Below are 72,089 nucleotides of genomic sequence, written 5' to 3'. Positions count from 1 at the left end.
GCTGGCTTCTCATTGTACAAACGTGCCGTTGGGTGGTTGCGCTCATAGGGCCCCTCCTGCCTAAACATGCCTGTAAGAGTAGCTTGGATTTTTTTTAAATGTGTCTCTTAATTTATTTATTGAGTTTAGAAACAAGATAACATTACAATTCAGTTACTTGCCCCGTACCCCCTACCTCCTAAACATGGAGAGAGATTTGAATCACGCCATACATAAATAAAGTCCATAGATTACATTTGGATTATTTAGGCAACACAATTAGTATTACCACCTCATATTACAACAAATCAGCTTCACAGACCCATCTAGAGAACATTAATCATCAGTTCTTTATACATTTTGTCTCAGTTCAGGGCTTCCCCATTCCTGTTGTAACCAGACTTCTACTAAGTCCCATTTCACCATTCCTCCCTGTTCCATTCCATTGTAAACCAACCTATGACATATCCCACATTCAGCCCGTACCCACTTTGCAAATTTCCATGACCATTGCTTTTGTGTAGGCAGGCGTTTGGGCATCCATCTTAAGGCTACACATTTCTTTGCCACCTTAAGGCCTAATTCCACTACCTTCTCTATATATTTAGTGTGTTTATTGTAGGTGATTAGTCCCATCATATACATTTGTATCATTGGTTGCAGTTGTAGGTCGGTTAGTATTCCTAGGGTCTGAATATCCTCAGCCCAAAAGGCACTTGCACCCTGGCATGTCCACCACATGTGAATATAAGTTACCTCTGGTATTCTGCATTTGGGGCCATTCTCCGATTAAAGGGATCTAGTCTGTGCAGCCACTGTGGTGTGATATAATCTCTATGTACGCATTTATAGTGTATGAGTTTCAAGCGTGCATTGCATGTAACTCTCCTGCAATTACCCAATATAGATATCCTGTCCCCTTCCTTTAACTCCATGCCAATATCACCTTCCCATTGTGTCATTAGTGTAATTATATGAGCAGCTGTGCTTGGAATCAGCAGAGAGTAAATTTGAGTAATGAGCTTGCCCTCTCCTCACATTCCTCAAAGGGTCTGGCTTAATACATGCGTTTCTGGTTCTCGTGAAAACCCTACCAAGCCTTTGAAAACAGCTGTCACCAAACCAGCATATGCCGGAAAGCATACATTAGCTATCCCTCATTTATCACAAAAAGCTGCATTGCCCACCATTCGGTCATCTTCAAACAAGCATCCCATATTCTGTGGGATACCTTTCTCACTTTTATATCTTAAAAAGAATGGCATTGATGGGCTAATCCAAGCGTGCCAGGGAATCAGCTGCTTCATATAAATATACTCACACCTACTCTTTTAGTTGCCTTTTCCCATATATCTAACCGGGTCTTAACCTGTAGCGGTAAAGCTGTCCGCTTCTTAAGAGGAACTAGGTGTAATGCCAGTAGTGCATTATTTTTCTTTTGTGGTGCCACTGACAAAGGCGACTTACGGGGAGAACCAGTGGGTGGTGGACTCAATGTGCATCTGGGGGGAATCACTGTATGCAGTGGTGTCTGCATCTCAGTCTTGTGCCATTTGGAAGTTGCTGATGCGAATGATGTTGACACACTGCAGGGGACAGAGCTGCTTTGTGTAAAGCTGTCATCCTCTTCTTCCTCATCACCTCCTTCTATCACCATGATCAGAGCTGCTCTCCCTCTCTCATCACCACCACTACCAACAGTTACCTGGGTGCTCCTCACACCGGATTGCATGATGTTTTTTCATATGGGGCGTTTGGCATCCAGTACCATAGTGTGAACCTGGCTTGCCGTGATGAACACCTGTGTGGCAAATGGAGCATATTGCAATGTTATCCTCCTGGATGCATATTGTAAAGCAGTCCTAAACTGGGAGGAGACATTTTTTTGTGTCCCACTGTCAATGTCTGAAGAACTGAAGATAGGAAGGTGTGTCTTTTGCCCCTCTACAGGCAGTACTTCAACTGAGATAGTGGTGGATGCAGGTCTCTGGGGGGTCTTACAAATATGGAAGTTGGAGGTGGTGGTGAAACCAGTGCCACTTCCCCCTGAGCTGGTTGAATAGGAGGGGTCATCTTGGTGTTCTCCAAGCCGCCCTCCATACTGAGAAACACTGGTTCATCCTCATCATTGTCAATTTCCATAATTTAAAGGCTTTCAGGGACTTTCCTTTTCCCTTATCTCTCATGGCGGGTCTCGGCAAGGCTCCAATCAATGTCCAGATCATCTGAAGGGGGGCTTGGAAAAGGCGGCATAACCTTTCTTTTTTTGATGGAGATCGTGAAGTCAATAGTTCATGAGTTACATCTTGCCCAGCAGGATGCTCGACCTCCTGTTCTCCTACTACTTCAGGAAGAACTGTTGCTGGCTGCAGCTTCTGTTGTCCGTTTTACTCGGTCTTCTGTGATTATTGGGTACTTACCGGCTAGGACAATTCAATTCAGACTGACTGCTCATTGCCATCACTCCAGTGGCAGCCTCGTTGAGAGACATGAACTTGGGCTTAGGTTGGGGAGGTACCGTTGTTGATGCAGTAGTGCTACCCCCAGCTTGCTGCCTGGAGGACGGTGCAGCAGGCACAATACATTTCCTGAAAAGGTAGAGGATGGCACACCAGTGATGGCTATCTGCATCTTTTCCTCACTAGCCACTGTCTTGGTAGGAAACCCTTTTTTTGGGCCCATCGTCAAGCTCTGTCAGTTGGTACTGAGTTGTACAAAATGAAGCAGAGGGGTGCTGTGGTGTGGTGTCACTTTGTGCTTGCCTTCTGTTAGGCAGTACTGTGGACAATGTTTTTTGTACACCTAAAAGCAAACAAATAAAAAAAAACAAGTGAAGCATGCCATTTTTGCAGTTTGAATTATTCATACTGTCAATATAATTTAGTGAAGTTATCCCAAATAATTAACAATACTGTATTCATTCCAAAACAAGCCATAACATAATATATTTTAATAATAACATACAGATTTGAAGGCTTTCTTTATATGCCAGTAATGCCTATGAGACACCTGTGGCAGGCAGAGGGTGCAGGTGAAAAGGGTACATTCATTAAAAAAATGAATTCTGGTGTGAGCCCATTGCCTAAGAGACCTATGGCAGGCTGGAAGCTCAGGGAAAATTGAATAATCAATAAAACGAATGCTGGTGTGAGCCTATAGCAGGCAGTGGGTATAGGGGAAAATTGAATATCCTCAAAAAATCAATGCTGGTGTGCGTCTATGGCCTAATAGACCTATGTCAGGCAGTAATGCAGGGAAAAATGAAATAATCCTTAAAACGAATCCTGGTGTGTGCCACAGGTACAGGATAAAATTGAATAATCGCAAAAAAAATGAATACTAATCTGCACCTATGGCCTAAGAGACCATGACAGGCAGGGGGTGCAGGCAAAATGGAATAATCGTTAAAATAAATGTTGTTGTGCACCTATGGCAGGCAGAGGGTGCAGGGGAAAATGTAAAAACCCTTCAAATGTATGATTATGCTGGTACATGCCTAAAGCCTAAGAGAGCTGTGGCAGCAGACGTTGCAAGGAAAAATGAAATAATCCCTAAAATGAATGCTGATGTGCACCTATAGCATGCAGGGGGTGCAGGGGAAAATGTATTATTTCCTAAAATAATTAATGTGCCATGTGCCTATTGCTTAAGAGATCTATGGAAGGCAGGTGGTGCAGGAAAAAAAGGAATAATCTTTAAAGAATTAATGCTGGTGTGCAACAATAGCCTAAAACAGTGTTTCCCAAACATTGGTCCAGGGACCCCTGTGGGTCTGCAAAGCCTCCTCAGGGGTTTTGCGAATACTTAGAGTATTAAATATTATTATCAGATTCATAAAGGTTTATAAATAAAGAAGCGAAATGTACAGTTGAACATTTTTAAACGTACTCTAAATGTGAAGGAATTTGAATGTGTAGGCTAAAAATTAAATTAGTATCCTCAGATTGATTCGTGGGAGCAGTGCAGATGCATCAAACGGAATATAGTATGGATGTATGTTTGGCCTCAATTGAATTTAGAAAAGCTCCAACCCTTCCATTAAACTTAAATGTAGATTTTGTTCTATATATTTGTTTGCAAATTGAATTAAATGTGTCATCCTTTGTATATTTGTTTGATGAATGCTTTTCTGTACTTTTTGTGTATTGTTTTGAGGTTCAAATTATCAACAATGCATAGGCCAGGTTCCCAGGCTTCCAGTAATGACTAGTGGGGTCCCCAGATCCCAATAATGATCAAGTGGGGGTCCCTGGGTTCCAGTAATGATTAAGTGATGGTCTGCAGAAGTCAAAGGTTTGGGAACCACTGGCCTAAGAGATCTATGGCAGGCACGGGATGCACTGAAAATAAAATAATATTAAAAAAGTAATTGCCGGTGTCTCACTGGGGACTATGATAATTCCTTCGGGAGGCAAGGAGGTAAAGTGGGCACTAGAAAACATACATATGGTATTATATAAACAGTATACACACATACTACAATCATTCCAAGCACATTAAACTGATATCAGGGAAACAAAAGTAAACAAATTAATAAAAAAGAAAAAGGCATATCCCTATTTTGTCAACTTCCCTAGAAAAGGGCTTTGAAAACCAGGGGCGGTGGGTGACATTTGAAAGTGGTGGGGCGCAAAGTGATTTGCATACAGCACCCTAGCGAGCGAGCGCAGCGAGCGAGCCCGAACCCCAAAAGGGGGGTTTGGGGGGATAATTTTGAAAAAGAAGAAGAAAAATCGTGCATTTTCAAGCAAATTTGAGAAAGCAGGAAGGTTAATAAAGCAATTGTGAAAGTGCAGTTATTACATTAATAGATGGCATAACATAGGTAGCTGCTTATTCAGTATAACCATAGAGCTTCATACATTCCGCCCTATTACGCTCAGGTGCTGAATTCAGATTATAAGACTTTCATGAAAATCTCAGCTCTAAGAGTAGAAGAAGTTGCACAGCAGTTGGGATCTCTGTGACAAAAGCAGTGACTCACTGACCTATTTACATCATATGCATTTTGTGATCTGCATCAGGTACATGTTTTTTGCAGCAGGCACATTAACCTTCTGGGCTGCCGCCTGCTGCTATTTCACTACTGGGACCACAAACATAGGCTAGCTCTGCCGGACTATTCTTCAGATTCCACTACTATTCTGTTTATGCAGAGTCTAAGTACAGGCTGCAGAGCTGTCCCTCAGATTACAAACATTTTACAGACTATAGAGCAATTTTAAATGGCTTACTCCTGGATGAGCTGAATGTGAGAGGGGTCTCTGTCAATCAATCAATCAATCAAAGACATTTATAGAGCGCACTACATACCCGTAGGGTCTCAAGGCGCTGGGGGTGGGTGCCGCTACCGCTCGAACAGCCAGGTCTTCAGCTTCTTCCTGAAGGAGAGGTGGTCTTGGGTCAGGCGCAGGTCGGTCGGGAGGGAGTTCCAGGTCTTGGCGGCCAGGTAGGAGAAGGACCTTCCTCCTGTAGTCGGTCTTCGGATGCGGGGGACCGCGGCGAGGGCGTGGTTGGCTGATCGGAGGTGGCGTTTGGGAGCGTAGAAGTTGATTCGGCTGTTGAGGTAGCTCGGGCCTTGGTCGTGTAGGGGTTTGTGTGCGTGGGTGAGGAGGCGGAAGGTGATTCTTTTGTTGACGGGGAGCCAGTGTAGGTCTCTCAGATGTCCGGAGATGTGGCTGGTTCGTGGGATGTCGAGGATGAGTCTGGCTGAGGCGTTCTGGATCCGCTGGAGTCTCTTCTGGAGCTTGGCGGTGGTACCGGCGTAGAGGGCGTTGCCGTAGTCCAGTCGACTGGTGACGAGGGCCTGGGTGACGGTCTTCCTGGTCTCGGTGGGGATCCACCAGAAGATCTTCCGTAGCATGCGTAGGATGTTGAAGCACGCCGAGGAGACGTTGTTGACTTGCCTGGTCATGGAGAGGGAGGAGTCCAGGATGAAGCCCAGGTTGCGTGCATGGTCTGTCGGTTTGGGTGCGGTGCCCAGGGCGGGAGGCCACCAGGAGTCGTCCCAGGCGGAGGGTGAAGAGCCCAGGATGAGGACCTCCGTCTTGTCTGAGTTCAGTTTCAGGCGGCTGGTCGTCATCCACTCGGCTACCTCTTTCATCCCTTCGTGCAGGTTGGCTCTGGCGGCGGCGGGGTCGTTGGTCAGGGAGAGGATCAGCTGGGTGTCGTCGGCGTAGGAGATTATGCTGAGGTTGTGTTGGCGTGCGATGGCCGCGAGGGGGCTCATGTAGACGTTGAAGAGAGTAGGGCTCAGCGAGGATCCTTGAGGGACGCCGCAGATGACTTCGGTGGCCTTTGACTTGTACGGTGGTAGGCGGACTCTCTGTGTTCTTCCGTCGAGGAAGGAGATGATCCATTCCAGCGCCTTGTCCTGGATTCCGATGCTGCTGAGGCGCTGTACTAGGGTGCGGTGGCAGACAGTGTCGAATGCCGCGGAGAGGTCTAGGAGGATGAGGGCCGCTGTTTCTCCGTTGTCCATCAGGGCTCGGGTGTCATCGGTGGCGGCGATGAGGGCGGTCTCGGTGCTGTGGTTGGCTCGGAAGCCAGACTGTGAGGGGTCGAGGGATCCATTCGTCTCGAGGAAGGCGGCCATCTGCTTGTTGACGGTCTTTTCGATGACTTTGGCTGGAAACGGGAGGAGCGAGATGGGGCGGTAATTCTTGAGTTCGGTGGGGTCCGCTGTGGGTTTCTTGAGTAGAGCGCTGAGTTCGGCGTGCTTCCAGCTCTCAGGGAAGGTGGCGGTGTCGAAGGATGTGTTGATGATGTCTCGTAGGTGGGGTGCGATGACAGCGTCGGCCTTGTTGAAGACGTGGTGAGGGCAGGGGTCGGTCGGCGATCCGGAGTGGATGGAGTTCATCGTGCGGATGGTGTCTTCGGTGCTGATCGGGGTCCAGGCGTGGAGGGTGGTGGTGGGGGGTGGTTGTTCGGTCGTGGTGTGCGTTGGTTGGTTGTTGAAGCTGTTGTGTATATCCGCGATCTTGTTGTGGAAGTATGAGGCGAGGGAGTTGCAGAGGTCTTGCGATGGGGTGATGTCGTTGTTTCCTGCGCTGGGGTTGGATAGCTCTTTCACGATGTTGAAGAGTTCCTTGCAGTTGTGTGCGTTGTTGTCCAGCCGGTCCTTGAATGCAGTTTTCTTGGCGGCGCGGATCAGCTGGTGGTGCTTCCGGGTGGCCAGCTTGAAGGTGGTCCTGTTGTCCGGTGTAGGTTCCCTTCTCCAGACTTTCTCGAGGGCTCGGCAGTTCTTCTTGGAGCTCTTGAGTTCGTCGGTGAACCATGGGGCTTTCTTGCTGCCGGGTCTGCTGGGCGGGGTCCTCAGCGGGGCGAGCTCGTCCGCGCAGTTGCTGATCCACTTCGTGAGGTTGTCGGCGGCCTGGTTGGGGTTCGCTGAGCTGGCAGGAGGGTGCTGGCTCAAGGAGGTGGCGAGCTGGTCTGCTGTGATCTTGTTCCAGCTTCTGCGGGCAGCCTGTTGTTGGTGGTGGTGGGTCGTCGTTCTTTTGAAGGTGAAGTGGACGCAGCTGTGGTCCGTCCATTGAAGCTCTGTGGCGTGGCTGAAGTCGATGTCTGTGCTGGATGAGAAGACTGCGTCGAGTGTGTGTCCGGCGAGGTGGGTGGGGGTGGACACCAGCTGCTTGAGTCCAAGATTGGCGAGGTTGTCGAGCAGGGTGCTGGTGTTGCGGTCGTTGTTGTTCTCCAGGTGGAAGTTGAGGTCCCCCAAGAGGATGTAGTCAGCGGAGGGGAGGGCATGAGGGCTGACGAAGTCGGCGATGTCCTCGCTGAATTGTGTGCGTGGTCCCGGGGGTCGGTAGATCAGGGTGCCTCTGAGGGTGGTGTTCGGGTCGGTGTGGATCTGGAAATGCAGGTGTTCGGCGGTGGTCAGGGTGTTGTCGGTGCTGGTCGTGAGACGGATGGTGTTCCTGTGGACGATGGCGATGCCTCCACCCATCTGGTTGGCGGTGCGATCCCTCCGGGTGATCTTGTAGCCCTCTGGGATGGCGATGGCGATGTCGGGAGCTGAAGAGGCGTTCATCCAGGTCTCCGTGAGGAAGGCAACGTCAGGGGCTGTGGCGTCTAGGAGGTTCCAGAGTTCGATGGCGTGTCTGTGGACGGAGCGGGTGTTGAGCAGGATGCACTTGAGGTGGGTGCTGCTGGTTTTCGACTTGGCGGGTGCTGGTGCGAGGCAGGTCCGGATGCAGGTGAACTTGCAGGCGTGGCAGCTGAAGGGTCCGTGGGTGCGTTGTGGTGTGGCTTGGTGGCACCCTGGGAGTCGGCCGGTGTTGAGTGTGAAGAGGGTAGCGGCGGTGTACGTCAGGCGGGTCGGTCGGGGTCTTCGTGGGCCAGGGGTCCTGGCACTGGGCGCGGTCCAGGTGCGGACGGGCGTAGACGGGCTTACCTTTGGCGCGCCTTCGGCGCACAATCGGCGCGCCCGCTGCGCGTTCGCACGGTCGCCATATAAGGCGAAGTGCGCGGGTGGGCGGAGCAGCTGGGAGGCGGGAGCGGGGAGGGAACAGAAAGAAAAAAGGGGCGGGGTCTGCGGTGGAGGCGGGAAGCGGGGAGCGGGGAGGGCGTCAACAGGCGGGAAAAAAGACAGTAGATACGGCGGAACAACAACAATGATCACAAAAAACACAATTAAACAGGTCAACAGGCAATACGGCGGACAAACAATAATAAGCACAGAAGAGCACTAGAACGAGTCTGCACAGTGCCCCGGGGGCACAGGGAGAGGAGCGCTGAACACGGACCACGCCGCTCGAAGGAGGGGGCGTGGTCACGAGCCGGCAGTCGGGCAGCGAGGCACAAGGAAGGGGGCACACGCAGCAGCTGGTGGCCGTGCGGCGCGGGGGTGTCCCAAACCCAAAACTGATTGACTTCATTAAGGAAAACAACTCCACTTAATCTCTCCTTTCAGGCCATCCAGGTAACAGGTGGAGAGGTTAATGATGTCTTCCTGTAGCATCATTCCTGTTTGCGGCTGTAGGGGCATAGGATGGGAAGGACCTTTGTCCAAACCCCCCACCCTACTCCATATTGCCACCATGCCTCACCTTCACCACCTTAAATCCAAGTACCATTTCCTTCCCAGAACTACTTCCACACACTCCATGTTCCAGTACTGTGGTGCATGTGGCACTCATTTGGAATCAGCCTCTGCCACCTCTGGGTGGACCTACAGTCCCTCTTCTGCGGTATCTCCAATGTGCCCTGGGTTGTACCATTACAGCTCCTGAATTGCTCCACAGATCTACTACTGTGGTGTCTCTAGTTATTCATGGGATGTTTTGCCCAAAACCTCTGCCTTCCTCTTCCTCTCCCCCTCCTCACTAGCTTCTCTTGAGCCTCCAATGGGGCGGGGGAGGCCAAATGTTTAGCCTCTCTTTTAAGCGTATCTGTGTCTCACATGTCAGCACCTAAAGAGGTACATTGTAGCACATAAAGAAATATTCAAATGACTAGGCTACCTTAAGAGCGAACAAAGTCATTGCAGACATTCCCATGCCATATCGTTCCAGTAGGTTTCTCAGACAGAATTCATGATGTTAATATACGGAACATAGCCCATAATGTAATTACCCATCATCTAATCGCACCTTAGAAACATAGGCAAACACTATATCTCTCATTTTAGAAGTAGTCAATTAATTTGAACCATATTTTCTAGATTAATCCCTAATAACAATATTGAGCACAAAGCTCTGAAATGAAATGAGCATTGAACCAATGATGTTCTGGTAGGCAACCTCAGTTACAAGTGGACTTGGGAGCCAAGTACACACATTTATTGGTGGAGCTCAGTTCACATTATCCAATATGGAGTATACATTGGGAAACCCTGCATGTGTGTCAGGCTTATGGATTGTGATCTGTGAAATTTGATCTATTTTTAAGATTGAACTTCCCTTTAATTGTACTTCAAAATCTCTGCTTCTACCCCCCTATACATATACATGTACACTCACTCGCCTCTGCTCATCCACTTTCCTCCCTGTGCTCTCACACCAAGCCCCTCCACTGCGTACAACTTTTGAACGATTAATGCACCCTTTTACCTGCCCCTCCAGCTCACAAACCGCCCCCTTTGCACATATTCTATTCTCCTTGTGCCCCCACACTAACACCTCGACTACCTGCATCCTCTTAACACTGCCATCTCTGCTCCCTGCCCGTCCAGCTCACAAGCTGTCCCCTTTGCGCATAAGGCTGCCTGCTCAGAGCAGGCAGTCCACTATTGCCTTAGTACAGTGGTTCCCAAACTTTTTTGACCTGTGGCTCCCTTGACCTAATTGGCAGTTGGCCATGGCTCCCCACCAGTTTTTTACTGGTGAGGGATGCAAGCCCGACCTCGGGAGCACTTCCAGTTGTCTCCCTGAAATTAATTGGGATGCGATGAAGGTATTATAACCATATTTGTAACAAAATAAAAATATACGTTTTTTCATAAAAACTTTAGGTTGCCATGCCTTGATGGAATTCAGGCCTTCTGCATCCAGGATCAGGAGTGATATTTCCATATCCATTACGACTTCCCCTACCCTGCTCCAGTAATTTAGGAACAAGCTGAAGAGACATGTTTTTTTCAATAGCACCCCATCATGATGTAGTAAAAGTCCACTCTTAAAAACCAGCTAACCTGCCCTTTGCACGTGGACTGTGTGTCTATGCATTATATAGGGATTGTGGTTGCAGACAGCCGTATATATGCCTGCAGATTTTGTGTTGCACTGAAACATTTGAGTGTGCCTTGCACTCAGGAGAAGAGGGCCCAACCCCAAGCTATCCAACCTTAGAGTGAGTGAGCAGGCCATAGAGACAAACGTTTGATTTGCGTTCTGGTGCCAGAATCTGCCACCAGATACTATGCTTTGTTATGGATAAAAATGGCTTTACATTACATACACAGGGCTAGCACAGAAAAACAAAACCAGATTTACAAATACCAGAATGTAAACGTAAAAGTAAGACTGGGAGAGCCATTCGCAGAACACATGAAACAATTGAAGCCCTCTTGTGTTTTACAGATCACTACCATTAATAATCATGACCCATGTGTAACCACTTGCACATGCGCAGCTAACCAAACATTTAACGTGGTTAAACTCACATAAAAGACAATGACATGGCAGCCGAAGGGATAAAAGGACATTATCCTAAATTGCAGATAGAAGCTCCCAGAAGTAGCCGTGTCTAAAGGCTGCTGCTGCTGTGTGCTGTCCTGGGCCTTGCTGGGAATGAGCATGCTTGCTGGGAACCTAACGTGTTGCTAACATCATGGTAATGCGGACTCTCTTTTTAGCAGATTATGTAGTTGTAGGGCAGGCCCCTAAGCCTCCTCTTAGAGCTGTCACTTGTCAGAACCGAGTAGCTGGCCCTAATCACTACCCCGCTTCCTCAATAACATGTAAAGTAAATGCTGGCTGCAGCACTTGACTTTCCTGGCTTAGGCACTTGCTGGCCTCGCTGCACAGACCCAGCCCCGATGCTCGCCCTAACAACACAGTTGTGCGCCGAGGCCAGCAAGTGCTGGGCCGGGAAGGTTAAATGTTCCAGACCACATTTTAATTTACATGTTATTAATTTTACAGGGTTTGTGCCGTCATGTTTGGGACGGAGATTGTGAACGGCGAAGAACTACTACACAATAGACGAAAGATATGAATCATGTGGCTGTACTAACAGTTATCAATTCATTAGCTTATTTTTGTGAATGAAGTGTATTGTCTTGTGTATTTTCTCTCTCTCCCTCCCCTTTCTTTAAGGCGGAAACCATATTTGGATTGTGCTGTATGAACTTTTATATTAGTCATTAATTGTTTTCATGTATTTTTGATAGTGATATTGGGACTGGATTTTAATAATAAGTCTGTTTTTATTAAATATATTTTTAGATAGGATTTATGATCTTGTGGCATTATATACTCCTGTAGGTGGGGTCATAGGTATGTATATGTGATCAAGTCATGGCAAGTGAAGTGTGTGATAAGTGTGACGTGAATAACCGGTTGCTTAAGGGAACATTTGCAGATATGAAAATCTAATATGGAACCCTCTCCCTTTGGTCAATAGGGCCCCTCTCATACTATTTTCGCTTTGAACCTTGTTACAATGATCGTGGATGCAACGTTCCTGACATTGGTTTTTAAAATCTGGTTTATGGGTGTTTTTGATAACTTAAACAGAAAAGTAACTTGATTAAAATGTACTTTAGGCCCCCTGAGCCAGAACAGGCTTAAAACCAGTTACGTCATGTCATTCATCTCACCTTAACAGCTGGAATATATATCCTTGGATAGGAGAGTTGATGACTGGCTCAAAGGCTTGCCTCTGTGCCCAGGAAAGGCCAATGGGTGTTATCTATTGCCCAAGTAGCAGTGATTAGCCATCTGGGAGTGGACATGAACAGTTGGCAAAAGAAAGGGCACCTCTAGTACTACCACCTTTTGATTTGGATATGCCAAAAATTGTTAGAAACAGGATACAACTGGCACACCACCACCTCAGAACAAACCTGAGACTCCATCTGAAGAAGGCAACCCTGCTAGAAGAAGAATTCTGACTCCTGCAGGAAGAAGCCTCACACAGCGACTCAGGACGCCCTGGTGGCACCCAGGGACTGGAACTGCGCTCCAAGGATCAGGTGGTTGGCCTTCTGTTTATCTGCTTCAGGGACACCAAAATTAGGACTGCTGACTCCATGAGGGCCCAGCTAACTAAAGAGAACTAGCCCCTGCAGGGCACCTGGCTGGAGAGAGACCTTTTCTCCAGAAGCCTGCTATGAGGAGCTAAAGGCTGCAAGACTAACCAGAAGCAGCTTTAGAGGCTAAATCTGTAGGTAAATATTTTGTCCAGCACAGCCAATTTGGTATATCTGACCTCTGTCCACAGCAAACTGTTTTTCCATAGTGCTTGACGTTTTATAGTCACTTTTTGTCTTTAAAAGTTACGATCCATTATCTTCGGTTCTACTTAACGTATTTTGATAATCATTGGCAATGCTGGAATAGACTGGTGGTTAATTAGTCCTAATATCTGTGGGGAGAGATAGGCTCTGTTTAAGAAGTTAAATTGATGCAGGTGGAGTCTTGGGTTCCTGGAGAATTGAGCGGAGTATTCTAATGCAGACCCATTCCTTGTCAGTGATATCCTGACCTACATCCTCTCTATGTAACCCTCACTGGAGGTCATCATGCAGTGCTCGACACAGGAGGGTACAGCTTTCTGCCAAGATCCCAATGCGAATACCATAATGAATGGTGCACAGTTGTGGGGAATCGGCAAGTGCCTTCGGACTCCATAGATCATGAATGGTTCCCATGAACGTGCCAATAACTAAAAAGAGGCTAGGGTTCTGGGTCCATAAGTGTTCATTATTTCCTCATAGGACATTAGGTGTTCACTATCGTATAGGTCCCCTGTGGCCACTAGGCCACAGTTTCCCCAATTTGCGACCCTGTATGCTGGGCATCGTAGTAGTGCTTGCAGGGGTATCTTTGGAAAGTATTTCTGGTGGGGATTGCGACCTGAACAGCTATCGCCCAAGCTCTACTGCATAGCTGCTATAAGGACTGGAAGGTCATTCTGCGTACTATAGGTTTGTGTGCAGAGAAGCCAGAGTAAATCCTTAAAGTGCTTGCTCAGGCATGCCCTTTTGGACTCCTCCAACAGTCCAGCAGCCAGCTATGAGCCACTCATTGTAATTTGGTGGCCATGCGGTACTAAGTTCGGAGCCCCAGATCCCCTGAGTGTGGGTAGCTGAAGGATCAACAACATTACTGTACCAGATCAGTAAACACGCAAAGGAGTTAAGCTCTCACAAATGTTGGGTGGGACTTTTTCAGTGGAAATTGAGATAGTAAAGCAGTCTGGGGAGGATCATCATGAATCTTTCTCACTCACCCCCAATAGTAATCTCATCCTAAATTCCATGCTGCCCCATAGCGACCGCACTGCTTTACTGATATTCGCCTCAATGACGTTCTGTGGGTCATGAAGGACCTCGATGCCCAAGTACTTAAAGTAGGAGGGCTGCCCACGGAGTTGCCCAGCTTTGAGATCCTGTGGGAACCTCCTGATGTTGAAGTATTTGAAGGAGGAACACTTCTAACGAAGCTGCCCAACTCCTACTGGAACCTCCCAATGTCAGGTTGGAACATGAATGCGTAGAACTTCGTTCAATTGACGTGAAGCCCTTAAAACCTCCCAAACTCATCCAGTACACATGGTAAGCCCTGAGCTGGGTTATCTAGGTGAGTGAGGATGGAGTGACCATCTGCCCCTCTAATTGATATGATTGGGGTTCCCCTTAGCTCTGAGCCGATTAGTAGGGGGGAACCTACCAGCTTGTCCCCTTCCACAGGGCGGGTGATCAACTACGCTTTGTAGTCATGGCATCCAGGTTGATGGGAAAGCTTGGCATGCCACAAGGCCACTTGCAAGCACTTTCTCTCGCTTTCTTAGTGGCCATTTGGTCTAAGAGTTGTAAGTAAGCCTCTGTTGCCATTAGCTTAGTCCCTAGAGTTGATCTGATACCATATGTGATGTGAAGGCATGTTCCACGTCTGACTACTTTGAAAGCATTGCATTCATTGGTGGGTATCGCCTCTGTTCCCTTGTTTTCCCCAAAGTAGTAATCACTGTATGTTGAATTTTCCAATGCAGCAGGTTGTAATTTCCAAGTGGTAATTAATAGTCTCTGACCTGCATAGTTATAGGATTGTGGTCAGAATCCCTGGTACTCCGTGCCAGGGATCTGGGAAAGTAGGGAATCACTGCAGTATATTTTATCTAGCTGTAATTGTGCATTATGAATGGGGGGGGTCAAAAGAATATTCAACTACTGCTGCATTTCGATGGTTTATATGCCTGATAAAGCCCAGTGCTTTTGCCAGGTTGTGAGAGCTCTGTCCATTCTAGTGGTGTGGGGTGGGGGTTGGAAGTCAGGAAAAGCAGGCTAGTTTAGTTGATAAGGAATCGTAAAAATCCCCCGGTCCTATATTTGGGGCACAAATGCTGCCTAAGAGCCTTCCACTCCGCCCAAGTGGCCTAGGAGGAAGATGAATCGCCCCTCCAGATCTGTGGAGTGACGAGTTAAATAGAATGGGATGCTGGGTTTGATCTAGATCAGCACTTCACAGGTGAAGGCAGATTATGCAGTGCTAAACAGCTGGCCGCTCTGCCGATGGCGAAGTTTACAGAGTTTCCCCCATAGCAACATGCGTCTCCCGCAGAACGGAAATATAAATGGCCCTCCGGCATAGATGTACATATTTTGTTGCGTGGGTAACATGGGGAGGCATAGGAAGTTTCAGGTTAGAATAGGAACTACGTCTCCAGCTCACACTCACACACCCTGCCCCGCCCATCCTCCGCTCTCAACCCCAGCCCGTGCTTCCACCCTCCGCTGCCGTATGCCAGGTCTAAAACCTAAAACAAGCATAATCCCCAATAAAAACAGACATAAACAAGTACAAAACATATGTCACAACATTGGCACCACAAATGACCATCTTATTTATTTATTTAACTCGATTGCTGAAGACAAGAAAGTGACACCCACGATGGGAGAAGCCCCTCTCTCTTTCATTTTGAAACTGGGGAATTATAACACACAATGCTCCTCTTTTAGGCTCATTGCTTAGCTTGACTTTATGATTTATGTCAAACCGCTTGCCCCTTGACTGTATGCATAGCTTTCCTATTAATACACCAGGACCAGTCAATATTCACAAGAAAGAGTCAATCACACACCAATATTCAGAGAATTATCCACCCAGTCGAAAATGTGGAGATAAAGAACATTCCTGCAATACTAGCGTCACCGGATGCAAAAAAGGCCATCAACCAGATGGATTAGCACTTTCTAATCAAAACATTGCATACATTTGGTTTGGCCAGGCCCCTCTGTCACTGCGTGGCACCGGTGGCTTACCAACTTGTGGTGGAGGCCGGCGTGCTCGAGGGCTGCCAGTGCCAGTGGCCTAGTCTCTTATCTACAGCCTCCTCCTCCCAACTCCGCTCACCTCATGCAGCCCTTACTTTTGTGCCCGATATCTTTCATCAGTCTTCTGTCTCACTATCACCTCTACCACACCGCCATGTTCTCTCTCATCTCACCTGTAGCTACTCGCAGTTGCCCATTATAAATAAGAAAGTCTGTGTGGTGTAGGGTAAGTTAAGGGTGCTTTGCATAGACATGGCCCTGGGTTATTCAGCAACATCTAATTTGCGATACAGGCTTCATTTCAATTAAATGCTTTCACGAGAGCTCACAGTTCTAACAACTTCACTGCGACACCAGTCATCTGCACCGGATCCAGCAGTAACCATTAAAAACAAGCAATGAGAAAGCAAATGGTCTGGCTTATGACTGAACGCGCTGGGATTCTTTCATATTTGGAACACTCATCCCTCTGTGCACTCATCCTCCTACCATGCAGACACCTGGTCACTCATCCCTCCACTCACACACCTATTTGTGTGGGTGAGAGCGTGCTTTTTGCTTCGAAACTACTAGTATGTAAAGGATGTGAGTGCTCTCTGCAGTGTAAGGTGGAGATAAAGAACATTCCTGCAATACTAGCGTCACCGGATGCAAAAAAGGCCATCAACCAGATGGATTAGCACTTTCTAATCAAAACACTGCATACATTTGGTTTGGCCCGGCCCCTCTGTCACTGCGTGGCACCGGTGGCTTACCAACTTGTGGTGGAGGCCGGCGTGCTCGAGGGCTGCCAGTGCCAGTGGGGTGTGTGTGGCAGCTTTCCCTCCACCCATGCCTCTTTCTGACTAACCTCCGTGAACCGCTTCTCTCTCCTGCCGCCTCCTCGCTGGGGATTGATGGATGCCAGTCTGAAGGTGAAGAAAGCTGCAAGCAGACCCACGAGGAGAAATGGAGGCGTCGCATCCGGGTGCGGCGTGACGTGAGCCAGGTGTAGCCAATCCTGGCGCTGGGGGGGCACATTTGCTGCTCGCCCTGTCGCCACTTCCAAACCCGGGCTACAGCAGGCAGAGAAGTCCCCGCAGGGTCCCACTGGGGTACTGTAGTGCGCATGCTTGCGAAAGTTGGAAACTAACTCGCACTTGCGCACTACGGTCTGTCTACTGCAGCCTGAGTGTACTGTCACTCAAGCTGCAGCTGCCCACCACCCCCCCTTGCGCATTCCGAAATCTCCGGGTGTGTCCCGGCGGCTGACTCGCAATCCTTACAATAAATTACTCTGTACTAGTAAAGAGTAATTTATTGAAAGGATTGCGGCGGCGGCCGCGATGCGGGTCCATGTGGCTGGTAGGGCTACGCCCCTACGCCCCAATGGACGCACCGCTGCTGTTGAAAACTGCAAAAACAGGATTTAACACATGGCTGGCTACACAAAATTGCCACTGGCCACATGTTCAAACATCCACAAGCTAGAAGGCATGGGCAACAAAGAACATATCCAGGCCTATGGCAAAAGCACACTGACTGGCTACACAAAATGTCCTCCGGCCACATGTTCAAACAACAACAAGGAAGAAGGCATGGGCAACTAAGAACACATGCAGGCCTATGGCAAATCCATATTGGCTGGCTACTCAAAATGGCCACCGGTCACATGTTAAAACATAGGGCGTATGTGACTTTCTTGTTCTTAGTGTATCAGTGACGATTAGCTTCTTCTCAATATTTTTCAGGCAGTGGGGTTTCTTCAATAGTTTTACTTGTCTTCCTCTGCTCCCCCTGCCTATGTATTTGCTCAGGGGGCCCCCTTCTGTGTGATGTTTTGCACATGTTCAAACAACAACAAGCAAGAAAGTATGGGCAACTAAAAACACATGCAGGGCTATGACAAAGGCACCCTGGCTGCCTGCACAAAATGGCCACTAGCCACTTTTTCAGACAACAGAATGCAAGGAGGCATGAACAACAAAAAAAGAACACATGCAGGCCTATGCACACTGTCTACACAAGAGGGCCAACGGACACAAGGCATGGAGAAAACACTGGCCAGAAACAAAATAGGCATGGTAAACAAAGAAGAAAAAACTAACATTAATTCTGTAATGCCAAAAACGAAAATTAAGCCAGGTATCAAAAATGTCCACCAGTGCTCAGACTAGAAAATGGGGAATCCACATTGGACCCACAGGAGATAGCAACTGCACTGGCGGCGCACTTTAACCAGGTGTATGCATCCACAATCACGATTACTACCACAGTACATGATGCACTAGACTTCATCAAAGACATACGTTTACCAACACTCACACAGGAAAAGGCCCAGAAGCTAGACTCTGACTTAACAGTAGACAAACTTAAGGCGGCCATCCATACGATACAGTCCGGAAAGGCCATTAGCCCAAATAGAATCACAATAGAACTGTAAAAACGTACAGAGGATAAAGTGGCCCCCTATCTATTGAAAATATATGAAGCAAGCCTGGTTCAGGAGGCACTCCCTAGGGGCCAATGTATTGCTACCATAGTAGCTCCCCGCAAGCCGGGCAAACCCCCTTCTGAGAGCACTTCCTACCGACCTATTTCACTGATCAATGCAGAAGCCAAGATCTTGGCCAAAACGTTGACGCTCCGACTGACCCCCTATCTCACTAAACTAGTTCATCCGGATCAATCGGGATTCATGCCTGGAAGGAACACAGCCCAGAACCTTAAACGGCTTCACAGTGTCCGCAAACTCACAATACGAGAGGAGGCGGCGGTCCTGTCTCTTGACCCGAAAATGGCTTTCGACTCCTTGGAATGGTCATTCCTTTTTGCAGCCCTCCAACATCATGGGTTTGGGCCTAAGTTCTGTTCCTGGGTTTGCCTATTATATACTAACCCTATTGCGCATGTTGTAGCTAATGGACATATCTCACAGAAATTTTCTCTGGGACACGGAACGCGGCAGGCGTGCCCGCTGTCACTGCTCCTTTTTGCGCAGACGAAGTTCTGTTATATATAGCCTCCCCCACATTATCCATTCATAGACTACTAAACATATGTGAAAGGTACGGGAAAATCTCCGGATATACGATCAACTGGGAGAAGTCTGTACTATATATCCTATGCGGGCCCCATCCAAAATTACCAAAGAATTGCACAGTTAGGCTAGTAACAGATATCTTTAAAAACCTAGGGATTCATGTTACGTCTGATCCGGATTATTTCCAGGCGCTAAACCTCCAAGAAGCACTGCAGAGGCGGAGGCATGATATCAAACACTGGAAAGCATTACCGCTCACCCTACTGGGTAGGGCGGCATCTCCTATGGGAGAACAAACCAACTAGGATAGCTGCGGGCAAACTGACTAGAAGTTGGTACGATGGCGGCATTGCCGTACCCAAGATTCAAGCGTACTACTGGACCTCCCAATTGGCAGTAATCAATCAGTGGATCCACTCACGCAACACAGACCCTGCGTACCGCCTAGATAGATTAGCCCTGGGGACAGGGGGAGTTAACCAAGTGCTATACAATAAACAGAAATAATGAGGCCTACTGGGATCAGCAGTGCATATGGTGCACGTGTGGCATACAGTGACACGGCACCTGGGATGGGCTGACAAGCTGACACAACACACCCCATTATGGGATACCGGCAAGCTAGGCACACTGGGCAAGAGCAAGGGGTTCCAAAAATGGGATATAATAGGGATCTCCCGGTTGGGCGACCTCTGGAAGGAGGGGAAGGGGGTTAAATTTGACCACCTGCAGGAACAATACAAGATGGATCCCGCTGAGATATTGCAGTACATGCAGGTATAACACGCACTAGAAGCAGCTATTCCAGCAGGGGAGATTCTCCCTGAAGCCTCCCCTGTAGGGGATCGGCTATTAACGGATCACGTAGACAAGAAATCGAAAAACCCTTAACAATCAAATAGACCACATGTTAACATTAGGGGCTAAATGGCAGGAAGAGGTGGGGGAATGGGATGACACCGCTGGCAAGAAGCGATGGAATCGCCCAGGGTTGGCGGTGTCCTCAAGATTACGACTGGTACAACTTAAAATACTGCATAGGACATACTTCACAAGGGTATGCCAAATAGGGAAAGCCAAGGATCAGCCCTGCATGCAACGGCATAGTGTAAATGTAAATGTAGTGTATTTTATATAGCGCACTTCTACCCGGAGGCCTCGTAGCGCTGTATTCATACCGCTGTGGAACCCATCCTGGCTTTCCTGTGAAATGTCCACTCCTGGGCACCCCCCAAGGTGAAGCCAGGCATCCACAGCGCTGCTGGGGCCGTTGTGGAGATTAAGCAAGCTATTGCCCAGAGTCACAGAGTGGGACCCATGATTAGACTAGGCACCGAGGCGAGAATTATCAGGTCCGGGGAAATTGAGTCCAAGAGCCGCCGAGGCGGGAATTGAACCCTTGTCCCGGGCCAGACCTCTGCATCAGGGTCTGCCGCTCTAACCATTGAGCCACGCTTCGCCATAGGCACCTTCTACTACATTTTGTGGGACTTCCCAGGTATTAAACTATACTGGACAGCCATAATGAACACTATCACAGAGGTCAGCTCCAGCCCAGTCCCACCTGAACCCAAATGTTGTCTTTTGAATATATGGGATCCAACGGATCTGAACCACGCTGGCCAAAATTGGGCAATGACAGGGATGATAATAGCTAAACGGAATATAGCCCAGAAATGTGGGGCGGTACAAGCCCCAGTTCTCGAAGATTGGTGCAGGGACATGGATATGATTATGGTGGCAAAAAAAGCCACGAATATCCACAGAGGGTGCACCTAGAAATGGGAGAGGGTGTGGGGTAAACGGAATATCTATAGAGGGAATAGAGGGAATATATGTACCCCCCAGAAATAGACTGGGAATCAGAAGAGGAGGGGATGTGCTTTGTATTTACACTGTGTTAAGTTAGCATGAGCTTATTAGAAGTTTAAACGCCATTTTTCCTTTCTGCTGCCTTTGCACACTGCACACATTATTGCAAATGTTTAGAGTCTAGCAGACTGTTTTGCTTCACAATAATATGTTTTCCTATAGTAGCAGCTTTGCTTGGTAAGCTTTGTCTGAACAGTGAGTGCCGAGGCCTTCAAGGTTATTTCAACACAGTGGTTGTTGTCCGGTCGGATCAGCGCACGTTCTAGACATAACATATATGCAGCTGTGGCCACCTCTGATTTTGGCACGTTTAATAATGCACTGCGCAGGCATGCAAACGCACACTTTGGAGAACATTTGCATGCAGAGAGCTGGTGTAGGAAATGATGTAATCCATTTCTACTAGGACCCGAGGTATGGGGCCGCCCTTGTAAACCCAAGAGACGTTCTGTAGATATAAAATAAACTAATAGCAAGGGAGTGTGAAATCTAGGTGTAATCTAGCCTATTTCCATTTAGCATTTTAACATGCTTTCTCCTTTTGGATTTTATTGAATAGTAACTATGCTGATAATCTTGTTGCTTATAATATGTCTGCTTGTATTAGCTAAGATACTGCGCCTGAGAACACAGCATTAGAAATAAATATTTCAAACTTGCACGTGTCTTCATTTACTCCCCGTTTTGGACTGATATGAGAGTATAATGAAAGAGTGTTCATGTGTTCCACATTGCCTGAGGTATTCTAAGTTCCATGTTCTGGGTTGTCTAATCATTGGGGGTATGGAAGAACCAATGAGACACTAATTGCTAGTCTGGTAGGGGATTTTGGCTACTAAGGTGAGTTTTGGCACACCCTAATTCACTGAGGTTCCAAGTCACTATGCACAGTTCTATGTATGAGCAGAATCCCTGCTACAGTATAAAAATCACAATATCTATATAGCTGTAATATACTACACACATTGTCGATTGATGTGAGCCTGTCATTGTAATATTCTGTTAATTGTAAAGATGTAAATGCAGATCTTCTGTTTAATACTTAATTAAAAACTGTTTAAAAAAAATAAAGAAAGAAATTAAAATTTCCAACAGCACACAACTTCCCAAGGCATCAAAATATTACCCCACTAAAATACACTTTTTGCAGAACAATCAATCAATCAATCAATCAATCATGACACTTGTATAGCGCGGTACTCACCCGGAAGGGTCTCAAGGCGCTGGGGTGGGGAGGGGTACGTTACTGCTCGAATAGCCAGGTCTTGAGTTGCTTCCTGAAGGAGAGATGGTCCTGGGTTAGCCAGAGGTGGATGGGGAGGGAGTTCCATGTCTTGGCTGCCAGGTAGGAGAAGGATCTTCCACCGGTGGTGGCTCTGCGGATGCGTGGAACGGCGGCGAGGGCGAGGCTGGTCGACCATAGCTGGCGGGTGGGCGTGTAGAAGGTCAGGCGGTTATTGGGGTACTTGGGGCCCAGGTCGTGGAGAGCCTTGTGTGCATGGGTGAGGAGTCTGAACGTGATCCTCTTGCTGACGGGGAGCCAGTGCAGGTCTCTCAGGTGGTCGGAGATGTGGCTGTGTCGGGGGATGTCCAGGACGAGTCGTGCGGAGGCGTTCTGGATGCGTTTGAGTCTTTTCTGAAGTTGGCCTGTGGTTCCGGCGAAGAGGGTGTTTCCGTAGTCCAGTCGGCTGGTGACGAGCGCCTGGGTGACCGTCTTCCTGGTTTCGGTGGGGATCCATCGGAAGATCTTTCTGAGCATGCGCAGGGTGTTGAAGCACGATGATGAGACGGCGTTGACTTGTCTGGTCATCGAGAGGGAGGAATCCAGGGTGAAGCCCAGGTTACGTGCGTGGTCCGTTGGCTTGGGAGTGGTGCCCAGGGCAGGGGGCCACCAGGAGTCATCCCAGGCAGAGGGAGATGATCCTAGGATGAGAACTTCCGTCTTGTCTGAGTTCAGTTTCAGGCGGCTGTTCTTCATCCACTCGGCGACGTCTTTCATCCCTTCGTGTAGGCTGGCTCTGGCGGTGGCTGGGTCGTTGGTGAGGGAGAGGATCAGCTGTGTGTCGTCGGCATAGGAGACGATGTTGAGGTTGTGTTTGCGTGCGATGGCTGCGAGGGGGCTCATGTAGATGTTGAAGAGGGTGGGGCTGAGTGATGATCCGAGTGGTACGCCGCAGATGGCTTCAGTGGCCTTGGATCTGAACGAGGGAGGCGGACTCTCTGGGTTCTTCCGGTGAGGAACGAGATGATCCACTCCAGTGCCTTCTCTTGGATTCCGATGTTGCTGAGGCGTTGCACGAGGGTGCGGTGGCTGACAGTGTCAAACGCTGCGGAGAGGTCCAGGAGGATGAGGGCCGCTGTTTCCCCGTTGTCGAGCAAGGATATGATGTCGTCAGTGGCTGCGATGAGGGCGGTCTCGGTGCTGTGGTTGGCGCGGAAGCCGGATTGCGAGTGGTCGAGGGATCCGTTCATCTCGAGGAAGGCGGCAGGCTGTCTGTTAACAGTCTTCTCGATGACTTTGGCAGGAAAAGGGAGGAGCGAGATGGGGCGGAAGTACTTGAGGTCGGTGGGGTCCACTGTTGGTTTCTTCAGGAGGGCGCTGAGCTGGGAGTGCTTCCAGCTTTCCGGGAAGGTGGCGGTGTTGAAGGAGGCGTTGATGATGTCCCGGAGATGGGATGCGATGATGGAGTCGGCGTGGTTGAAGACGTGGTGGGGGCAGGGGTCAGTTGGGGATCCGGAGTGGATGGTGTTCATCGTGCGGGTGGTGTCTTCAGTGCTGACCGGGGTCCAGGCGCAGAGGGTGGTGGTGGGGGGCGTAGGTTCGGTGGTTGTGTCCGTGGTTGTTGCGCCGAAGCTGTTGTGTATTTCGGCGATCTTGTGGTGGAAGAACGAGGCGAGAGAGTCGCAGAGGTCTTGCGAGGGAGTGATGTCGTTCATCCTGGCGCTGGGGTTTGAGAGCTCTTTGACAATGCTGAAGAGTTCCTTGCTGTTGTGGGCGTTGTTGTCCAGTCGTTCTTTGAATGCTGTCTTCTTGGTGGTGCGGATCAGCTGGTGGTGTTTGCGGGTGGCGTGCTTGAGGGCAGTCATGTTGTCTGTGGTTTGGTTGTTGCGCCAGGCTTTCTCGAGGGTGCTGCAGTTTTTTTTGGAGTTCTTGAGTTCGTCGGTGAACCAAGAGGCTTTCTTGCTACTGTGTTTGCTGGGAGGGGTCTTCAATGGTGCGAGGTTGTCTGTGCAGTTGGTGATCCATTGTGTGAGGTTGCTGGCTGCTTCGTTGGGGTCCGTTGTGCTGGCGGGAGGGTTCTGGCTGAGGGAGGTGGTGAGCTGGTCGGCGGTGATCTTGTTCCAGTACCTGCGAGGAGCCTGTTGCGGGTGGTAGTGGGTCGTATTTTTTCTGAAGCTGAAGTGGACGCAGCTGTGGTCAGTCCAATGAAGTCCGGTGGAGTGGCTGAAGGAGATGTACTTGCTGGAGGAGAAGACTGGGTCCAGCGTGTGGCCGGCGTAGTGGGTGGGGGTATTCACCAGTTGCTTGAGCCCGAGGTTGGCGAGGTTGTCCAGCAGGGTGGTGGTGTTGCTGTCCTTGTTGTTCTCCAGGTGGAAGTTGAGGTCCCCTAGGAGGATGTAGTCAGCGGAGGGGAGGGCGTGCGGGCTGATGAAGTCTGTGATGTCTTCGCTGAATTGTGCGCGTGGTCCCGGCAGTCTGTAGATGAGGGTGCATCTGAGTGTGGTCTTGGGGTCGGTGTGTATCTGGAAGTGGAGGTGTTCGGCGGCGGTGAAGGTGTCGTCAGAGCTGGTCGTGATGCGGATGGTGTTCCTGTGGACGAGGGCGATGTCTCCTCCAGTCTGGTTGACGCGGTCCCTCTAGGTAATCTTGTATCCGTCCGGGATGGCGATGGCGATGTCGGGCGCTGAGGAGGCATTCATCCAAGTTTTCGTGAGGAAGGCGACGTCTGGTGATGTTGTGTCGAGCAGGTTCCAGATTCGATGGCGTGTCTGTGGACGGAGCGGGTGTTGAGCAGGATGCACTTGAGGTGGTTGCTGCTGGTGCTCGGCTTGGTGGGTGCGGAGCAGGTCCGGAGGCAGGTGTATTTGCAGGCTTGGCAGGTACAGGGTCTGTGGGTGCGCCTCGGGGTGGCTTGGTAGCAGGCGGGGGTTCGGACGGCGTTGAGTGCGTTGAGGGTGGCGGCGTCGTAGGTCCGCCGTGTGGCCAGGCGTCGGCGGGGGCCAGGGGTCCTGGCGCTGGGCACGGTCCAGGCGTGGACAGGCGTAGACAGGCTTGCCTTTGGCGCACCTTCAGTGCGCCATCGACGCGCCCGCTGCGCGTCAGCGCACGGACTCCGCCATAAATGGCGTAGTGGGAGGGGTGGAGTGGGAGGGAGGAGCTGCTGGGAGGCGGGAGCGGGGTTGCGCTGGGAGGGGATCGGGGTACAGAAGGCAAAAGGGGGGCGGAGCTGCTGGGGAGCAGCGGCAGGGAGCGGGGAGGGTGAGAAAAGACGGCGAGAACGAAACAAAAACAAGCACTGGTAGCGAGCAGGTAGAGGCAGGTAGGGAGACCAGGCACACTCACGGAGAGCCACGCGGCGGGTGGAGCGACCGTCACCGACCAAGGTCAGGTCACAGCTCCCCGTCGCACTGGAACACCTTAAGGATCCGGAGGGAGGGAGGAGCAGCTGAGAGGCGGGAGCGAGGTGGCGCGGGGAGGGGATCGGGGTACAGAAGGCAAAAGGGGGGGTGGGGCCGCAGGGGAGCAGCGGCAGGGAGCGGGGAGGGCGAGAAAAGACGGCGAGAACGAAACAAAAACAAGCACTGGTAGCGAGCAGGTAGAGGCAGGTAGGGAGACCGGGCAACAAAAACAAGCACTGGTAGCGAGCAGGTAGAGGCAGGTAGGGAGACCGGGCACACTCATGGAGAGCCGCGCGGCGGGTGGAGCGACCGTCACCGACCAGGGTCAGGTCAGGTCACAGCTCCCCGTCGCGCTGGAACACCTTAAGTATCCGGAGAGAGGGAGGAGCAGCTGGGAGGCGGGAGTGGGGTGGCGCGGGGAGGGGATCGGGGTACAGAAGGCAAAAGGGAAGGGCGGGGCCGCAGGGGAGCAGCGGCAGGGAGTGGGGAGGGCGAGAAAAGACGGCGAGAACGAAAAAAAAACAAGCACTGGTAGCGAGCAGGTAGAGGTAGGTAGGGAGGCCGGGCAACAAAAACAAGCACTGATAGCGAGCAGGTAGAGGCAGGTAGGGAGACCGGGCACACTCACGGAAAGCCGCGCGGCGGGTGTATTTAAATGCCATCCATACATCATAGATGTTTTAAAAGAACATACACCACACAAACAGATGTTTCATTACCCAATGCCTACCAGTGCTGACTGGATGACCCATGGGGAGACTACAGACTAGGCCACATGTTAAAATAAATAAATGGTCCACATTTTACAAACATGAAGAAGAAGTACTTAACTTGCAGCCTTTTTCACTTATAAAAGCTATTAAGATGAATGTAAAAAATAAAGTAGGTCCCTACTGCAACGCCAAGCCACACACCACAACCACAACCAATTTACAAATTGAATATATAGCACAAATATATACTAGTGCATGACCTCTATCAAACAACACCCTTATCAAAATGTTTTTTAACTTACTTGTAATGTCACAAAAACAAACTCCTTAAACTCCAATGGTGTATGCAGCAGGAATTGCAGACAAAGAGAGTGATCCTTTCAGCTCACAATCAAAATGAAAAGTGACCAGGAGATGGGAAAAGCACTAGGAGGAGCCTTCTGGACAGGAAGAAGGAAGTTGGAGGCCAAAAAAATGATTTACGCACTAAAACACTACTTAAACTATTAGTTTGAGTAAAATATTCACCTGAAAAGCAATTTTTGAATTGAGTTAGCTGCTTCTCGAGTATAAAATCTACTTGAGAAGCAGCCCCAACTACTTGCAGCTGCTGGCATTACAAAATAGAGCCGGACAGCTCTGTGGCAACCGGAAACTGCGCCAGGGGTCGCAAATCTCTCTCACCCGTGAAAGCGCACATTGTGGAGCCTCGCGTTGTTCCTGTAAATATCGCAGGGCTAGAACGGCAGAATAGTTCCACCACATGCTGATTGGTGGAATTTGGCAGGAACTCCGAGTTACCAAATACCAAGCGGAATTATAATTTCGCCCAGACCTAGCTACTACCACTGGAACATCAACACGAGGTTACCCTACTGCTGGAGAAATCATTGACTTTTTGTAAATATCCATCTGAAGAAATGGGGGCCCAGTAGTATGATTTTGAGAAATGCAGGACTTCTTTGGTTTGAGGAAGTGTCTGTTCCCAACACAGTACTGCATAATATCATTGACTACAACTGACAATGCAATGTAAGTCATTACGGAACTTTTTCGCTTTAGGAGCATCCAACTACCTCACTTTGCACCTTCACTATTGAAAGGCACCTTCTCAGCTAGGTCATCTAACTTCACAATTTTGTTTTACTCTCAGAGAGCTCCAGCTTAGAATATTTGGATGCATGGAAGTCTGTCGGGATGCATCCTTAAACTCAACCATGCTGGACAGATTCTTCCTCACCTCAAGGACCAACTTTTTAATCTAAATATACACAGCACTAATATGTGCGAAAATATGCTGGGGCAAATAGCATTAATACCAGGAATCTGGTGTGTGTTTGCACCCACTTATGATCTCAGTTACGTAATAAAGAATAACATGAGAAATTTTTTTTAAACCTGTTTCGCCTGTGTTCTTGACACAAAGCATCAGTTGCGGAAGACATTTCTCACTAAAATGTTATTGCCACATATGTCTTTCACTGAAACCAAGAGTAGCAGATTCTTGCCCCTAAATTAAACTTTGTTGACATAATGAGAGTTGTGAAACTTGCATAGTTTTATATGGGTGTTTAATAGTGTTCAATCACTAATCCTTGTGATGTGTAAGTTAACGAATCTTTTGTGCTCCTGTGCCTTTATGTAGCCTTAAATATAATTATTTGCTGCTTGAGTTATTCGAAGTGGGTTTTGCTCTTTGTATTTGACCTCCAGCAGAGAAAGTGGATGGCTGTATCCCCTTTATCACTGTGTCTCTTGAATGTTCAGACATTAAGGTACATTACACACCTTTTTCCTCTTCAAGAAGCATAGTTTTGGTGCTCAGTCTAGCATTAAAGGTGAGCCACAGAATATTGTTAGGTTAAGTAGTGGGTCTATACCATGGGTACTCACAAACATTTTCCGCAAAGTTTGGTCTATGGTGTGACAGAGGGCCGCACTGATGCCAGCGGAAGGTGTAAAGTGGGTGTAGGCGAAGCAAAGCATGTATATCTAGTGGCTTTCTTTAAAAAAAATGAAGGTGTTCCTAAAGTTAAGGGCCTAGATAATTACTTTCTCTAACTGCAATTAACCTTTAAATAAGTGCTTGCTGTATATTTAACATTTTTTTGATGTTAGTGTTGAGTCAAGTAAACAGCAGCCCAGTGCTGCTGCTGCCCAGGGTGGCGCATGTAAAGGCCAGGCGGGCTGCATGCGGCCCCCGGGCCGTACTTTGAGTATCACTGGCTTATACGATCAAGTTGCATCTCAGTCACACCAATATTAGTAAGGCTGTTGGTCTGTTTAATAGGGTGTTGTTAATGAGTAATCTGGCAATAAATTATGGCATTCCTGACAGAGATTCTCTAGGTTCTCCTGCCTCCTTCACAGGTCGGGACAATACCCTTTCCCTGATGGCAAAGCCGCCACCACCAGCTCCACTTCCAGACTTCCCTTCATGCCTGTACATGGGGTGTATTTAGCCAGTGCCTGAAATGGAAAAATAGAAGTGCAGGTACTTTGTACTAGAGTACCTGCTTGTTTCTGAGAAGTGCCAGTACTCTCCAATTAAAAGTATAGCATTTCTCTTAAGGAGTGCCGGTACGCTCCCTCTCAAAATAAAAAAGTGCTGGTACTCCGTACTGGCCCATTTAAAGCACTGTATACAGGGCTACTGCCTCTGTCCCTCGTCTCATGCACGTGCATGGGGTGTAGATAGTAGCATTACCACTATACTTCCCCTTCGTGCCCTTGAATGGGGAGTTGATAGCGCCCCTGCTTCCTAACCTCCCCTCATCCCCGTGCATGGGGTGGGACAGTAAGGCTGCAGTGAGCCCCACAGCTCCTCCCGTACACCCCTAGAGGTGTCCACATTGGAGTTCAGAGTACAGCTGTGGTGAAGTAGGCCCCTGCCCTGTCCCTCTAAGGAGCCACCAGGCCCGTGCTTGGTTCCACACACACCACTACACGGGCTGTACCTGCCGGAACTCCACACATCATGCCAGGGAGATGAGATTAAACGGAGGCTCCACCACCAGGCTCAACACTCTGCGCTGACTGGCCCATGCAGTATCGGGCCACGAGCTGAATGGATGGACCGAATACGAAGGGGCAGATTTACAAACCCCTTGCGCCACTTTTGCGTTATTTTTAACATGGAAAAAGTGACGCAAAAGTGGCTCAAGGGGCTTGTAAATGGATGTACCATGTTACAACGCATACCATTACAACTACCTACTGTTACAACGCGACCATTACAACGCATACCATTACAACGCATAGCGCTTTGAGGTGCTGGATAGTGGTAAGTATAATTTACTATTCTAACTCCAGTCCCCGTGGACCCTAGGGAAGGTGTTGGATAGTAAATTATACTTATTCCCTATCCTAGAGCGCCCCCCAGCGCAATGCGTTGTAATGGTATGCGTTGTAAAAGTAGCGTTGTAACAGTATTGCGTTGTAAGAAATGCGTTGTAACAGGTGTATACCCTTGTAAATCTGCCCCGAAATGCACATCAGCAGCAGGTATGAGTTTTGTTACCTCTACAGAAGTATCCCTTTTGCTCTTTTCATGGCGCTATGTGAACTCCACCCGAGCTCATGCACCTCCATGCCAGTTCTAAGTAGCGTATCCGGTCTTGTTTTTTTCAGTGCATACTGGTAGTTTTTCTCTTTCAAACTAATATTGGTTAGTTGAAGGCATAGAAAAAAATGGATTGGATGAAATATTCACTCCTGGCGTGGGGCAAATTGAGATCTTTCTTAACCGCATGCGCGCTAGCGCAATTCCGCTCCTGTGCTGCGTTTTTTAAAACCGCACTTTACGTGACGAGCTGGGCTCGTCATCAGCGTGCGAGGAGGCTACGCCATGACGAGCCCAGCTCATCATCAGCGTGGAAGGGGTTAATCGAGGAACTGAGAATTGTTTTACGACAACACTTTTGATTCACTAAATGCTGTGGGTCTTGAGTAATTTGTCAGTTTTGAACAGCCCTTGAAACACCGCCAGGGAGTTCCCAGATGGTTACAAGTGGACAGGGCACTGTTTTCAGTCCTTGGATATTATGGATATTATGTGACTGTATGTGGGGGAGGGGGGGGGGGGGAGTTGTTCTAACCCTTCAGTTGAATCCATTGAACTAAATGACTTATTTAACCAGATTTATTAGGGTAAAGCACTGACTGGAAGACAGAATTAACTGACATTGTTAGTACTTGTCACAAGCTGGCGCACTATCCATCACTAACAGATAACAGTCTCACGGTTACGCATGTATCCCGCTCTGCTATATAATCAATACTCTGAGTCAAATCGGAGGGTGAACAACAGAATCTCTTTCATTGTGTACATTATTTCCCATTTATTTTCTCAAAATATGTGTCCAGCCATTAATTTTCACTTTTAACCCTTGAATTGATCAACTGAGTTGGCTGGGCAGGTGGTATAGCAGTAGCCTAGCAGCAGCGAGATGGTTTACCTGATTCTAGTACCTATTAAACATTCCCCATATAGCATAATCTTCACCAGTAAATAATGTTTTCTTTCTACATTCTTGCATCCTCAAACTGCACGCTGTCTCAAAAATATTCACTACAATCCTTAAATCCAGCACTTAAAACAATATTTTCATTAAAACTTCTTTCTGTCGCCTCTCTTTTTTCCTTTTCTCTTTCAAATGTCCCTCTCCTACCTTACATCCTCTGCATGCCCCCTCTGTCTGAGCACAACCTACTCTGACACATGCATTTTTGACAATTCACTATTTCAGCAAATTTCTCACAACTCATTTAAAGATCACAATCTCTCCTCCTTCCGCTGAAAGTCATACCTATGCAACCTAACAACGCGTACTTTCCTCTAACTCCTGTATTAACTCCACTAACCATCTGCTTGATCTCACCCCCAGCAACCCTAATGATCACAACCAACCACGGTTACTTTAGTCCACCATAAAAAACTGAAATGATCGCATTGAATGGTTTGCTTTGAGCGCATAAGACTAATCCCAATAATTAACAGTAACCAATAATACTGAACTAACCATTAACCTTGGGTTCAGGAGCAGCGTGTTGCCCAGCATAAAGAGCCTCAATGCCTCCTCAGGGGGTACTAAGTGCTAAATAAATGCAATTACAATTACTTAAGGGGAGGAGGTGCATGCCCCCTCTTTAAAATCCTTAATAGGCACTAGTGAACCCATCCCCGGGGACTCATTCAATTAAAAAGGAGAGGGTGTGCATGTTCCCACTCCATGAACCTATTGTGGCCCCGGGAACCCCCTCCCCTGGTGGCTCTCTAAATAATAGATTATGTGGATGGGGCCCACAACCACTTTCCCCCCGAGCTTGATTAGGCACAGTTTGCGGTGCACTGCGCGGGGTGGACTAGCGGCACACCTATGGTTGCCAAATAACCACGCTGACACAATACACTCGCAGTCCACGGGTAGAAGACCTCAAGCGGTCATCACCCCTCTTATTTATGCCCTCTGGCCATGCCTCGTCAGAGGGTGTTACAAAGTGTAAGACCTTCGTCTTTGCCTGGGTGGTGGATCTGTCCTCACATTGTAGTGTCGAGGGTTGGAATGACAGCTTTCACCCTGGCTGGCTAACTCAGGCTGAGAACTGGTGCTTGAGTCATCGCTCCTCTCAGATGAGGTTGTCATACGGCTAGGGTTATCAGCCAGAGAATATCTCTTCGGACTCTGCTGCAAGCTCCTTCTGACCCAGTCAGGTTCTGTTTCAGTGTTTTCCTGACAGATGGCTTCTTGATGTGGGTGTTCCACTCTCCGGAACTAGAACACATATTGGGTGACCACTTCATTCCCCCATTTGGCAGTGATGGCTTTTCCATTAACCCGCAGGATTGTCCATGTCCCTGGTTCATAGGGTGTCCTGAATTTCCATCCTGCCTGGCGGTTTCGCATCAGCACTAGGCTCCCTGACACAAGGTGTCGGGGTTTGCCCCATCGTCTCGTGCTGGTCCGCTTGTTGGTTTGGGCTCATCGGGCTAGCGTGTTAGCTGGGTAATATAGTGGCGGAGTCCACTGGTCGGACACTGTGATGTTGTCCCGTCTATGTCCGGTGAGCATCAAGGACCACAGGGACCTTTGTGTGGGTAATGTGGGGTGCTGTGGTAGTCTTGCAGGAAACGATGCATCTTTGCCTCCGGATGGGCCCCTTCTGCCACTGCGATGTGTAGTATCTTATTCAACGTGCCAATGAATCGTTTTGCCTCTCTGTTGGCCTGCGGTCACTGTGGGGTGGTGCTGCTGTGTCGTATGCCAAGTGACGTGAGTAGGTCTTTGAAATCCCTTACTTGGAAAGGTGGCCGGTTGTCTGTTTTTATTTCTTGGGCAGCCCGAGTAAGGCAAACATATTTTCCAGGACTGGGGCTATGTTGGGGTAAGCTGTGGACTCTACTACTTCGACTATTGGATACTTGGAGTAGCTGTCAATCAGTACTGGGGTCACTCTTCCTTCTGGGAAACATCTAAAGTCGAGGCTGACCTGGGACCAGGGAGTTGAGACCAGTTCATCAGCCTCCCCAGATTATCGGTGCCTGGGGCTTCTTGATTGCTTGTGATCTGGCAAGAGTGGCAGTTTTCTACCCGGTTGTCGACGGAGGCCTCTTATCCTGGGAACCAGACCTTTTTCCTCATCCGTGACTTTCCTCATCCGTGCAGTTCCTTGATGGTCCCCGTGTACAAGGGTTGTCACCCTTTCTTGCAGGCGCCCTGGGATCACAAGGCAAGACCTTTTTAATACTAGGCCATAGGCTGTGGCACTCAGGTCGTCGTGCATCCTCCATATTTACCCTAGGCACTCTTTGTCTAGGCCACACCAGTTGTTGGCATCTCGCAGGAAATATTCCCACAAACCTCAGTGTAGGGACTCCACAACCTTTGCCAGGACCGGATTGTCCTGGTCGCTGTCCTCATTTTCTCGATTGTAAGGTTGCGAGGGCATGACACTTGGGACACCATGTCCACATATTCCTCTGCCTTGGCATTGTTGTCAGTATCTTCCTCTCTTGGGCCAGGTGGATATCTGGAGAGAAAATCTGTAGTATTCTTGGACCCTGGCTGGAATATCTGGTAGTGTTGTAGTTGGATCGCCCAGTGTTTAATTCGCGGAGGGGGTTGCGGGCAGTCCCTCGGAATAGTGGGACAAGCAGTTGGTGGTCGGTGACGACCCGAAGCGAGATCCCGCTGATGTAGAGATGGAAATGGCTGCACGCACACTTAATTGCCAGAGCCGCTCTCAATCTGAGGGTACCATGCTTCCGTGGGTGTGAGGACCTTGCTCGCAAATGCAAGTGGCACCCATTTTATCGGCTCCGCCTCCTGCATGATCACAGCTCCTAGGCCCACGGGACTGGCGTCCACCAGCAATTCTGTGTTCCGTGTTGCGTAGAAGTACGCCATGGTCATTTTGCTGAGTAGCATCTCCTTGATGATCCAGACTGCATCTTCATCTTCTTGACCCCACTTCCACGCAGCATCCTTTTTGGTCAGGGCCCGGAGGGGTTCAACCACCGTAGCTAGGTTGGGGATGAATCGCCCTCATTACGTGGCAATCCCTAGGAAGCTACGTATTTCTGATAATGTGGTTGGCGCCTGTGCTTGTTGGATAGCGTAGGACTTGCGTGGATATACTTGCACCCCCTCTTGGTTAAACGCATAACCAAAGAATTCGATTGAATTGTGAAAAAAAAACCACTTGTCTTTGTGGAGGGTGATGCCATGGTCAGACAATCGTTGTAGGATGCTGTGAGGTGCTTGTGGTCTTCCTCAATGGTTGACGAGTGGATTAGGATGTCGCCACTGACGTTTAGCACCCCTGTAGGCCAGAAAGGGTCTCTCAGACTGCATCTTGAATGATTCCGGTGGCTGATGAGATGCGGAAGTTTAGCCTTTTGTAACGGCAAAGCCCTATGTGTGTGGAGAGCGTTATTATATATCGGCTCTCCTCTGCTAGCCTTAGCTGGTGGTAACCCACGTTGAGGTCTAGCTTGGATAACCATCTGGAGCCATTGAGGTTGGCTATAATGTTGTTATATGTCTCTCCCTTTTGATCGCCTATTGGGTTGACGCATGTCTATGCACAACCGTATTTTTCGTGGTTTTTTTTGGCTTCTCTGCAATTACCATGGGTGAAACCCATGGTGTTGGGCCATTGACCTTCTCGATTACCCCTTGTTTTTCGAGGTTGTGCAGCTCTTGCTCGACAAGGAGCCGCAGATGAAATGGTATTCGTCTGTGTAAGAGCGCTACTGGTTTGACTGACCTGTCAATATGGAGTTTGATGGGCGGTCCTTTTAGGCATCCTAGTCCAGTGAAGAGGTGTGGAAACAGCTCAAGCACCTCGCATGTCTGGAGTTTTTGACAGCATAGGCGAAGGTGACCAGGTCCAGGTCTTCTGCTGTGTTACTTCTCACCAATGTGTTGCCTTCTCTGTTTACCACATGGAGAGTGGTGGTGATCTCTTGGTCCTCCACTCTTACTTGAGAAGTCATCGTTCCTCTTAAGGGTAGTGGTGTTTTGCTCCCGTACGTAAATATCTTGATGTTGGTCGGGGACAGCAGAGGGTGTGGATTTAGTTGCTGGAATTGTTGGCGCCCATGACGTTGACAAATTCTCAGATGTCAATCAGTTCCTTGACATTGGATCCCGCTATTTCAATTACGCATGTGGGTTGTGAGTGTCTTCTCCATTTAAGATCACTTGTGAATTATGTGTGGAGACATTCTTCTTCATTTACACAACGCTAACAGTGGCGGACCACAGGTCTTTGCACCTCAATTCAGTCTGATAAGGTTTAGTGTCCGGTGCATGCGCTTTCGGCACTTGCCACAGTTCAGTGCCACTGGAGACCATAGAACAGGAAATTCTCAGGAAGGAAGGTGCACCAGGCAAAAAGTTAAATTTTGCAGAATTAAGTCCATCATCTTCCTTTATTATTCCAAAATATTGCAATTTTTTTTTTTAAATCAGCCAACACGTTTTGTTTCTGGATGCTTAGGAACTTCATCAGGGCTTAAGGAATAGTTTTCATATTCACAATACTTTAGAATATTAGTGGTTGTAATATTAGTTGTTGTGAGAACTATTACGTATATCCTGTGGTCTGTGAACACAGGCCTCAAAATATACTTTTTTTTGGTTTGTTTTTATTGGCATTTGACGGACAAAAACATTGAACAATTACATTCAACAAGACAATCAGAATAGTACTTTTGGTTTGCAGGTTACAGATAATCGTATCATCCATATCGCATGTCATTGATAACAGAGGAGATTCACAATAATACATGGCGTGTAGTGGCAGTGAGCAATAAGCATTATTACATACACCCAGACTGTAACATAATAACTTTCTGAAACATTTTAGCTCACGAAATAGGAGAAAAGTAATTACAGACACTACTAAATTCTAGAAGTCATCCATATTTATAGCGCTAAGCCATTGCACAAATGGTTCCCAAAAATCTTTGGGGCGAGATCGCCCTGGCAGCTGCTCCCAGTATGTTTCCAGTTGCATTCTACAGTGTGTTACACTCATAATCCAATTTTTCGTGGTCGGCGGACAAGCCGCTCTCCAGTGAATGGCTACTTGGCGCTTCGCCAATTTTAGCTAGTAAAAAGAAGAGTGGTCCCAGTAATGTTAGGACTAACTAAACAAATATTAAATCTAATACAATTCTATACAAATAGCAATCGTCCAAGGAAATTGAATGGCAAATGTTATTTAATCACAATACCACATATGGAAATTATGTTATACATTTGTCAAAAGAAATTCAGTACACAATGGTGTCCGAGAGGACAGGGAAAAAGGGGGATAGGGGTAGGTGAATTTGGTGAGGATATGTGACTGTGAAAGAGCATGGAAATCCAGTGACAGCAAGAGAGAATGCCAATTTCAATAGACAATCAGGATTAATTTGGAAGCCCAAAAATACAAAAGTTATACATTAATCCAGATTGCGAGACCCTATTGTTAAAACACAATTGATTCAGTCTCTGTTGTTTTGTAGAGCTGGTGTAATGCAGAGTGAATGTCAACGTTTCGACCCCAAAATTACGTCGTTGGTAACTTGACACCTTACACCGGGGTCTTCATCAGGACTGTTGTAAAGGGAGGGCACCAGTCAAGGTCCTATAATGAGGCCTCCGAAAAGGGTTGAGGGCCAAGAGGATCCTGGGCAGAGAGTGCAATAGGAAGACGTAAAACGTGGAAGAATTCCACGTGTCCCTTACGAAAGTGCATTCAACATTCAATGTAGTGACTGCCATGTAAGTCACGGCTAGGTAAAAGGTCAGTAGATTATATCTGTTCAATGTCGGTAAACTGCTGGCGTGCACAAGGCACCATGTCGATCTTCGGTGAGGAAACGTCTTACTGAGCTAAGCCGTGCTTTGTCGCTACTGCGCTGGCTTCTCGAGCATCAATGCACAAACGTGGGATATATATCAGCAGCATCGCCGTCAGCCTTCTGCATGTGTAAGGGACGCCAGTATTGTCCCTTGTAATGAAGCAAGTGGTAAGCAAGGTAACGCATGCCCTGTAATGTTCTGCGTATGCTGAACTACGAGTGACCAAAAATGTGCTATCAGCCTGCAGTTCCATGGTACGTGTAGGAAGCCGGCCTGTATGGCCCCACATCGCCAGCAACACTCATCCGGTCGCCGGCCCATTCGGTGCATTGGTATGGGGGTGCGATACATGCAGTGTATAAATTTAAAGTGTACCAGTCTCAACCGGTAATTAGAAGACAGCAGTCGTATCTGTCCACAGACTAAGGAGAATCATTTGTCATCTGGGATGTTTGTCCCCAGTTCTGTCTCCGAGCCCGCTCTAGCCTCCGGAATGAGAATTGGGGATTCCCGTTGCATGGCATTATATAAACAGGTGTTCCGCTTCCGGCCGCAAAATATACTTGATAGTTCTCAGGACTCGGGTCTCAAGCTGGGGCATGATATGGACCCTGTACATCATCTATGAATGGGATGAATGTAACCTCGTGATATGACGATTGCCATAAGATGGTACAACAACTAATATTATAAAGTATTGTGAATAAGATAAGTATACTTTAAGCCCTGATGAAGTTCCTAGGCATCCAGGAACGAAGGGGCATATTACCAACAACTAGCGATAATTTTTGTCTCTAACTTGTTTAGAGACAAACATTATCGCCGCACATCGGCGATTTTTATCGCAGATAAACCTTGCTATTAACAAGGTTTATCGCAAATGCGATAAAAAACGGCCGAAATGCATGAATATCGCTGAAAAGTCAGCGATATTCATGCATTATCGAGCAAATGCTCTTAGCCATGTTATCCACCTCCCATTGGATAACATGGCTAAGAACTGCTCAGGGCAGGTGTTAGCTTTTGGAGATATTCCCGCTTAGCGCGAATATCTCCAAAAGTTGGTAATAGGAGATAGCGATGTTAGCGACTGTTTTCAGTCTCTAACATCTTGGCACGCCCACTTTGCATCTCATTAGTGATAAATATCACTGACATGCAAAGTGGGGCCCAAGATGGTCGCTATCTCCTACTAGCTGTCGCTAACTGGTGTTAGCGACAGCTTGGTAATAGGGAGATAAATTTATCTCCGCTTTCTTGGCTTTTAAAGCCAAAAAAGCGGAGATAAACCCCCTTGATAATATGCCCCGAAATGCGTTGGCTGATTTTAAAAACAATTGTGCAATATTTTGGAATAATAAAGGAAGATGATGGACTTAATACTGCAAAATTTAACTTTTTTCCTGGTGCACCATCCTTTCGAAGAATTCACACTCTTCTTCATTGTCTGGTGATGAATCTTCCAGGCGGTACAGCTGGTGCTGTGACCCTTTGGGTGTTTTTCACGTTCTCAGGGTCTTCAAGGGATAATTGTCTCGAGGATTTGGATGGCGGTCTTCTGCCTCGGGCACCTCTGTTCCTCTGCATGCGGTGGCGAAGTGGTTGAGGGTGCCGCACTTGGGGCATGTCTATCCTTGTGCTGGGCATTTCTCCAGGGGGGGATCTTCTTGCCCAAAGTGCCAGGGGTTGTGCCTGTTGTGGGCCTGCGTTTACTGCATCATTTGCCATGGCTGCTGAGTGGTGTTGGTGTGGCGGGGATGGAGTAGTGCCTTCTGTTTGCTATCAGGGCTCGGGAGTTTGTTGTATTGTCACGCTTTGGGGGCACTGCACCTACCCCTTCCTTTTTGGTACTTTGCCAGGATAGGCCCTGGTGGTCTGTATCTGGGGAGTTGCTTGGTTCAGCCACTGGTAAGCGCTTCAGGTGCGGCGGTATTGTTGTCACTCTCTCCCCCTAGGAGTCCCACGTGGTACATTGGTCTTCGGTGCAGAGTATGGGCATCGGCCAACCAAGACACCTTGTCCCCGATGGGGTCTAATGTGCTTACTGATGTGCGGCCGCGTGGTAGCGGTGGTGGGCCTGTGGTGTCTGGCGGGCCCACGAGCGGCTGTGGCCAGCGCGTCCGGCCGCCTCTTGGTAGTTGTCAGTTGGGGAGGCGAGGCTGAGGTTGAGGTGACAGAGATCTTGAGCCGCGTGTCTGACTCCGCGTCAGTGAGGCGTCAGGAACCAGCAGGCCTACCGCACAGAGACTTCTGCGCCGAAGATAGGTCTGTGACAACGGCTACAGGAGGACGGGGAGTCGGGTTGGTGAGCACCCTCATCGTCAATGTGGTGCGCAGCGCGGGGGTGTACTAGTAGCGCACCTATGGTTGCCAAATAACCATACTGACACACTCCACTCACAGTCTACGGGCGGAAGTACCCCAAGCAGTCCTCGCCTGGCTAGAGAGTGTTACGAAGTGCAAGACCTTCCGGTTCATTCCTTAGGACCGTTCTCGCCATTCTAGTGTCATTGCACAGGGGACCCCATTCCTAGGGCCAAATTCAATTAAAAAGGAGCAGTGTGAAAAGAATTGAGCAGGAAATGGCATCCCACTGTCTGATTTATTTGGAAGCATCAGCTCTGACACCATTACCATTTCTTTCTGGATGAGGACAGCTACTTCTACCATGGAATACCCACACAGGATTAGACCAGCAATATCCCCAGCTCACTGGTGGGGGCACAGCGTACTTGCAGTCACTGTTTTCACCCCACATCCATGGAGGATGCACACTAATGTAAAATTCCACCTTGAACCATCTTTACCACTTTACCTGTCACCTGGATCTCTTGTAGTGTCGAAGATAGGAGAGGTGCTGCTCATGTGGTCCTATCCTCCACCTCCACTATTTATGCCAAAAATAGGGTGCCAGAAGCAATGGCATCACCCTGGTTCAGGACGGTGGGAAAGTCTTTAATTGGAATGAAAGTGCTTAACATATATTGGGATGATCAGAAAACTCTGGGAGAAAATATGAAAGTCAACAAGATGAGAGGAGAACGTTTTGAAGCTGTCCCCCGTAAAGATAGAAGAGCAACGGAAATAGTACGGAAAGTGGGAAAGAAAAAGAAAAGAAGATAAATAACTTCGACAAAGGAGTATACATTGGGAGAAAGAAGGCCACACGCGAACAAAGTATAGATGTGTGGAAAATTAGCAGTAATGTCAGTGAACTGAAAGGAGAGCTGACTTAAAGAAGTCAGGAAGAAATACGTAGATGGAAAATGAGGAAAGAGAAATAAGAGTCGAAGGGTGTAAAGACAAAGAAAATGAGGAAGAACAAAACATGGAGGAACGGAGATGCATTTTAAAAGAAGAGATGTAATACGAGAAGCGTGAAAAGCGCACAGAAAGAAAGGAAGTTGAATAAAGGAGGTCATGCCTGGCAGCTGACTCACCTAATCCTTTCCTTCTTGGGAGGCGTTCTTTTGTACTTTTCAAAACTAATAAATTCCATGCGCATCATGAGTGGTGGTGAAAAGAAACTCACCTGGGCTGATTCAGAGTGAGAGCACACACCACGCCTTCCACCTTTAGGACAGCACGCTGGGAAGTGCTGACCGCAGAAGGAACGGGGCCGAGAGGAAGTGAAGTCTGGATAGGCGTCCCATGGCAGCCAGGGAAGCGGAGATAGCGCCCCCTTTGGCTTCTTTTAGGGCACATTTATGGCTAAACCTTCTGGATATTTCGCCTTTACAAATGGAGGAGACACATGGGAGAGCTCCATGTCTCTCCAAAGAGGTCCCTCTCCAAGAGTGTGATTATTGACCAATTCACGGATCTTCTGAAAAGCCCCAAGCTGTAGACCACACTTCTCAATTCCCCTCTGTCGCCCTCCTTGCCTTAGAGTACACATCGATTTTGAAGACTGTGGGGATTTCTAATGCATTTGATATCTTAGCATTTAACAAATAATGTATTATGAACTATAGACAACATAGAGAATTTCTGCATACGAAAAATGGCAAATATTATGTCTTATTGCAGTTATTACAATATTGTAATTAACATGATTGTTAATTTCTGTTGTCCTGCATTATATAGGACTATCATACACCTTATCATTGTCATATCAAATCCTATGATAGTGTCCATCAAAACACGGCGTACGTCTATTCATACCTCCTGACAGGTTAGTTTATGTGTGCCCTAAATGGAATATACTATGATGACATAAAGCGCATCATAAAATATAGTATGTCATGAGATGCAACTTTGCTGTAGTTTATTATGGTAGGGGGGATCAGAACATACCACATCATGGTCTGACAGAGCCTACTATTAATTTTACATGATTATAAATCTCATATACGTTCAGAGGCGCTTTGAAAGTAAACAGTGAAAGAGATCAGGAGCTATTTACATTTAAATAAAATAAATAGTAGGAGTCTGAAAAGTTTCAGCGTGCACAGACTTGCTTTATGTTTTTTTTTACTTTACCGTTTATTCAGTAGGGGAAGCAAGAATGTTGTTTTTTCATATCAAGCCTGGTTGAGGACAGCATGGCACTATATAGGGTCAGCTAGGATTTCATGTCCCACACAGCCTTTTTTTTCTATTTCAAAGTATTTTATTGAATTTTTTTTTTTAAGAATATTACAATACAGTACAGAACTAACATCGATTGTCGATCGCTTGGCTGGGTAGTTGGCCCTCAAGAGAGAGGGAGAGAATGAAAAGAAAAGAAAATAGGGGGGAGTTGGGCTTCTTGTGGAGATGTTGGAGGTCTACTGGGGTTGTTCGTGGGTTCCATGGTGCAAATCTAGGGCGGCCCACATTCCTACTTTGGCTATATGGCTCGCTGAGTGTTTTGCAGTGATGTTATCTGCGCCTCTTAGGAAGGTTACCCAGTTGAACCACCTCTTGAAGGTTGCTTTTCTAGTGTTCTTCCAGTTCACTAGAATAGTCTTGACAGCTGCTGTGAGGAGGAGGTCCACTAGATCCCTATCTTCTTTGGACTTTAGGTCAGGGGCTAGAAAGGCTGTGGCTACTCCTTCTAGGCCTAGTTGTATGTTCCCTCCCACTATTGTGTTAATGAAGTTATACACTTTGTTCCAAAAGCCCTTGACCTTGGGGCATTCGTATATTATGTGTGTCAGATCCCCTTTCTCCCTATGGCAGTTCCAGCATTTGTCGGATTCGGTGGCACCCGCTTTAGCTAGTCGGGCAGGCGTCCAAAACAATCTGTGTAGTAGCCAGAACTTTGTTTGTGCTAGTTTGGGGGCTACTATATACTTTATGGGGGCTATACTCAGCTTGGACGCTGAGATCCAGAGCTGGGATTTCTCCTCTTCGCTAAAGGTTCTGTTGTGTTTTGTTTCCCAGAATGACATTGTTTTTGTGTTTATTGTTGACGTGTGTGGGCAAATGAGTCTGTATAGGTGAGCTGTTTGGTGGCCTATCTTGTTTAGGTTTTGCGTGTATTTTATGATGGAGGGGGTGTCATTGGAGAGGTTTGCCTTGGCTATAGCTGCTTTGATTTTAAGAAATTCGCAGAATTCGATGTTTGGAAGGCTGGGAGTGGTTTTGAGAGTCTCAAATGTGAGCGGAGCATTGTCTTTTTCTAGCTGAGCAGGTATAGTGATGCCTCTCTCGTACCACTCTATGTTTGTTAGTGCCCTACCTTTGTACGTAATCTTTGAGTTGTACCAGATAGACTCCCATTTTGACCCTTTGATGCTTCGTTCCATTTCCCTGTCTACTCTTAGGAGTGCCGTCTTTGTGTTTTTAAGCACTGCGTTGTTCAATCAATCAATCAATCAATCAAGGCATTTATAGAGCGCGCTACTTACCCAGAGGGTCTCAAGGCGCTTGGGGGAGGGGGTGGGGTGCCGCTACTGCTCGAACAGCCAGGTCTTGAGCTTCTTCCTGAAGGAGAGGTGGTCTTGGGTCAGGCGGAGGTCGGTAGGGAGGGTGTTCCAGGTCTTGGCGGCCAGGTAGGAGAAGGACCTTCCTCCTGTTGTTGCTCTTCGGATGCGGGGGACGGCGGCGAGGGCGTGGTTGGTCGATCGAAGGCGGCGTTTGGGAGCGTAGAAGTTGAGGCGGTTGTTGAGGTAGCTCGGGCCTTGGTCGTGTAGGGCTTTGTGTGAGTGGGTGAGGAGACGGAAGGTGATTCTCTTGTTGACGGGGAGCCAGTGCAGGTCTCTCAGGTGTCCGGAGATGTGGCTGCGTCGGGGGATGTCGAGGATGAGTCTGGCTGAGGCGTTCTGGATCCGCTGGAGTCTCTTCTGGAGCTTGGCGGTGGTTCCGGCGTAGAGGGCGTTGCCGTAGTCTAGTCGGCTGGTGACGAGGGCCTGGGTGACCGTCTTCCTGGTCTCGATGGGGATCCATCGGAAGATCTTTCGTAGCATGCGTAGGATGTTGAAACAGGACGCAGAGATGGCGTTGACTTGTCTGGTCATGGAGAGGGAGGAGTCCAGGATGAAGCCCAGGTTGCGTGCGTGGTCTGTCAGTTTGGGTGCAGTGCCCAGGGCGGGGGGCCACCAGGAGTTGTTTGCCTCTGGATGCTCATTGGCTGTGAGCATTGCTACTGGATTGCCCCCCCCCGATGTCTCTCTCTAGATATAGCCATACTGGCGTGTAGTCTGGAGTTGGGCTGACCCAGTGTATACCTTGTTTTGCCGGACATGCTGTCTGGAAGGCCTTGAAGTTTGTCATGTTTAGCCCCCCCAGTTCTTTCCTCAACCTCAGTTTTTTCAGGCTTATTCTTGCTTTCTTTCCGCTCCACAGGAATGCGTTGATCGTTTTATCCAGTTTCTTATGGAATGCCTCTGTTAGTGTTAGTGGCAGCATGCTGAGCATATAGTTGAGCATGGGAGTGATCATCATCTTGATGGATTCTACTCTTCCCCATCAACTAATACATTTGGGGCTCCATGATTCTAGCTTGCTTTTGATAGTCTTGAGGATGGCTTCTTCATTGTGGTCAAGGGTCGACCTTAGGTCTCTGCCAAAAAGGAGGGCGAGGTATTTCTGTTTTTTTTTTTGCCATGTCAGTCCCGATGTGCCTAGGACTGTACTTTTTGTGTGACAGTTCATGGGCTTGCACTCGGGATTTTCCCTGTTTAATTTGTACCCTGAAACTGCTGTGTATTCCTCAATTGTTTGCATTAGTGCTGCTATTGAGGTCTCTGGCTTATTGGTTGTGATCAGAATGTCATCCGCATAGGCAGCCAGTTTAACGGTGTTGTCTTTAACTCGAACGCCTGTTATCTGCACATTATCCTTGTTCGTGACAAGGAGTGGTTCTAGAGCTAGGAGGAATAGGCCCGGGGAGAGCGGGCAGCCTTGTCTTGTGCCTCTCTCTAGGGTGAAGATTTCTGATGTACCTCCGTTGACAACTACCCGGGCTTTGGGGTTATTATATAGCGACATCACCATGTTCCGGTAGCTGGCTCCTAGTCCGAATTAGTGCATGCATAGGTCTAGGAAGGGCCATGAGACCCTATCGAAGGCTTTTTCCGCGTCTAGCGCGATCATGACTGCTTTTTCGTGGCAATTGGCTGTGCGATGAATAAGGTGGCATAGGAGTCGCGTGTTGTCGTGAGAGAGCCTGTTCTTTAGGTATCCTACCTGTGATTTGTGGATGAGGTGGGGCAGGAACATGTTTAGCCTTGCTGCCGTTATTTTGGCATATATTTTGCAGTCGACATTGATGAGCGATATCGGGCGGTAGTTTTGTGGGAATTGTGGGTCTTTCCCCTCTTTGGGAATGACTATGATGTTAGCCTCGGCCATTGAAGCGGTCATACAGCCTTTCTGCGTGCAGAGCTTGTAAACCTCGACCATTGTGCCCTTCAGCTGGTGTTGGAACTGTTTGTAGAATGCGGCCGTGAAGCCGTCAGGGCCAGGTGCTTTGTTAGGTTTTAGGGAGCTTATTGCCTTCTCCACTTCTGCCGCCATTATTGCCCCTTCTAGTGTTTCCCTTTGTTGGTCTGAACGCTTAGGGAGATTGAGTTTCCCTAGCAGGCTCGCACCCCCGTCTCTCGCTAGGTCCTTGTCTGCTGTGTATAGTTCCTTGTAGAAGTCTTTGAAGACCTCTAGGATCTGTTTGTTAGATGTGTGCATCTTGTGTGTTTTGTCTGTTATAGCTGCTATGGAGTGTTGTCTATGCTTGGCTTTTAGGTATCCTGCTAGTGCCTTCCCTGCTTTGTTGGCCGAGCACAGGTTAATTGATCCACGTACCTGCCCTTTCACTAAGAATTCTATTGAGTTCATACTTCCTTTTCGTTAGTTCTGTAAGGGTGTTTTTGTCTGAGAGGTTTGCGCAGTGACCCCTTTCTAGTTCTTTGATCTGACTCTCTAGCTCTGTTATTTTTTTGTACCTCTTTTTGTTCATTCTAGATTTAATGTTTAGGAGTTTGCCTCTTATTGTCGCTTTCAGTGCCTCCCACAGGGTTCCCTTGTCCATCCCTTCTGTGTCATTGAAGTCAAGGTACTCTCTGATTGCCTCCTTTATTTCCGCTATGTTGGCTGGGTGTTCTAGGATGTCACTGTTTAGTCGCCAGCTGCGGCTGGGCTTCTCATTGTGTTTGCTGCAGTCGAGTCAGTGAAGTGTATGTGAGTGGCAGACATGAGGATGTAATCTATTCTGCTATATGAGTTGTGGGGGTGTGAGTAGAAGGTGTACTCTCTTGCGCCGGGTGTTGGAGTCTCCATGGATCTGCTACCCCTAGTTTGGCACAGAGGTTCTTGAGGGTGCTCTGTTCCTCTGGAATATGGCTGGTTCTATGTGGGTGTCTGTCTGTGGCATTGTCCATGGTCTAGTTCATGTCCCCCGCTACAATCAGTAGTTCACCTTGGGGAATATTGCTCAGTTTGTTTTCCACTCCCTCCCAGAAGGCTTTGTCCGTTGAGTTGGGCCCATAGATTTTAGCTACATGAATTACCTCCTCACCTCTTTTCAGGCTAGTGATTAGTACCCTACCGTTCATATCCGTGTCGTATTCCTGTATCGCGAGTTTGGCCTTTTTGCTTATGATTGTGAGACCCCTCCCTTCTTGTGCGCTGCTGGTGAACATGCTATCTTCCCTATCCATCTCGCTTTGAGTCGTTGCTCGTCCTCCTCAGAGACCCTGGTCTCTTGGAGGACGTATATGTCCCCTTTGAGTTTCGCTAGATAATCTAGGGTCTACCGGCGCTTTATGGGGTGATTGAGGCCCTTTACGTTGATTGACACCACTTGGATATCCGAAAGTGGTTGATTATGACTTTGTGTAGTCATGGTGGTTTGTTTGTTTCGCTAGCTCTTATGGCGTGCGTGTTTGCGTCTTGCCTTGTGCAGTGTTTTGCCTGGTTTGGTAGATTGTTTGGTTCCCCCCCTTGGGATATGCACTGGAGATAGGTAAGGGAAAGGATAGAAAAAGTGTGAAGATAAGAAAGTGCAACTAGCTGTACTGTGCGGCCCCCAGCCCCCACCGCCCCTGCCTCCCCACCCTCCCACCCTCCCCCCTGACATCGTTTTGTAGGCGTGCGACAGCAAACTGTGAAGTAAGTGAAAGCTGTGCGAGTTGACCTCATGTCATGTCATGGAACTCTCCACAGCTATTCTAGATTTCACCAAAGTGGAAGGGATTTCTCTAACAGGGCAAACTATCTCCCTAGGCCAGTACCCCAGACCTCAAACTACGAAGACACCCATAGCAACACCAGGTGCTCCCCAACCTTGCATTTACAGCTAATGGATGAAGAGTGACCAGCAAGCACCCATGGAGAAAAACACTGCCTTAGGCTTTATCGTCAGTTCCTGGTAGTGGTTTCTCTTTAAGGTTTTCATGCACAGTTGAAATGCTTATGAGGGAAGGAAGAAATATGATGCCAGATGGACTATTCTCATTCGCAAACGAAGAATGAGCAATTTGCACACCAACGGGAATGCAATTTGTAATGCACCCTATGTACTAATAGAGCATAAGTAGGACACATTTAAAACTCTCCCTTCGCAGTGGGTCACAAAATAAGCTGTCTAATGAATGCCAATTTGGCAGGTTGCAATTTGTGACCCCTCTGATTGGCTGTGAATACAGATTTGGAGGCCTGCAAGAGAAACAGACCAAGTCACCGCATTGCATTCCCAAAAGCAAAACATTTTTGTAAATTAGACCATGTCCATTAAACAGTCAATTGTAGTTGGCTTACACCCCGATAAACTGCCAATATGATTCCCAGGGGAGAAGCTACCTTCCACGCCCAGATTCCCCTTTGCAGGTCAGTTACCACCACACATTTGTTTGCCAACACAATTGCAGCTGCAAACTATTGCTACATCACTTTAAAATATTAAAAATGAGTGGTGGCTTCCTCTTTTACTCTCTCCTCCTATTTCCAAATCAGTAAGGCTCGCAAAATCCCGTTAATAAGTAAATAAGTAAGCAAGACATTCCACATTTCTAAATGGGCTTTGTACATTGTACAAAGCACTTTTATAGTAGCATACAGTGTAATTTTGTAAATCACAGGGTTTGCGACTTTCTACAACTGCGCTATGGTTCTAAATCCACTATCTATTCCTTTCTAAATATATATTTAATGTAAATTACACCTATTCCCTTAGCATCTGGATACAAATGTAAAGGCTTAACCTCTCAACCTCTCAGACCATTAGTCTCTCTCTCTCTCTCTCTCTCTCTCTATATATATACATATAATATATATATATATATATATATATATATATATATATATATATATATATATATATATATATATATATATATATATATATATGTATATATTACCTATTTTGGGAATAACTTTGGCGCTGATTGAGGAATCTGCCTGTAATTTTCCTTACATTTGCCTCGCTGCGCTCCGCTCCTTCCCGGAAAGTTTTGGGGGGATTCATCAAGCAAGGGCCCGAGAAAAAAGGGGGGTCCCAAAACGTGTTTTCTCCGTGTTAATTTCCATAGGGACATTCTGACATGGCTACAGCTCGAACGGCTGAACGGAATTACACCAGATTTGGCAAAATGGCAGGGACTGGTATGCAGAAGTGCCTTTTGTATGTTTGGTGTAAATCCCTCCAGTAGTTTTTGAGAAAATTGAATTTGAAATTGAGTCCAATGCAATTTTCCATAGGACCTTTAGACACAGTTACAGTCCGAACGGCTCAATGGAATTACTCCAAACTTGGCAAAAGGGTAGAGCCTGGTATGCAGAAGTGCCTTTTGTATATTTGGTGAAAACCCCTCCAGTAGTTGTTGAGAAAATCGAAATTGAGTAAATTATATATCTATGAGCGGGACACCATGCGCGCACCTCCGCGCACCCGTCCGCGGACCTTAGCGTGCGCGCGCGGAATTCTGATTGGCTGTTGGACGTCTGTCAACATTCCAGTCAGTCGAAATGAGGAAGTGTTGTCCGCCATCTTGTTTTTGTGGCAGATGACAGTAGTTGTAAACAGAAGTGTAATAGTTGAAAAGGAGGCAGGGTAGAGATTCATGAGCGCCATAGGTTTTGTCATGGGGTCTCTAAAGGACCCTGAAGGTTGAAAAAATGTTTTAAAAAAAAATTTAAATCGCGGGGTCCGCGCACCGTGCGCGGACTTCGGCTCAAAAAGACAAAAAAGAAATACATTAAAATAACAAGTTTCAGTGTTTAGATGTTGGTTGAGTGCAACATTGAGTGATGACTCTTTCACCTTTGGGTTTAGGTAGGTGTTTTTTGGAGAGTTAGTATGGTAATTGATAGAGAGCATTGGGGGTAGGTTGAAGATTATGTGAGTTTGAAAGTGTTGAAAATTTGAACCATTTAAAATGTTACTTTGGTTTTGATTTTGTGTGTGATACCATTTGATTGGCTAGGTATCTGAATATGTATGAGAAATGAGAGGGAAACACAGCCATTTTGAGATTTTAGTGTTTGAGTTATAATTCTGAGGTGTGAGATTGACACAGAATTTACTGTTTGACAGTTTTTTAGAAGGTGAGTTGTTAATTTGTAAGGAGAACTCTGTTGTTCACTTTAAGTTTATAGGAAAAATGTTTTCTGTTAGTTATTTAGTGTTTCTCTGTTATACTTATGGATTGAGCAGGGCAACATCAGATGCAGTGTTTTATATTTCTAATTCTTGCTTGATACTATACAAAGTCCAGGGAAACACGGCCATTTTGTGACTATAGTGTCTGAGGTACTTTTGTGAGGAAATTTTGGTGTTCAATTTCTAGTGTGAGATTTACACAGTAGTAACTCTTCTTATAGAATTTAATAGTTTTTCTCTGCCCTATCTCACTCTTACCCTGCACTATCTCACTGTCTTTCTCTTTCTTTTAATAGTACACTAACATCAATAATGGTTGAAAATGAGAAGTCATTTGACATAGTTATAAAACATTTTGTGACTGTTATTGAGGATGTTCCTGTTGATGAGAGTAATCCTGAAGGAGAGCTTTATGATGGAGGAGATGGCATGGACGATTTCTATGATGAATCCTTGGATTCAGATTCAATGGAAGCTTTGGAGTTCATTGAGTTTGAGGATTGATTTTCAATATTGACATTGCTGATGATGCAATCTTAGACGATCATTTAAATTTTGTAAATTCCGAACAATAAATTTAAATTTAGTTAATAAATATTGTATGAGAATTTATACTTAACTAAATGTAATTTATGAGGTAGTAGCAAACTGAAATTTTTTTGTGTTACATAGTAAGTTTAACCAAAGGAAATGATGGCCAGAGCGTTGACAATACAAGCACTCACCCTCAGTCAACTGATCTGGGTTTAATCCATCACCGTTCTTTAGCCCACTCTGCCACCCCAGTTCAGACATGGCCATATGCAAATCAGTCTGACCCTGTGCCTCATGGGAACATGGGAACAGTCCAGCCCGAACTGCCAAGCCATGCCTTTCCTGGACCGGAAACAAGCTACGGAGGACCGGTTTCTGGCATTTCAGCCGTCTTCAGCCCGGCTTGCTTGAATCCAGTGGCAAAGTGAGCAAGGGACTCATGTCTGAGCATACCCTCCCAACTTGTGGCGAACAAAGAAAAACCAAAGGAAATGATGGACGGAGCGTTGACAATACAAGCACTCACCCCCAGTCAACTGATCTGGGTTTAATCCATCACCGTTCTTTAGCCCACTCTGCTACCCCAGTTCAGACATGCCCATATGCAAATCAGTCTGACCCTGTGCCTCATGGGAACATGAGAACAGTCCAGCCCGAACTGCCAAGCCATGCTTCCCCTGGACCGGAAACAAGCTACCGAGGACCAGTTTCTGGCATTTCAGCGGTCTTCAGCCCGGCTTGCTTGAATCCAGTGGCAAAGTGAGCAAGGGACTCACGTCTGAGCATACCCTGCCAACTTATGGCTAACAAAGAAAAACCAAAGGGTCAGACTGATTTACATATCGCCATGTCTGAACTGGGGTATCGAAGTGAGCTAAAGAACGGTGATGGATTAAACCCGGATCAGTTGACTGGGGGTGAGCGTTTGTATTGTCAACGCTCCGTCCATCATCCCCTTTGGTTTTTCTATATAGTAAGTTTACTCATAAATACTTTCCTTCTCCCCCAAAATGTTCTTAAATGTGTATTTGACATCTCTTCTTCATGTCCTGCATTCTTTCTCTCACTGTCTGTCTCTGATGCACAAGATTGCAACATAAGTAAGTTTAAAGAACAGCAAGTGTGTCTCACCAGAGTAGGGAATCATGCAGTAAGCGCTGTTTCTCTTTCTTTTAATAGTACACTAACATAAAATGATGAATGAAAATGAGGAGCCTACCAACATCTTCTTTGAAATAACAGCAACGTTTATTGAGGCAACTTATTCTGTGGTCTATAATGTTCCTATAGATGAAACAAATCATGAAGAACATGAAGGAGATGCCATGGTAGATTTTTTCGATGAAACACTAGATATGGAATTAATGGAATGTGTAGACATTTTTGAGTTTGACGAATCTTTTTCAGACACTTTGACTGATAAAATTCCTGACGAAGAAATGCTACAAGTTCTTTTAGATTTTGAAAATTCTGATAAATAAATTTTAATTTAGTAAAGAAAAATTGTTTGGAAAATGATACTTATTTAAATGTAATTTATGAGGTAGTAGCAAAGTGATACAATTTTACGGATCAGGTAATGTTAGATGTTCTTTTAAATTTTGAAAATTCTGAAGACTGAGTTTTTAATTTTTAAAAAAAAATTCCCGTAGGTCCGCGCACCATGACTGCTCGGTGCATGCGCAGTGAGTGCTCGGTAAAAGCACGGTGAGCGAACGCTATCGCCGCCATTTTGTGGTTTCAGAAGAAAGTGAAAAATATAAGTTGAAAACATTGAAAGGGGGTAGGGTAGAGTGTCCCTGACCCCTTAGGCCTTCTCAGGGGGTCCTTCAAGGACTTCAAAGGTTAAAAATAATGTTTATCTTTAAAAAAATAACAAAAAATACGATAGGTCCGCGCACAGGGAGTTCCTGGTGAGTGCTCGGTGCGCGGACCTCGGTAAAAATGAATAAGAAAAATAAAGTTAAAAATCATATTTGAGTGTTTACATGTTAGTTGGCTCTAAAAGAGCCGTTGTGATCATTGTGTTTTTTTGGGACCTACAAGTAAGTACCAATGCAGAGTCTGATGTTACAGAGAAAGACTCTGTTCCCTTCATCAGTGAAAGGTACGCCATCTCTCCTATAGATGCCTTGCATGTTGTAACGCAATTTGTTGTGGTATATACAACCCATTCCATAGTCTCTCATGTATGCAGAAACAGATTTATTTACATGTTTCCTTGCTTTCCCAATCTGCGGACAAAATTGATTGGACCAATTCCATTTTTGCCTTTGGCATATATTCGAATAGACAAAGGCAGTCAAAGTGCATAAGTCATTTCCACCACAGTGCACAATTATGAGGTCAGGGTGTGGGAGATGCATGAAGGATTTCACCAACGGTATCAATTGGTGACATCTCAACCCTCTCTGGCCAATCCATAAAATATCCACATTTGGTAAATCAAGGTTGTGAATTCCTCTGTTTGTAGCGTACCTTTCAGACCAGAAAATGAAGCTGTGTCCCACAATCCATACTGAAGTCATGTTCAAGGCAGATCTGGTTGTACTCAGATGAGGGCTGTAAATGAAATGGCAGTTGGAAAGCTTGCAGTTTAGAAAAAAAAGAGGATGACATTCACTGCACTTGAAACTTAAGAAATGATTGGTGCTTTCTGAAAATGCAACTCAGCATATTAGGGTGCATAGTTTTGTTTTTTAAAAGAAGCAATTCTAATGGTTCATAAAAAGGTCATTGAAAGGAACATTGCACATGATTAGCTGTTTTTTGAAAGCTCAAACACCCTTGCTGGATTCATTTGCAACATAGTATGATGAACTTTTTACCTGTGTTCTTCCTTAGGGGGGAGTTACCATGGTAACAGGTTGAATGAGCAGTAGGGGGATGGGTGAATATTATGTGAGTTTGAAAGTGTGGAAATGTAGAACCAATTGAAATGTTAGTTTAGTTTTGAAATAGTGTGGGAAGACATTTCATTGGTTATGACCAGATATACGTGTGAAGACTGAATGGAAAACTGTGCCATTTCTGGTTCCAGTGTCTGAGCTGCATTTCAGAGATTCTGCTTAAGAAAATCTGCTGTGTGTTTGACAGTTCTATATTTTCAAAAGCGATTTTAAAGGTGAGTAATGGTTCATTTAATATAGAGAGAGTGCTGTTTGCAGTATTGGGAAGCATAACAAGCATATTGGGCTTCATTACTGTTGTATTTTGAAAATGAGTCAGGTTTCTGCATTGTAATGTAGTGCTCATTTAAATGGGCTGTGCTCTGTGTGTAAAACAATTTGCCATGCTAAATGTTATTTGATAAAATGTGTAGCTTAAAGATTTTTGACAACGATCACAGTGAATGTCTGTGTAAACTAAGGAATTATATTTTCACCTTTTTTCATAATGTTACCTGTATTTTCTGACAGTTTGCATCTCTTAGCTTATAGGGTATTGTTTCAATTTGGATTGTGTCTTATGTTAGTATGTAATGCTGGGAAAAAATGAATGGTGCATATTAGAAATTACATTTTGAAATGAGTTACGTTCAGCAATGTAATGTAGTGCATATTTAAATGGGCTGTGTTCTGTGTCTAAAAGGATTTACCATGATAAATGATTTTTGGTAAAATGTATGGCTATAATATTTTTCACAAGGGTCACACTGTGTGTGTATGTGAATTAAGGAATGATATTTTCATCTTTTTCCATAATGTTAGCTGTGTGTGCTTACAGTTTGTATCTTTTAGCTTATAGGGTAGACTTCTTTTTAAAGTGTTTTTCATGCTTGGATTCAATGCTGGTATAGAGATAGTGTAATGGTTTCATTGGACTTGTAAATATGCTCCTTTTTTACAAGCGCTTTGCGCAACCTTTAACATGGGTGCAAGCAGTGAATGTATGGAGAGGCTTAGGAATAGCAGATAGAAAACAATATGAAATGGTGTGGGAGATGCATAAAGGATTTCACTAATGGCATCAATTGAGATGGAATATAAGATAAAGAGGGGCATATTTACAAGCCTCTTGCGCAATGTTTAACATGGGTTCAAGCAGTAAATGCATGCAGAGTGATAAAATTGGCACACAGACAAGAATATCAAATGGTGTGAGACATGCGTAAAAGATTTTACTAATGGCATTCATTGAGATAGAATATAAAAAAGGGGCATATTTACAAGCCCCTTGCGCAATTTTTAACATGGGTGGAAGCAGTAAATGCATGCAGAGTGATAAAAATGGCACACAGACAAGAATATTAAATGGCATCAATTGAGATAGAGTATAAAATCATTTACGCATCTCTCACACCATTTCATATTCTTGTCTGCGCAAGGGGCTTGTAAATATGCACCTCTTTTTTGTATATTCTAATCCATGCATTCAATAAGACACATTTAATCACTCACTCGTACATTCAGTCATGTACCTACTAAATCTTTCATCCAGACACTTATACATCCACTCATTCCTCAATATGTAAAACATATTTAAACTTTACAGAAACACACAGTCACTGGATGTATTTTCAGTGTCTAAGTTTTCATTATTCATAAGGTAAGTATGAGAATCAAAAATAAGTTTGTTATCACTCTCTTATTGTGACAGAATAACTGCCTCACTCTTTCTCAGTCCCTTGTTCCCTCTCTCTCTACATGTCTCTCACTTACAGTTAATCTTCTTTGCTCTCTCTTTCTACCACTCCTCCTCTTTACCTCAGTCAGTTTCCCTCTTTCTTTATTTTTTTTAGGTTTGATCTTATTCTCCTTCCTTCACTCTGTTATCCATTTCTTACCTTTTAGTAAACCTTCATTTATTGGCACTCCACTTCCTCCAGTGAACTTCCTTCTCTCTGTTTCTCACACCTCTTCCCTTTTGTGTTCACTTTTGTTTACACTTCTTTGTGTGGAAAACAGTGCCACAGGCCCTTAAATATTCGTTAGTTACCACCAAATACTATTCGGTGGTAAATAATGAATTCCTGTGTATATGCACATTTGTGCATGTACATTTGTGCCATGTGGCACACATACATGCCCTAAGACCATGTATGTGTGTGACATGGCACACAAATCCGAATCAGGGGTGCAACAGGAAGTCAAAGAGACAACCTGTCCCCCTTGACAATTCGGTAATTTTACCGAATCGGTATTTACTGATTCGGTAATTGCCATTGATTCCTATTGGCCTCAAGACCCATAGGAATCAATGGCAATTACCGAATCGGTAAATACCGATTCGGTAAAATGACTGAATTATACAGATTCGGTAATATCAAAAGAGAAATTACCTACATCCCATTTACCTACTCTTAAATATTGAAGTGGTATGATTTGGTATTTATGAGTAGGTAAATCGAGATTACGTACATCTGGCCCACTGAGTTGTAACATATTTATATACATATGTTACATTTCAGTGCTTTGAAAGTACTACAGTATACTATAGGTAAACCCCTTATAGGGTTATACTGTACCACATCCTTATAGTGTTGCACTTTGACATTCACTATGACAAACTTTTACATACAAACTTAGAAATTTAGTTCTTTCTTTAACCAGTAAAGGTAGTTCTGAAAAGAAGTGTTTTTTTTGTTTGTTTTTGTTTTGCTGGAAAAACGATGTAAAAAAATAAACTTTTTAAGGCAGATAATTGTTCAACCGGAACAAACTATGAAAAATAAAGAAAAACATTATGGGGTGCATCTGTGCTTCCTGATTTTTTGCAGGATAACTTGAATGGACTCTTGTCCAAAGGCTATTAGTTTCTGGCAACAAATGCATTGCATCATCAAATTCTTAAGTTCAGGTTGGATATTTGCAAACATTGATGCTTGCATTGGTGGTGCTGTTGCTTGAGAAGAAGTGCTGGGAGCAGAGCCCTGCTCCTCTGATGATCTTTTCATTACAGCTTTACTCCAATTGTTTGGGTGTATATTCCGGACATAGCGATCCATGCTATGAGTTCCAAAGCTGTACTTCATCTGTGGATCTCCTCTGGAAAGTACTGTGTCACAGATTTTACATGTGACAAAAGGCGCATTTACCTTTTTCTGTCCTTCTGGGTATTTAAAAAATTTCCAAACTATGGACTCTTTTGGTGATCTAGGGGTTTCAGGAACAAACTCTTCTGAAGATGAAGTAGAAGAATCCTCAAGTTCCTGGTGTTCAGAATGCTCAGGTTCCTGGTCTTCAGAATGCTCAGGTTCCTGCTGTTCAGCAATTTCAGTAGATTTTTCAAGAGCAAAGTGCTGATGAAAAAAGGTGTTGCTTCCTCGAAAGCCAAAGAAAAATGATGAAGATGGGAGGGGTCTTTCAAGAATTGGAGTAGGAAGTATTATAAACCAATAAAATCTGTTGTTATGAGGTCACATGGTTGGACGTAAGCTTACGGAGCGTTTACGGAACACTTACGTAAGCTTACGTTGCGTTTACGTTTTATTTATGGAGCGCTTACGTCATCTTACGTTGCGCTTACGTGGTACGCACCATCGCAAGATTTATAATTGCTTAAATAAAGTTATATATGGTCTTTAAAAGTGTAAAATAAACATGTTCTTTATTATCCCAGATAATGTGTACCTTTACATTGTACAATGAATACGTAGATATAACGATTTAAAGTTTATAAAACTTTCGGGGGTAAGAGCTCGAAGATTTTACGGTGCGCGGACAGAGCTCTTACGTTGCGTGCATGTGCGACGTACCCTCGCGAGATTTGTTACTACTTCAAAAAGTAATATACTGTTGTTAAAAGTTTAAAAAAACATTTTCTACATTTAAGCAGATATTGTCTACCTTTAAAATCTACGTTAAAACCATAGATATTATGTTTTAGAAATTAAAAAAAATTTGTCGGGGTAAGAGCACTGAGCATTTACGGTGTGCTTACGGAGCGCTCACAGTGCGCGGACCCTGTAATCATATAAAAAAAAACTTGAAAATAAAAATGATATATATATTATATTAAATATATATATTCACTGAAAAAACTATAGGTTTCAAGCCTTACATAGTTAGGAATTAGCATTTAAAAAACCTTGCAAATTGTCTGAAAAACCATAGGTTTCAAGTCATATATAGTTAGGTATTAGCATTTAAAAGAAACGTGCAAATTCACTGAAAAAAACATAGGTTTCAGGTCATATATAGTTAGGAATTAGCATGTAAAAAACCTTTGAAATTGCACCTATATAGTTAGTTGGACTAACCATATTTTGCGCACCCGCAATCCACTGCTGATGATGTCACATATTACATCATTCATGACATGGTCAGTGACATCACTGATGACATCACTGATGACATCTCAAATGACATCACATGTACAAACAGAGCCATAGAAATAAAATAAGTATTTACATCTGTGATGTCATTTTTCAGAGCATAACAGGTAATACATCCATCAATCAGGATCATTGCATAAACTTTGTTACTTAGGAAAAGACAATATTTATAAGACTATTAAAATATGATTATTTTAAAAGTTAGAGGTTAGAGCACACATTTCAGAAAAAATCTCTTCATGTAAAACCATAGAAAGTGTTATTTACAATACCCCAAATAACGTACCCAGACGCTACTGTATTAATATACAGATAGTTATGTCATTCTGTTATGTAGATAACGGTAACAGTGCAATTTTTATGTTCTGAATTAATCAGTCCTCTTCTATGGCTAATCAAGTGCTCGTGTGTTAGTGAATGTGCAAAGTTTGCAAATAAAGTGCTGATAGAAATATCATAATTCAAAGTGCATAATGCTGATTCGCAACTCGACATGCTCTAAGGGGAATAAATAACTCTACCAAAATAATATGTATACAATATAGCGGGATCTAGTGCCCTAAATCGCTGCAATTTAAATAGTTAATTCATTACTGAAGTCACGGTTAAAATACCTGTATGTGCCTCATGTAATCGATTTCACATGAGTTAGGGGCTCACAAGTTGTTGTCAATATGCATAGATCCAATAAATACATAAATAACTAAATAATTAGATAAATGAATAAATAAATATGTATGCATATGTCCAAATCCATATTTCATCATATCATAATTAGATAAATATATATGTGTAATAAAATGTGTGTAAAAAAATATATTATTTGTCCCGGTAAATACCCATATTAATATAAGTATAAAAGAGTGCGTACACATAACTTATTCATAAATACAAAAAAATGCATAAAAATGAGATATTGGATCAACTGTGGTATAGAAATATTGAAATATGAATAAGAGTGGACGCAGAAATTATGTACACAATGTGTGAGCACTGCCAACAACTAAACTCAATGTTTGATAAACCACATCAATGAAGGCAAGTGTGGAGGACATCCGTAATGTTGAGGCTTCCAGGATGCTTTGAGTCTAGTTCTAATATATATTTAGTTTCTAATTTCCGTAATTTGAATTCTCGGTCACCTCCTCTTCTACTTGCTGGTACAGAGTCAAATACATAGTACCGTAGCTGTTGTGTATCAGTACCATGTTTGTCCCTAAATGGCGGGCCACAGGATAGGTATTGTCCTGGTTTGTTATAACCCTCATATGTTGGAGTATCCTCTTATGAACAGAAAAGTTTGTACTACCAACATACCGAAGCTTACATGGACAAGACAGTATGTACACAGCATATTCCGTTTTACAGGTGAAGAGTTTAGAGATTGTATGTTGTCTAGAACTAAATAGTGTTGTGTAGGTTAAGGTGTTAACCCCTAGTTGACAGGCCTTACAGCTCTTACATTTATAAAACCCTTTTTGCTATTGTAACCAAGAGGTTCCATATATATATATATATAACCTACTGGCGGTCGTCAGTAGGTAGTTATAGTTAAGACCTAGTTTCCATAGGAAAAGCGTTTTTTGTTCTCCCAATAACTTTGGCGCCGGTTGACGAATCTTCGCGAAATGTTCAAAATTTGTGTGGCGCTCTGGTCAGCTCATATCCTGAAAGTTTTGGGGTGATTCAGCAAGCGGGGACAGAGAAAAAAGGGGGTCCCAAAACATGTTTGTTCCAATGTTATTTTCCATAGGAAACTTTAGACACGGGTACAGCCCGAGGTGCCCGAGCTGCTGAACGGAATTACACCAAATTTGGAAAAAAGGTAGCCCTTGTTTCAGAAAGAACTCTGTTTGTTAAATGGTGTAAATCTGTTCAGTAGTTCCTGAGAATTCTTTTTAAAAAGGTCAAAAATCAGAAACTTTAGACACAGCTACAGCTGGAACTGCTGAAAGAAATTACAACAAATTTGGCAAAAAGGTAGTGCATGGTTCAGAAAGCGCCCTCTTCTTTTAAATGGTGTAAATCCGTTCAGTAGTTGCTGAGAACATCAAAAAATAAAAGTTTCGATATATAGAGAGAGGGTGGATCTGCTGATCCTCCCGACCACGAGCTTTATTCTAATTGGCTGTCAACACTCCAAACCAGGAAGTGTTGGCAGCCATCTTGTGACTCGGTAGAACCAGAAAAGAGAAAAAGAAACTCAAAAAACAAGAAAAGGGAGCAGGTTAGAAACACCCTGACCCCCTAGGCCTGCTCAGGCGGTCCCACAAGGACCCCCAGGGCCCAAAAAAGCGTAAAAATAAATAAATCGGCCGAATTTGCGCTGGGTGTGGGAAACCGGCTGAGAAAAAAAATGCTTTGTTGTATTGAAGTCCTCGGGTGGGCCAGGTCCCGGAAAAGTGAAACAAATGTATGGGGGGCCGAACCCCCCCACACTGCCCCAGGGACTGCCACCTCCCCAGGGCAAGATAAATGAGTTGCGGGGGGCACTCAGTCCCCCCGCAGTCCCGGGGACTGCCACCCCCAGGGCTTTTTAAACAAAAAAATACACCTGTGTGGGGGGCTCGGGGTCCCGGGGGCTGGATTTGGCCATTGGAGGGGGGCCCACACAGCCCCCTTCCCGTTAATTTTTTTTTTTTTTAAATGGGGGTCTGGCCCTTGGGGATGAGGTCCCCAGGGTCCAAAAAAAGTAAAAAGAAGAGAGCCACACAGCTCCCCTTCCCCCCAAAAATGTTAAAAAAACACCAAGATCGTGCAGGAGGCCCCATCCCCTCCCACCAACACTAGCCCACCAGGTACCACCAGTAAGCGCTACAGAGCTGCATTGCAGAGAGGTGTAAAAAGGGGCTTGGCCTGGGCCACTTCTCTGCAACGCAGCGCAGTGTCGCTTACTGGAGGTACCTGGTGGGCTAGTTGGCCCCCAGGGACCCTCAGGATTGAAGGGGAATTAATTCCCCAACTTAAAACGCGCCAAAGGGCGTGTTTGCACACATGTCACCTCAGCCCCCCCCCTCCCTTCACCACTGTGCAAACATGCCCTGTGGCGAATTTTAAGTTGGGGAATTAATTCATCTTCAATCCTGAGGGTCCCTGGGGGCCAACTAGCCCACCTGGTACCTCCAGTAAGTGCCACTGCTCTGCGTTGCAAAGAGGTGGCCCATGCCACGTCAATTTTTTACACCTCTCTGCAATGCAGCTCTGTGACGCTTACTGGGGGTTCCTGGTGGGCTAGTTGGACCCCAGGGACCCTCAGGATTCAAGGGGATTTAATCCTCTAACTTAAAACACGCCTTGGGGCACGTTTGCACAGTGGTATAGGGAGAGGGCAAGGCCTGAGGTGACATGTGTGAAAACACGCCCTGTGGCACGTTTTAAGTTGGGGAGTTAATTCCCCTTCAATCCTGATGGCCCCTGGGGGCCAACTAGCCCAACAGGTACCTCCAGTAAGCACCACAGACCTGCGTTGCAGAGAGGTGGTTCAGGCCACGCCCCTTTTTACACTCCTCAGCAATGCAGGTTTGTGGTGCTTACTGGAGGTACCTGGTGGGCTAGTTGGACCCCATGGACCCTTAGGATTCAAGTGGAATTAATCCCCCAACTTAAAACGTGCCACAGGGCGTGTTGCACAGTGGCGAAGGGAGGGGGCGGGCCTGAGGTGACATGTGAACACGCTCTGTGGAGCATTTTAAGTTGGAGAATTCATTCCCCTTCAATCCTGAGGGCCCCTGGGGACAACTAGCCCACCATGTACCTCCAGTAAGCGCCACTGGTCTGAATTGCAAAGAGGTGGTCCAGGCAACGCCCCTTTTTACACCTCTCTGCAACGCAGCTCTGTGGCGCTTACTGGAGGTACCTGATGGGTAGTTGGACCCCAGGGACCCTCAGGATTCAAGGGGACTTAATCCCCCAACCTACAACACGCCAGGGGACATGTTTGCAGAGTGGTGGAGAAAGGTGGCATGGCCTTTGTCTACCTCTCACCAATCCCACTGTGTGGAGCTTACTGGAGGTAAAATCTAGGATAGTTGGCCCCTAAAGGAACCCCAGCAGTGAAGGGTACTTCAATCCACATCCAAGAGCGTGCCAGGGAGCGCATATGTAGAGTGGTGGGCAAAGTGAGTGTGGCCTGGTACGAGTACTTACCAATGCTACTGTGTAGGACTGACTGGAGGTAATACTTTGGGAAGTTGGCCCCCAAGGATGTCCTTGGGGGCCAACGACCCCTCTTGTTACCTCCAGTAAGTCCCATACAGTGGGATTGCTAAGACGTCTTCGGAGGCCATGGTCCACTTTCTCTACCACTCTGCAAATGTGCCTCGTGGCAGACTACGGAATGGGGGATGAAGTCCAATTTAGTCTTGAGGAAGTTTGGGGGCCAAAAATCCCTCCTGGTACCTCCTGTAAGTCCTACACAGTGGAATCCCTGAGTGTTGGTTGGAAGCCCAGCACCCTTTTTCCACCACTCTGCAAATGCGACTACTACTTAAAGTAGCATATTTCTGCACCTCAGACTTAGAGGTAGTTTTAATTTCCCTGCCCTATTATGTACTAGGGCCTTACAGAGGAGGTCATGCTAATCACAGGGGTACCCCAATGCATAGTGTTCCCTAGTGTATGTTGGTGTTTTCACTGTATTCTAAGTGTCTTTTAGCATTGCACTGGCTCTACGCCTGTTTAGTCAGATTCAGTTACCACCAGTACCCGTCTGAAAAAGTTGTGGGCACAGGATGCTTTTACAACAAGCCCTCTTTCTGCTCCTCTGTTGTAAATGTAAATTGATACTTGTATAGCGCACTACTCACCCGCAAGGGTCTCAAGGCGCTTGTACGAATACCGCTGTGGAACCCATCCTGGCTTTCCCTGTGAGGCGTCCACTACTGGGCACCCCCAAGGTGGAGGCCAGGCATCCTTAGCGTTGTGGGGGCCGTTGTGGAGATTAAGCAAGCTATTGCCCAGAGTTGCAGAGTGGGACTCCATGATTGGAATAGGCACCGAGGCGATAATTATCAGGTCAGGCCCGTGGAATTTTGAGCCCAAGACCCGCCGAGGCGGGGAATTGAACCCTGGTCCCGGGCTAGACCTCTGCATCAGGGTCTGCCGCTCTAATCATTGAGCCACACTTCTCCACTTCTCCACTTCTCTGTTGGTTCTTTCTGCACATGTCTTGCTTCTTCCTGCACTTTTCTTCATCTTTGTGGACTTCTGTTGCTTCTTTCTGCATTTCATTTGCTTCTTTCTCTGTGTTTTTTCTTCTTTCTTCACATGTACTACCTCTGTAGGCATAGTTAGAAACTAGCATTTAAAAAACCTTGGAAATTAACTTAAAAAGCCATAGGTTTTAGGCACATTATAGTTAGAAATTAGCATTTAAAAAACTTTTGAAATTCACTGAAAAAAACATAGGTTTCAGACATGTTATAGTTAGAAATTAGCATTTAAAAAACCTTTGAAATTCACTGAAAAAAACATAGGTTTCAGCCCCGTTATAGTTAGAAATTAGCATTTAAAAAACCTTAGAAATTTACTGAAAAAACCATAGGTTTCAGGGTCATTATAGTTAGTTGGACATTTCACTAGTACAAAACCATAGAAATTCCCCTGTTTTAGTTATTCAGCTAACTATAACTCTTGCCCCCGCAATGCACTGCTGATGACGTCACATATTACATCACTCATGACATGATCAGTGACATCACTGATGACATCACTGATGACATCTCAAATGATATCAATGATGACATCACTGATGACATCATCCATGTGATAATTTCATGCATCTTCTCTCACCCGAATTTAACTTTTGATACACACACTCTAAATTACAAACTGACATTCTCAAAATCATAGACACTCCAACACCAATAACTACATACCCACTCACTGATTCTTAGGTCTAAACACACATCCACTCACTCACCCATACAGTCAGTCATACTTTCTGTCACTCAGTACAGGACTATCATATTCACTCATACACCTATATAGACACTCACACACCACCACTCATCCATAGAGGTTCTCACACACCAGTCAGTCATGCAAATAGTTAATCACACTCCCATTTACTCACCTATACAGTTATAAACACACCAGCTCACTTACTCATACAAATACTAGTACATTCTTACCCTCTTTTACAAACACTGATACGAGCACACACTCATCTATACAGCGACTCTCACAATCACACACTCTCACTTATTGCCATTTATATACTCTAACACACATATATACTGCTTTCACATATGTAGTTACTCACACATGTACCACTGAGATTAACATTTATTCACTAACACACCCATACACACACTCACCCATCCATGCAGTCCATTATAGATGCACTCTTGAAACCATGCACCCAGTGAATCACCCACTCAGACATTAAAGCACAGTCACACACACCCCACCCACACAAACACTCAGACACCCATCCAGATACTCAGACAACCAATCAATAACTCATATAGACACTCATCTAGCTATTCACAAACCTATGCAGCCGCTTACACCCCAATAGACAGACAGATACAGACATTCACACAGTTTAGTCACTAACCCATGCATTCGGTAAGATACGTTTAATCACTCACTTATAGAGTAAGTCACTCACATACTAAATCATCCATTCAGACACTTATACACCCACTCATTCTTCAAAACCCCTTTCCCTATATATATCAAATATATTTAAACTTTACAGAAACACACATCACTGGTGATGTCATCAGTGATGTCATCAGTGATGTCACTGACCATGCCATGAGTGATGTAATATGTGATTAATCAGCAGTGCATTGCGGGGTGCGAGTTGTAGTTAGCTGTACTTACTATAACGAGGGAATTTCTATGGTTTTGTACGAGTGTAATGTCCAACTAACTATAATGCCCCTGAAACCTATGGCATCACTGATGACATCACTGATGGCATCTCAAATGACACCACTTATAACATGACATAGTGACTGTGTTTCTGTAAAGTTTAAATATGTTTTATAAATATATATGCCAAGGTGTATTGAAGAATGAGTGGATGTATAAGTGTGTGGATGGAGGATTTTGTAGGTGCGTGACTGATTGTATAAGTGAGTGATTAAACGTGTCTTACTAAATGCATGGGTTAGTGACTAAACTGTGTGAATGTCTGTATCAGTCTGTCTGTTATTGTGTAAGCTGCTGAATGGCTAGATCAGTAGCTACATGAGTGTCTGTATGGGCTATTTATTGGTTGCCTGAGTATTTGTATGGGTGCCTGAGTGTGTGTGTGGGTGGGTGGGAGGTGTGTGACTCTGTGCATAGATGTGTGAGTGGTTGATTCACTGGGTGTATGGGTTCAAGAGTGCATTTGCAAACAGCTGTGTGGGTGGGTGAGTGGGTATATGGGTGTGTTGGTGAGAGAATGGATGTCTCAGTTGTATATGTCCAAATAACTATATATGTAAAAGGCAGTGTATGTGAGATTTGGAGTATATAAATGACTATATATGAGAGTCAGTGATTGTGAGAGTGGCTGTATGGATGAGTGTGTATTGTATCAGTTATTGTATAAGAGAGTAAGTATGTGCGTGTTTCTGTTTGAATAAGTAATATGATCTGTGTATAACTGTATAGGTCAGTAAATAGAAGTTTGATTGATTCTTTGCATGACTGACTGACTGTGTGAGTAGCTCCATGGATGAGTGGTGATGTGTTAGTGTCTGCATAGGTATATGAGTGCTTATGATAGTGTTGTTTTGATGAGTGACTACTTTAGTGAAATTAATAAAGCATTAACTAGGACACCTAAGAAGGGCCTCAAAAACGAGAGGGAGGGGTGGTTTAACTCAGAGTGCAGTAAAGCGCACGCTGCTTTAAAAACGACCCTTAAAAAAGAGCCAAAAAACAATCGTGAAATCAGACAGGCCAGAGCTACTTAATATTCTGTAATCAAAAAACGGAAAAACTACCTAAAACAGGAAGCATGGTGAGTTTCACACCAAGCATGCATTTTGAAGGATAATGTCCGCTTTTGGAAGGCGGTCAATGCCCCCTTCTTTGCAGAAAGAAATACGAACTCTTTAGAGATAGCGATAGACAAAACAACATGGGTAGACCACTTGACTGAGTTGTATAAAAAAGACGAGAGGGTGGAATCTATACACAAGGTCTCAGAATTTTATTAGCACCGAGCTTTGAAGCACCAAATCCGGCTATGCTCCGTGAATGGGGCGAAAGTAATTTGGAAGCCTCGATGAATCTGGTGAAAATCCTAGTTCAATATGCAGCAATTGATCGGCAGGTGTTACTTGACGAAATAAAGAAAATTAATAAAGAGTTAGAAGTGGCAAGCCAGATTGCTCAATGCAAGGATTTAATTGAGAAAACCAGAAAGGATATCAGTGAATGCCTAAAGAAGCATGAGGACAGGATTAAAATCCTCAAAGTGCATAAATTCGCAAGGGATTTAAAGGACTATGAATTAGGGCAAATTTACACATTCTCTAAAAAATTCGACCATGCCAAGAAGTTAAAAATTAGTGACAAAAGAGCAACTTCAGGAGTGCTGCAAAGTGGTGCATCGGCAGAACAAACCATCGATACAGAGGGGGATACTATATCTATATCCAGTGCCTCTAGTTCTGAAAGTAGCAGCGGCATGAATTCCGAAAGTAATCTGGTCCTAAATCTTAGTGAAGAGACTGATTTTTTAGTGGAGGACAGTTAAAAACATTACTTCCGAGAATAAGGAATGGTCAAGAAAGAGGAAAAACGCAAAACGCAGAGCAAGAAGAAAAAGACAACAAAAAAATACAGCCAAAGAAAAAGCTGTGGTTCAAAAAGAAAAAATAGATCTAACAATTACTAATTTATCGTCAACCACGCTATCTACTGCAGAAGAGCAACTCCTTGCACTTGGCCTCAATTATTGCCCAGAGAGTTCTTTTAACTATTCAAGCACCAGGGCAGATGTATTTTGCTTCATAAGAAAGTTGAAGTTAAAAAAGTTTTTTACGATAAAGGCAAGAGGAAGTACTGATGATACACTCAACAACGAACAATCAGGTGACCCAGTGCCTCAAATAGTACAAGCATCTGACGTTAGCACTTATTTGACTTTGCACGATTTGATAACACCAGGATCAGAACGAGTTAATTTACTCGATAAGAAAACAACTAACACTCAAGAGCGTCTAAGAGGTATAGAAGTAAAACAAAGGGGAGCAGGAGAAAGTCCATTCAAACCCAAAAGTGTCTTTACTCCCAATATGCCCAAAGATGCAATAGACATTTTCCATGAGTGCGTCGTTGAGGAATTAAAAAAGTTGAATCGTGCAGTACAAAAGCAACATCATCAAAAAAAGAAAAATTCCAATCTTGAACAATACACCAAGTTGATGAAAAAAATATCAGAAAATCAAGAAATAATCATAAATAAATCGGATAAAGGAGGCAACATTGTCTTATGGCCAAGGTCAGACTATATAAAAGAAGCCATGAGACAATTGGGTGATGCGCAGTCTTATGTGAAATCAAGTGGAATGGAATACAAGAAGGCAAAAGACTCTCTAAAGAAACTATTGTATGAGTTTAAAAGAAATGGTCTAATATCCTTGGCTGATTTTAAGTTTTTGCATGTGGAACATCTAGTAATTCCCATTCTTTACTTAATACCAAAGGTGCATAAAATAGCCTTGCCTCCACCTGGTAGGCCTATAATATCCTCGATTAACAGCATGGCGGAACATGTGTCTCAATATATAGATTATTTCATCCAGGAACATGTAAAGAGTCTCCAGAGTTATGTGAGAAATACAGGGGACTTTTTAAACAAACTTGGTAGTGTTAAATGGGATAGCGACTGGTGTTTAATTACATTAGACATTGAGTCGCTATAGACAAGTATTGAACATGAGGCAGGCCTACGTGCGGTTAAGTATTTCCTAGGCATAAAATCTTGTGAATATTATAGTCACAATAAGATGATATGTGAGTTAACCGCATGGTGTCTGTACAATATTTTTTTTCTTTTCAACAAGGAATATTGGAAACGGGAAAGAGGTGTAGCAATGGGATCCTGTTTCTCCCCCAGCTACGCGTGTTTACACATGGGCTGGTGGGAGAAACAGGTTCTAGAATACATACCCAATAGACACAAAGTGAAATACTGGCTTCGCTTCATTGATGACGTTTTTGCAATTTGGGAGGGTGATTTGAAAAGTGCGGAGGAGTTTGTACATGACTTAAATGACAATTCGTGCAACTTGCATTTGACATCCAATATTAGTACATCAACAGTGGAATTTTTGGATGTACGTATTACAGTAACTGACAATATGTTAGAAACAACCTTGTTCAGAAAGAAAACTGCTGGCAACAGTATACTCCATGCCAGGAGCAGCCATCCCCATCATTTAATTGAAAGTATTTCATTGGGTGAGCTGCTAAGATTAAAATGAATTTGCAGTACCCCACAAGACTATGACAGTTGTGCCAAAGAAATGATGAATAGATTAAAAGATAGAGGGTATTCTCAAACTACTCTCTCTAAAGCTTTGGGTAGGGCAGGGGAGCGAACACGCGAATCATTATTGAGCCCGAAAACCACAGTGGTTATAGATAAAGAAGAAAATCCCCGATTGATAACCACATTTAGTAAACAGGAAAGGAAAATCAAAGCTATCATTAAAAGAACTGGCCCATTGTACTCACTGATGGTGTGCTCGCCAATAGATTAGGCGATTCGCCTACTATTACTTGTAGGCAAGCTAGATCAATGAGAAATAGTTTGGTCAGAACAAGTCCAGAAATTAGAACTGATGGGACGTGGCTTGCATCAAGAACAGGTTTTTTCAAATGTTCTTCATGCAGGGCATGCAGATTCGGAGTTAATACAACTCCTTATATGACTCCCTTCTCCGACACACGTGTTGCTATCAAGGGAAGTTATGGATGCCGCACTAAGTATGCGGTGTATGTTATGATGTGCTCCTGCGGGCTACACTACGTTGGTAGCACGAAGTTGCAGGTGCACGTCAGAATACTGCAGCATCTCAGGGCTATCGTCAACAATGATGCAGCATATCCCTTAGCAAGACATTTTAAGGCAGCACACAACAACAATTTTAGCTGCCTTTCATACTTTGTAATAAATGCGATAGCACTGTTACGTAGAGGAGGAGATAGGGAGAAACTATTAAGAAGATTAGAAAATCGTACAATTGTTGAGTTAGCCAGTAAAAATCCGAATGGGTTGAACAATACCGAAGATCTGCATCATTATTTAGAGATTTCCTTAATCCCTATTTTATGAGCCGGGTGTATGAGTCAATATGGTTAGGAAATCATACATTGGTAAAAGGTTTATATCTCCAGGAGTTAAGAAGGTTGTATTGATGAAATTGATGTATTAGAAATAAAAAGTGAATTATAGGCCTCCAAGATAACCGCAAATTATTTTAAAGTAATTAAATGTATTGTTTAAATCCAAGGGTTATGGATTATGTATTGTCTAGCACTTTGAGCACTTTATGGTTTTAAGCACTTTACACGGCCTATAGTAAGTTTAACTAGGATCCGATGGAATATATACATTTACGCAGTAACAATGACTCACGTAATTTGTTAAAACTCAAACTCCATGAAATAGAGTTAAGAAACATCATTATGGTCAAATAGATTTGCACATATTTATGCACATATTTATGTACTTATTCCCAATGAAAACCATATGGTTACAAAGGAGATATTATATTGTACATATGAGGTTTTTATATTTAAAGTTTTAACATATGAAAATATATTTATGGATTTTATCAAATTAGTGCATATTTATTGAGATTTATGGTGATTTAATTGATGGTAATTGATGATTCAAAACGTATTTATTTATTTAATGCAAAATGGTGCACGATAAATAATGGAGGAGTGTATTGATATTCAGGCATTCAAGCCGAGTATGAGAGTCAATGTTTACAAAAGTGGGTATGTTGATTAAGAGATTATGTAATGCAAGTAGAGAAGAAATATGGGTTATTGATTGGTTGTCTGAGTACCTGTATGGGTACCTGAGTGTCTGTGTGTTGAGTGACTACCTGCATGGATGTGTGAGTTGGAGAATTTCTAAGATTTTTTTTAATGCTAATTCCTAACTATAACGTGCCTAAAACATATGTTGCATATATTTATTTATTTATTTTCACGGAAAAAACCCACCGGTTTCAGGGACCTTATAGTTAGTCTATATATATATACATATACATATGTATATATATATATATATATATATATATATATATATATATATATGCACTGGAAAACTAAACACCCACTTCCCTTACAAAGAAATTGAAAGTTTCTTATTTTTCACCTTATTCATTTTCTGCTCAATCAACACATCATCCACAAATACAGACACCTGCTTACTGCCTTTATTTGGCTGGGCTTTTTAATTATTCTTCTTTAATTCAAATTCAAAGTCAAGGCCCTTTATTCAGCCTTCTACGTAACTAATACCCATCAATAGCAGTGGGTAATTTCCACACTTTCGTCCTTTCCTCCGTCCTTACTACCGCACACTATGTGTACTTTATGCACTAGCTTGCTTCCTTAGATTTGCTACTCATTTCTCTTGCTCCCATTGCGGAATTCAACACCCTATCTGTGTAATGAGCTGGAAATCCAAAGATTCTCTTCACTGACAAGGCAGTGGGCAGTTTGGTGTCTCCAACCTTTCTTATTTTTCACCTTTTTCATCTTCCACTCAATCAACACATCATCCACACATACACAAAACTACCTGCTGCATACATTAGCTGTGATTATCAGCTAATCTTCTATTTCATATACCTATTCAAAGTGCAGGCCTTTATCGAACATTTTTATTTTAACACATATCCCAGCCGAAGACATTGTAAATTTGCACACTTACTCCCTTTTTGCTTTAACTTCCTTTGCAGGAATTCTGCTCCTACACAGAACTGTTGATAAAGACTTAGGACCTCAATGAATTACGGTGTACCAAAACCCACCTTAGTACCCAAACCCCCTACCAGACTAGCAATCAGTTACTCATTGGTTCTTTGTCCTATAGCAAAAACACCAATGACTAGTCAACCCAGAACATGCGACTTAGATTACCTCAAGTAAGGTAGATAAAAAGAGCACTCTTTTGTTATAGTCTTACACCAGTCCAAAACAAGGAGTAAATAAAGACACATGCATGTTTGAAATGTTTATTTCTAACGCCTTAATCTCATGCACAGTACCTTAGATAATACAACCAATCATATTATCAGAAACAAGGTTGTCAGCATTGTTACTATTCCATGAAATACAAAGTGAGAAAGCATCTTACATTGCTAACGGGAAACAGGTTTAAAATATACCTACATTTTACCCTCTCTACCTACCAGGTTAGTTTATAACTACAGAAGGTCTCATAGGAATACATAGACGGTCCCATACCTCTGGTACTCAGCAGTAGTGGATCACATTGAGTTCTGCACAAACTGTCAGGATACCAATGTTCTCCAACTTTGTCTAATTATGCCTCCACAATGCATTATTAAACGCGCCAGTATCAGACGTGGCCACACCTGCATATGTGTTATAGGTCGAATGTGCGAGGATCATTCCGAATAATAGACACAGTATCCAAGATAACCTTGATGCTCCATGCTCTCACTATACACACTAAACTAGCGAGGCAGTCTAGAAATGTAGCATAACAAATTTTTCTCATGTGAAACAAAATACTCAGCCTTCTCTAAACAATATCAAAATTGTGTGTCGTGTGCAAAGCAGAGCAGGAAAGCAAAAATGGAGGTTTAAGCTTCTAATGAACCCATGCAAACTTAACACGGTGTGAGTGCGGTGTGAGTGCAAGGCTCAGCCCACGACACCCTCCCTCGATAGAACCACGTAATATAAAAGTGGGCAAACTAGGAATGCAGAGTCTAAGCCTGAAAAGCGGAGTCAAGTTCAAATTTGCATAAAAAATTATTCGCTGTTTGATAGAAAACAGTAACTAAATAATAAAGAATAGGTAGAAAAATCAAAGAGTCTTAATCCAACAGGGTATAAGCACAGTATGTACCAACAGCCTCCAAGAGAAAGTCATTGTTCTCATCTGAAAACATTTTAGCCATCCAATTCAAAAGTGAGAATGAACATAAATGTTCTTCAATGACCGGAGCCTCTATCACCATCGGAGGAAAACTCGGGTGATCTTCAATGTAACTGCGTGCCAAGAAGTCATGCGCCGCTGCAAAAACATTCAAACGTCCCATTATTCCATGTATCGCTGCTAAGGCCATAATCCCGCCGCCAGAACAGAGCAAGTCATGAACCACTAAGGGGCCCATCAGCTGGTCATAATCCGCGTTGGGAGACACCGTACTGCAGAGACACAAATCCAGGGCCCAGTCGAAATTGCAGCTCAGGCAATGGAAGACAGGTTGAATGCATGTAAATAAAAGGAAAATCAAAACGATAATCCATAAACTGCACTCAATGTAACCAGAGGCAAAACTCCGTAATAACTAAGCATTCTGTTGCGAAGCAGCAACAGCCGAGAAATATTGTTGTGTGCTGGAGGATGTGCATCCATATTTAAGTAAACAAATTAATAGAAGCACACCGGCAACTAATGCGACTATTAAGGGGAATCCACCAAAGATGCTGGAAAAAATCGAATGAAAAAATGCAGAAAAGACACCAAATATAAGGGCATATTACCAAGCAATAGCGATAAACATCGCTATTGCTTGGTTAGAGACAAAAATTTACCGCTGAGCTGCGGCGATTTTTATCTCAGATAAACCTTGGTATTACCAAGGTTTATCGCAAATGCGATAAAAATCGGCCGCAATGCATGAATATCGCTGAAAAGTCCGCGATATTCATGCATTACCGAGCTAATGCTCTTAGCCATGTTATCCACCTCCCATTGGATAACATGGCTAAGAACTGCTCAGGACAGGTGTTAGCTTTTGGAGATATTCGCGCTTAGCGCGAATATCTCCAAAGGTTGGTGATAGGAGATAGCGATGTTAGCGACTGTTTCCAGTTGCTAACATCTTGGCACGCTGTCATATAGCTAATTCTTTTCTATATACTGTGTTAAGTTAGCATGAGCTTATTAAATGTTTAAAAGCCATTTTTCCTTTTTGCTTCATTTTGCACACAACACATAATTGTTGTTTTAGCTTTCAACCCAGAAGAGCTTCGTGATTTACTTGAGAAATAATATGTTATTGCTCTGATATTAGTTTTGCTCGGTAAACTGTCTGCACAGTGAGTGCTGAAGGCTCCAAGGATAACTCGACACAGTGTTGTTGTGAGTTCTGATCTTCGCACCTCCATAGACATAACACACATGCTGCTGCCAAAATCTGGCTCTAGGCGGGTTTTATATTGTTGGGCTGAACACACACGTAACACACTTGATGGTGCTTCGCATGCAGAGAGCTGGTGGAAGATGATGTGATCCTCTGCTACTGAGATTTTGAGGTATGGGCCCGCCCTGCTAAAACCCAAATGAGACCTTCACAGATATAAAATACTATGCTAAATAGGGAGGGTGAGAATTAGGTGTTGTTAATTCCTATTCATTTCAGCATCTTAGTATGCTGTCACCATTCGCCTTTTATGGACTAGTAACTATGCTGATAACTTTGTTGCTTATAATATGTTTGCTAGTATTGTATAAGATACTTCGTTTGAGAACCCTGCATTAGTAAATAAATATTTCAAATATGCACGTGTCCTCATTTACTCCAC

This window comes from Lissotriton vulgaris, chromosome 1_1, assembly GCF_964263255.1.
Source record: "Lissotriton vulgaris chromosome 1_1, aLisVul1.2, whole genome shotgun sequence".
Taxonomy (NCBI): Eukaryota; Metazoa; Chordata; class Amphibia; order Caudata; family Salamandridae; genus Lissotriton; species Lissotriton vulgaris.
Note: the sequence above shows the minus strand (reverse complement) of the source record.